Genomic DNA, 72,089 nt, shown 5'->3' with positions numbered 1-72,089 from the left:
GTTGCACATTCATCCATGAATGAAAAGATAATAGCCTATTAACAACATCTCTATCCACATTGCTAACACAGAAGTATCTAGAGAATGCATGCTTATTTTCCAATTTCCCTTCCTTGGCAACATCAAACATAAACAATTGTGATGATCATGGTTGGCACATTGGTTTATTTTGTTTATTTCTAGAGTAACCTCACCAGAGACTTAGCTTCTCCAGGATGTAGAAGTTTGCAGGGGAAATCCCACTGAGATCCCGTTGATGTGCTTTTTGAGATAGGCTCAAGATCCACAACGATGCCGATGAGGATAAATCGGTTAGTAAAATGAATAGAATAGCATTAGTATCTCAGTAACCACTTTCTTTCTCACTTATCCCATACAGGGTGCAGGAGACCTAGAGCCTCTCACAGGGGACTTGAGGGATGAGAAAGGGTACACCCTGTATGGGGTGCAATTCCATTGCAGGGAATGTGCACATCCAAAAGGGAATTTGGAAACACCAATCAGCCTACACTGCATGTCTTTGGGCTGTGGGATGAAACTTGAGTACCAAGAGGAAGCCCACCAAGGACAGGCTAAGTCCATGCACACAGACCAGAGGCAGGAATCAAACTCTTGACGCTGGAGGTGCAAGGCCACGGTGCTAACCACTACACCATCATGCCCAAACAAGACAGTTATATTGTCATATCATTACTTAAAAAGCCTTATTAATGTAATGCTCATTGACTTCAAAGGTTAATATCTGAGTTAATGTACCAAGTCACCTGCTTATCATTGTTCATGTTTAGATGAGTGGTAGCTCAGAGGGTTAATTTAATTCAATTTTACAGCGATTTAAAAAATGGTTATTGACACAAAGCAGCTTTATAAAATCAATAGAAAATGTGTAAATGTGTATAAAATATGTGAGAAAATATTCATGAATCAAAATGATCAATCGAGGCTTGTTCAGTTGTGGTTATTGGTGGCTTAGTGGTACGGTTCTCGCCTACCATCAGAAAAACCCGGGTTTGATTCTCAGACAGTGACCAAAACCCCAGCCACAGGATGCAGTGCTTGTCCCAAGCCTGGATAAAATCAGAGGGTTGCATCAGGAAGGGCATCCGGCATCAACCTGTGCCAAGTTGTTGTGTTGGTCCGTTGTTGTGACCCCTCAACGGGAGCAGCTGAAAGACTAACAACAATATCTGGGTGGTGCAGGGGATAGAACTCTTGCCCCGCTGTCACCAAAATTATTTATTGGAGGGGGGTCGACCCATCTTACAGCAGACGTACAGCAGTACATCTTCTGCTTGTGTCCATAAACATGCATGTAGGGTACTCTATGCATACTGGTCAGTCTGAATTAGCCCTAGGTCTGAATGAGTATGAAGTTATGTGTATTCGGAGTGTCTTTCTGCCTCGAGTCCAGTGGGATAAGTTTCGCTTCCACCGTCACCTGACCAAGATAAGTCAGTTAGATAAGACGAATGAATGAATGAATGAATGAATGAATGAAATAAGGACTACACATCATGCAGCGATTTAAGCGTTAAACACTGACAGGTCTGTGTCGCACCTTCTCCCAGCACCCCTCCCTTCTCGTCTCTATCCTCGTTTATGTCTCTGCCTCCCTACCGCACAAGACAAGACAAGTAGAGTGAGAGAGGAGCATCTCGGTACCCCCTCGGCTGTAGGTAAGTTAAAGCTGCACATAAGCTTCTTTCCTCCTCATTCAGAAAGTAGCGGGACGCGCGCGAGCTGCAACCTGGAGGAACTTTCTTTAACATTACGCACGCGGTTACGATTCCTACTTTGCCGTGAGAGCTTTTTTAGCTGATTCACGTAACATCGCGATCTGTGGGTGAAAGTCCCGCCTGCTGTAGCCTGTGTTACTGTAGTCACACGGGCATGAGCGGTTGTCGCACGCGCCAGCGTGTCTCATGTTTGTGTCGCTGAGATCAGCGCGTCAGTTGCTCCGGTTGTCTCGCGCTGTCGTCTGTCCCTGCTGTCCCTGTCTGCCCATACTAAACTGCACCTGGAGGTCTTACATACCAGAAGGTAAGGTTGATAACATAGGGAAAAAAAAGTGTATGTGAAGGTGGTGTAGTGGTTAGCGCTGTAGCATTGTACCTCAAGGGTGCAGGTTCGATTCCCATCTCTGTGTGCATGGAGTTTGCATGTTCTGAAATAAAATGGGAAATAAACATATGGCTTTAGAAATACAATAATAAAATCGACTTAATATTTGCCATGCTCACTGCTTCATGCAATCTTTTCCACGTGCATTGCATTTATGTATTTAAATCTAAAATAGATAATAAGGGTTTAAACAAACTTGCTGAGTCCAGGCCAACTCCATTGCACAGTGTCAATGGAGAAGTAGAAAAAAAGCCTAAGAAACTCATTCATGAACGTTCTTGTAAATAGCTCAAATATCCTACTTTTTACTTGTCAATAATATAATCCCTAGGTATATTGCTGAAGAGAGAGAGAGAGAGTCTGCCACAGGAAGGTAAAATTGTTAATTATAGAGATATTGTAGAGAATCATCTTATTTGTAGGTATGTGATGCAGTAAGTGATACAGTGTGTGGTATCTTTGATGGTCCAGTAATTACTTGCTTTTACAGTACTGTAGTAATAATTGCACCTTCCTTAATATAAAGAAAATATAGAGAAATTAAACTACTAATGCATATTCAACTGAAATAGCAGGTCAAATGTTCCCACTGAGTACATAGTTTAGCCCTCGGGTCATCTGTAGAAGGTCTTTAAAACTCATGTCTCCTTAAGAGGTCTTTAGGCTCTCTTCGAGACAAGGAAATTAGTCCTAAAGACGTCAGGGTGTTAACATTTTTAAGACTTTAATGGGCCCTAAATACATCCCTAATAATTTTCCAGTCCTGAAGATGTCCTCCAGTTCTACCTGTGCCTCTTACACTACATCTATATACAGTAGGTGTCATATTGTGAAGTGCCATGCTGTCTTTTTTCCCAAAGTTACAGTACGACTCTTCAAAATATGACACCACTATTAATGCAAATCTACTCACCAAGAGCCCAATATTGTTAAGCCCAAGGCTCTCAGTGAGTAGATTTGCCTTAATAGTGGTGCCTAATTGGATGTTCATGTTCGTCTTTGACGTTATACGTTGGACCTCTTGAACTGTGTGAGCTAATTCCTTAGGTTAAGTAATTCAAGAATCTTTACTCTGTTATATAAGAGAAAAGAGGCCAAGTCTTAAACACGGACCAAGCTTGCTGATTGACTAATCCTTTCTAGTGCTTTCAAGTGATTGATGGGATAACCAATTTCCTTCCCTGAATTTATTTTCCGTAGCTTTCACACTACCTTTTCCTTCATTTGTGCCAAGCTTAAAGAAATAGTTCTGCTAAATAAAATATCTCTGTAATAGTCCCTGTAATGTCCGCTCCATTCATGTGGCTGATTTAAACATTACTATTATGGTGTGTTTCATATAAAAAATTGATATATATAAGTAAAGTAGGACATAACATGCTTTTATGATATAATTTAGTAAACTCATAAATAAAACATTTTAAAAAGCTTTGCTCGGAACAATGCATGTTAGGTGTGAAACAAATACAGATTTATTTATAATTTATTATATGGGCTTAAATTTTCACATCTGCATTTCTGCTGAATCTGAAGTTTTGTAGATAACTGTAACCTGATGAGCATAAATAGTGCTTCAACGCTGATCCTTTTACTGTGGATTAGCCTAACTCCTGAATTAATGTACATTGAGAAATTCCAGTCACTCCACATAAACACTAAAAAAGTACTATTTATTTTTTTCTAAGATGTCTTATGGTTCCTGGAATAGCAAAAAAAAAAAAAAAACTTTTCACCAAACATATAATTTTGAGGCTCTTTATTTAGGTTTTTATTTGTGGCTTTTCTTCTCAGACTAAATCTTGGCCTTTAGAATAATGGGTTAGTATTGATCTCTGCGTCCTATTTCCTGTTTTCTAGAAATACCTGGAGACGCATACACCGAAATGGGACGCAAGGAGGCTGACTACGATTGGAAGAAAAGCACGGACAACATTCAAGATGTTTTTGACTTCATAGAGGTGCTTGGATCGTAAGTACAAATTATTTTTTTAAATATTATTACTAATTTAATTTAATATAATAATAATAATAATAATAATAATAATAATAATGCAGTTTGTTTACACTGTGTTAGAAAACAATATTAGTATGCATGACATCAGGGTACATCACTTCAAATGACATGACAATGGTAATAGTCTGTATATATTGTGTCTATAGAGTACATGAGCTTCACTGGTTGTAGTATACGACTTTGTACACCGTATAATGTATAATTTAAGATACTAATCTATACTGAAACATATACTGAATGTTCAAAGGGGGTAATATAAAAGTATTGTACTGTACTGTAACTGGTGGTTACATAGTATTGTCCTTAGGTTGTATACATCAGGGGTTCTCAAACTTTTGGCAGCTAAGGTCCTATTTAACTGTAAATGTATACCACAGAGCACCTTAGTAAATAAACATCATCCAAAATAAACATATTATGTGTTTCCTGTAAATATGTACAGCTGTAGTAAGACACTGACCATCTGGCTATGCTGCAGCGACATCTGGGTAGCCCTAGGCTCTATTAAAAACACTGACTTAGACACACAATTATGATATTACAGGACACTGCAGACCCGCAAACTTAATTAGATTCACATGAACACATCTATATAATGCAGTCATAATGAATTGTTATCTATCTAAATGACCATGAGTGGTTGCTAATAATTCCTTATAATTCTTTGTAAAAAGCTAAAGCTATCTCATCAGAATTAATAATTAATTAATAATTATACGTCATTACATTTGTCACAAAAACAAACAGCAGGTGTTTTTAACACCCTTCTGATTTCCCTGTATTCTCAGAGACAAGTTGTGAGATATGGAAGGCTGTGATAAGCTGTTCTTATTTAACACCCAGGCAGAAATCAGGATCACTTCCAAAACAGTTAACTGCCTAGAGAGGGTTTTGCAATCTGGCAGCGCGGTGGCTTAGAGCTTAGCACAGTCGCCTGGCACCTTCAGGGTCCGGATTCCATTACCGCCTTGGGGTGTGAATGCATGGAGTTTGCATGTTCTCCCTGTGCTTGGTGGGTTCTCTCCGTGCTCGGTGTTCAGTGGGGTAGTGGTAAGCCCTGTGGCCTTGCACCTGCAGGGTCAAGGGTTCAATTCCCGGCTCTGTGTGTTGCGTGGAGTTGCATGTGTGGCCTGCAAAGGATTGACACCCCATCCAGGCTGTACCCTGCCTCATGCCCCGATTCCCCTGGGATAGGAGCCAGGCTTCTCGTGACCCTGTATACCCTCTGTAAGTGGTATAGAGAATGAGTGAGAAAGTATAGATTCATGTTATTCATTCATGCAATGAGTTTACATATTCTCCCTGTGCTTGGTGGGTTTCCTCAGGGGTACTCCAGTTTCCTCCCACAGTCCAATATAGGCAATCTAATTGAGAGAGTGGGGGAATAAAATTTTACAAGGATATGTTGCAACTTGTAATACAGACCTCTTTAAAGTAAGAATGTTAATGGCCTTTAGATCAGCTTAGTAAATGATGTGAAATTCAGTGCATCATTTTCCATTTGCCGCTATTGCAACCATCCCTGGTGTCCTGACTGTGAGCTATAAAAATAAAGGCAATGGGACCTGTGAGGAAACTTTGCCTTGGAGAGTTGATCCACTAGCTTCCTGTGAGAAAAACAACCTGAACTAAATCCCCCAAAGCCCTTATCAGAACTTAGAAAATAGGGAATATGCCACGAACTTAGTGGCTAAAACTGCAACAAATTAATAGTTTTGATAAAAAACGACTGATGTCATACAGTAGACCAGTCTTATAAATCATATTTTTTCTTATTATATATTTATAGTCTTATAAATAGATCAGACCCTTATAAACCTGAGCCATGTGTATTCGTCTGTCATGAATGACATTATTTGCTGAAATATTTAACATATAGAGAGTTATTAAATCAATCAGATATAAGTCAAGAACACTTATAACTAAAGCATTGAAATTACTGATTAATCTCTTTCATAGCTTTTTATATTCAGAGAAAATGACAGTGGCAGAATTTCAGTAACACAGAATGTGCTGGCCTTAGAGGAGCTCGGAGGCGGCAATTAAAAGCAATTCTGTGATACTCTTTGTACTTTGTGAATATGTGTGTTTGTGGAGGTGGGTGAGTGTGAGACAGGGCATTGCAAGTGGGTGTCTTCCTACAAAGCTCTGAGTAAAATAGTTTAAAGCCTTGTGAAAGATTCTTATTTGATCAGTAGGTTAAATGAAAGTGAAGTGTAAGGATGCAGTTAAAGCAAGTGTATGTAGATTGTTGAATGAATTACTGAATCCAAATGAGTGAAATGAATTTGATCTGTTTGTATAAGTATAAAAAAACAGCAAATTCTTTATTTTTCCTTTGTAGTAGACTACCAAAAATATTTTAATACCAGATGTGGATTTCTGAAACAGGAAAAGAAGTAGAGTTTGCTCCTTTCATGGAGAGCTCAGTGACCTGTTAGAAGCGCCACACCTGGATACAGTACCTGAGCTGTTACTATTTCTGTTGTGTAGGGGATTTTGAGGCTTAATCCCCAGCCAGGACATGTATTCCAGGTTACAGCTTTAGACAGTGTGGAAGGCATTAAGTTGATAATTGCTATGGTCTCTTTTGCCATTAGAAATCGCAAAAAAAAAATTTTTTAAACGTAACCAAATAAGTTGTTATCTTTTGATTTCCTCCGAACATCAGAGTTCTGGTTTTGATTAATGGAGCACTGGTTCATTGTACCTGTCTCTGTCTCTTAGGGGAGCATTCTCTGAGGTGTTCATGGTGAAGGAGAGGAAAACAGGAAAGCTGTCTGCCATTAAGTGTGTGAAGAAAAAGAACAAAAGAGACATCCATTTGGAGAATGAGATTGCTGTGTTAAGGAGGTACAATAAAAATCTCTATCCATCCATTCATTCATCCATCCATCCATCCATCTATCCATCCATCCATCCATCCATCTATCCATCCATCCATCCATTATGGCTTTTTTTTCTGGTTGGGTAGCTTCAGTTTCTGAACACATTTTTTTATTTATTTGTTTTATTTATGCTTATGGTATTGATTGATTTATCAGTGGCGTAGTGGTTAGCTTTGTGGCTGCGCACCTGCAGGGTCAAGGGTTCAATTCCTGGCTCTGTGTGTTGCATGGAGTTGCATGTGTGCCCCTGCAAAGGGATTGACACCCCATCCAGGCTGTACCCTGCCTCATGCCCAGAGTCCCCTGGGATAGGAGCCAGGCTTCCCGTGACCCTCTATACCCTCTATAAGTGATATAGAAAATAAGTGAGAAAGTATCGATTCATGTTATTCATTACTGTTAGGGTTAAAAGATGTGTCCCAATTGTTAAGTTTTAAGATTAATTTAAAGAAGAAGAATTATTGCTTTTTGTGTTGAAGTTGAAAAATAGCAGCTGATGTAAGTGAACTAAATTCATAAATGCATTTAGTAGATTTTCGGAGAATGTTGAAACCAAGAAAAAAAAAGACGTTTTCACTCTTTCACTGTCATTGCACTCACTCCAGCATTTAGCAAACTGAGTTCTGCTAAAGGTCTGTGATATGTTCTGTGAAATACAGTAGAGTGTGCAATTTGGATATTATATAATTAACAAAGGTATGTGGGATATTGTAGTATTGAAGAAAACGTGAGAAACAGATATTTTCAAGAACTGTATATAAGTCGTACATACATACATACATACATACATACATACGTACGTATGTATGTATGTATGTATGTATGTACAGTATGTATGCTTGTATGCACAGTGTGTATGTATGTATGTATGTATGTATGTAATTCAGCAAATGACCTTTTTGCTTGACAATTTGTTTTAGGATCAAACATGACAATGTGGTGGGGTTGGAAGATCTCTACGAAAGCCGAACTCATTACTACCTTGTCATGCAGCTGTAAGTAGTATGTGTTCATAATAAAATTTATCCCCTACAAAATATTGCTGAAGAAAAATATATTATAATAAAATATAGTATTTTGAATTGACCTGAGATTAGTTCTGGCAGCTCACTTGAAAATGGTAATATTATCATTCCAGTGATAACTAGCTTACACTAATGCTAATAGGTACCCATCAGAAACCCCATTACCCTGCACTAAACCTACAGTACCTGTCCCAGACCATGCATTTTTATCTATTTGCCTTATACTCTCAGCAGTATTTATCTGAAGTTTTGTCCTCTTTTTTGGCAGCGTTTCAGGTGGTGAACTTTTTGATCGGATCCTTGACCGGGGAGTGTACTCAGAGAAGGATGCTAGCTTAGTGATAAGGCAGGTTCTCGATGGAGTTAACTACCTGCATAAGAATGGCATAGTTCATCGTGATCTCAAGGTATGTGTATAGACACAAACACACAATTTCACTGATAAATTCATTTAAGCTTTAAAGTATATCTGATACATTAGCTGCTGGAAAAGTTAAATATATATATTTTTTTCTTTAAAGCCTGAGAACTTGTTGTACTTCAGTCCAGACGAGAAGTCCAAAATAATGATCAGCGATTTTGGACTTTCGAAGGAGGAGGACAAGGGCATCATGTCCACAGCCTGTGGTACCCCAGGCTATGTGGGTAAGAAGGCCATACAAGGTTAAAATAAATGATAAAAATGAGAACACTGTAAAGATTGTGTTGAATACTAATGTTTTTTTTCTTGTCTAAAGCTCCAGAGGTGTTAGCGCAGAAGCCCTACAGTAAAGCTGTCGACTGCTGGTCCATTGGAGTTATTACCTATATACTGTAAGAGGTCCTATACCCCTACTATTATTGATACTGTTTTTACTGTTAAATCTACAGTTTAATCCACAATAGATTATATATCACACATGGGATTTGCTGATTAGAGTAGGCTACAGTACTGTTGGAATGGGCGATACAATGTCAGACGGGTATGAAGATCCCTGACAGAGTTTAGATGATCGAGACAGTTACACAGTGTGCAGTATAAAACAAGCTGGTAATTGCTCAGCTCTGCTCACCACTGCAGTGAGGTTGCTGTAAATGTAGATGTGAAAGAGCTCCCCCTAGTGGAGAAACTGTAGGCAGTTTAGTGCATAAAGTAATACAAAGACATACAATACAAATCTGCTGATTTATTACTGATGTTAATGAACATACAATAAATAATAACTAGTTCATAATCTTGTTTAACAATGTGTCTTTGCAGCCTCTGTGGATATCCTCCATTTTACGAGGAATCAGAGACTCGTCTTTTCTCGAAGATCATGAAAGCCCAGTACGAGTTTGACTCTCCCTTCTGGGACGACATCTCAGAATCTGGTGAATGTCTTTTTCTTTTAATATGTAGACTCAAAAAAACAGCATATTATATTATATTATGTTATATTATATTATATTATATTATATTATATTATATTATATTATATTATATTATATTATATTATATTATATTATATTATATGTAGTTAACATTATGTGTGTTTATTGTATTTTCAGCGAAAGACTTTATCCGAAACATGATGCAGAAGAATCCTAATTTGCGCTACACAACAGACCAAGCACTTAGACATCCCTGGTGAGATATGAGCGTTAATAGAAAATTATACAATGGTTCTTTCCAGTCCACTCATTTTTTTTCTTTTTGGAAAAGAGTGCTCATGTTTATTAGAAAAAAAAACCGGGCTGCAACTTTTACTGTTTTAATGTTTTGTATGACTTCTTTGGGATCTATTAACAATAATGAAGAAAAAAATATATATGACTTGAAATACCTGAGGTACTTGACCATATTGTGTCTCTTGAGTGCTTTGGCAATGTATTGTGGTGTGCTATTCTTACGTCAAGTAAAATTATTTAGATTTTTCTACCACCTCTGGCTTGATTACCACATTTTCTCCTAATATATTTTGATTCTATATGCATTAGATAAATTATCATTATAATCATACTATATATTTGCTATTTAAGGTATGCGATATATAAAAGGCATTGTTTAACATTGTGTTTACAGTAAATATTTTTTTTTTTAAATAATGAGATTTTCAAAGACATTTGTTTCTGTATTTGTCTTCAGGATCATTGGAAAGACCGCCCAAAGTCGTGATATCTACCAGTCCGTCAGTGTGCAAATCCAGAAGAACTTTGCCAAATCCAAGTGGAAGGTAAAGGCACCCTGTCTCCTAAAGCTCTGACTATTTAAAGTTTGCCTTATTTGCTCTTTTTTAACTGGGGTAATTCATTTGATCTCTGGCCTGCTTGCACAACACAGCTTTAGCAATCATTTCGTGTGCTTGCTCACTTACTGCATAGAAATGCCCTTTGCATGTTTTTTTTTACTTTAGCCTTTTTTTTCTTAGTTGTGGATGAGAAAGATTATGTGATAAGTTATTTATTTACTGCATGTATTTCAGCAAGCTTTCAATGCTACAGTGGCCATCAACCATATGAAGAAACTACAGCTTGCTCATGGTGAGGCGTCAGTCAAACGGATCCAGGCACAGATTCAACTGCCTGATATTAAAATCATTTCAACATCTAACCCCGAACAAACAGACAACGATCTGGTCCATGACAGTCTGGAACCCAATGGCAGTCTGCCTTACAGTCATATAACACTGCCACCCGTTTCCTTGGAAACAAAGGCTCAGTACCTACTGCCGAAGGTCAGCCATAGTGTTACGCTCACAGTCACGGAGAAGAGCAAGCATGTGTACCACTCCGAGCCAGGAAACCTGAACGGGTACTGATCTTTATCTTTAAGTTTAAGCTGATGACATAAAAATATACACAAAAATAACACAAAATAAGACAATAATCCTCACTGCTGTTTATACTATAATATGTAATGTTATTATGGTGAGAGCAGTGCTCCTGTATGTTATATTGATGGTCTGCTACATTTTCATGTGGATAGCTAAGTGCAATGAGTATTTCTTTTATATTCCGGCTAATTTAAGGAAACTTTTACTGTATAGTTTGATGTTAAAAATTAAGCATTGTCTCATAGCTGTTAAGTAGAAATGTGAACTGGTCAGTTTTCAAGAAGTCGTCTCCTCCTGTCTGTACAGGTATGAGAAGACAGATACCAGCAGCAATGGGGAGAAGCTTCAGACAGGTGTCTGTTGTGTCATGTAACTGGACATTTGCAGCATTATGAGTGGACGTTAACAGGTAATGCAGTTAGAATTAGGTGATTTTATATATATTTTTATTTTTTTTTTGTGGGGGGCTTTAATAACTTCTTGATAGAAACTTAAGTTTCTGCTCTAGTGATATCATGAGTGTAATTTCAGATTTTTTTTTTTCTAAGTAAGAATTGAGGTGCATATTAGTACATTACAATACGTCTTGGTAGTAAATTTCCCAGCCCGGACACTTTCCATGAAGTTTGTCATCACAGGGTCATCAGGACCAAATTCCACAATCCTTTTTCAATGCAAAAATGCATTCCAAAGTTCTGCTGAGACTCAGCTGAAGCTCCTGCACTAGTATAGCCACATAGTTAACCAAAACTAGCTGCATTGCTAATCAGAACCCTGGTTCATTCAAGACAGACTTGAGAAAAAAAATCCAGAGCTATTTAACTCCTAAGCTACAAAGCTGTGAGAAAAAAAAAATATTAAACTGTAAAATATATTTTTTTATTATATTACAAAATAAATTTGTGTGTGTGTGTGTGTGTGTGTGTGTGTTTTGCAGATGTGTGACCAGTCTCATGGCCACTGGCTGCTTGAAGTTGGCATGCTTGCTGCTTTGGGCTTTGGCTCTTTTGGGATTTGGAGTGATTACAAGACAGCTGACGTTTTGGTTGTCGACATCACAAATGTATTGGAGTTGAGAGGAGTGCCTCCGTGTCATTAATGCACATGCGTAGACATGACTATACATATGAAAATGTACATGGAAAAAGACATGTAGTACTCTCTGAAAGCAGAACACCATGCTTAAGCACCTGCTTGTATTATAACACAAAAAGCTGGTTCCTCAAGACTGATGTAACTTTAGCCCTGTGTATTATTTCCATAAAGGTCACTGATCACTACATTTAATCATCCAGAACGTTTGTGCTTCATATTACATTGAGAGTATTAGTGATGTGAATATTTTTTTATTATTTATTTCCCAATAGTTTCGCTCTGAACTGTTTAGGCCCACCCCTGGTTTATGTATAAGAGAAAATATTAAACTCATTCAAAGAGATTCAATTTCTAAACCAAGATGGGGAGACTGTAACTTTAAGCTATTCCTTTTTTCTATTTCATTTCAGTAATAGCTCTTTTTTTTCCCTTTCATAATCTACCTTACAGCACATTTATTTTTATATTAAAATATTTATATTATGTACAAGCAGAATTACATATTCTCATACATGTATTTTTAAAAATACAATAACCAATTATAGTTACTATTCCCAACACAATAAAAGAATGTCTATCTTTTTTAGATGTAATTACTTGCCAATGTACTTGACACTACACAAAAGTGTGCACTTTTTTTGTAAATATATTTGTTAATTATCATATGAGATATACTGTAAATAATTGATAAGTCTAGTAACATTTCAGGTTTCTCATGATGCATGTTGATTTCTCATGATGTTGTGCATTATTTAATCCAACCCTAACAAATAAAATTTATACTTAAGGTTTCTTAATTTTACATCATCATTATAATAACATATATATTTCACATATACATTTCACTATGTTGTAAATTATTTATATGTTGAGTAATTTTTTCTTTGGATGAACATCTGGGGTAATACTTAATGATTTTATGTAAAACTCTACGATTAAGTGATTTTAACTGCATAAAAAGCATAACCATTGTAGTGGAATATAAAAATAATAAGTGCCAGACAGTAGCACACAAATAAAAGCCCTCAACGTAGTATTCACTGGTCACTTACTGTAATTTCACTTTTTTATTTATATATATATGTTCAGATTTGGAACACCCATACTGGCATGAAAATCCTTTAATATTATTGTTGTATTTTTCTCTGCCATATTTGTTAAATTTAATGTGCAAAATCAATGCATGTAAGATATGTAATTATAGATGCTTGGGAAATACCTGTCTCCAATTTCACGTTAAATGTGCCTGTAACTAGAAGGTCTAAAGTAGCATGTGTTTTATTCTGCATAATGATATTATTGTAACATTTACAGTAGTTGGCTTCCCAACTTTCAGGAAGAGATCAACAAAAACTGAACTAGGCAAACAAAAACAGTTTATGAGCCATTTATCACTCTTAGCAAAGAGGTTCATGCAGTCCCTAAAAACTAAACAAGGCAAAGCCAGAAATGTATCTGCATCACTCCAGTAGTTACATATACCTTTATATGATTTTAATCAGAGCTGGCAACCTTTCAGGAAAACTTTGAGTGAGATTCCGAAAATAAGGGCATTGGTTTTATGCTTGACGCCCCCTTCTGCATGCCCAGTTATTTTGTCTAACACTAACCATATACCTAACCCTGCATGGCTCAGCTTCTGCATATTTTAGCATTGCAGTGTTAAAGTGAAATAAATAAAAAGTAGGGTCTACCTTACCCACCAGCCAAACTACCTAGATGTTCACCAGCAGCTCCATGTAGGGCAACAGAAACCTAGCACAGAACTCTGGGCTATACACAGGAACAGTCTCATTGTGCCCCTTCCTTCCTTATCCCATATAGTATCTCTCACATTTCCTTCCAGAATTACAAGGGCTCTCACAATCTTTTGGGTTGTCAGTCCCCAGTATGACTCTCTGAGGGCAGTAGAATTATTTACACAGGAAAGAAAAAATTACAATATTTGCATTGTTTAATCATACACAAAATAACGTATCACTCTTCATATTCAGGGAACACAGACATGATGGCTAAGGAAATCTATTCACAAAAAGGCTTGGCTAAATAAATAGGTTTTCAGCCTAGACCTAAGCACTGTCCATATTTTATAACTTTGGGGCTTTGTAAGAAAAAGCTTTGCCCCTGCTGTAGTTTTCATAACGCGTGGTACTGACAAGCAGCCTGCATCCTTTCACCGTGGCAGAGCAAAAATTAACAGTTTACTCAGACACTGCGGCACAAGACCATTTAATGCATCATATGCATGGTCAATTATTGTATTATTTTAAAATTAATGCAAAATTTCAGTGGAAGCCAATGCAGTGCGGATAGATAGGGGCGATGTGCTCATATCTTCTGGTTCTAGGGAGGACTCTCACTGCTGCATTCTGGACTAACTGGAGCTTTTTTATGCATCTAGTTGAACATTCGGACAGTAAGGAGTTCAACCTAGAGGTGATAAAAGCATGAACTTATTTTTCTGCATTATTAAGTGAGAAAATATTCCTGATCTTGGCAATATTTTTACTGGTAATATATGGTAATATTATCTACATGAGCTTCAAATGAAAGATCATTTACATCTACAGTATAATCACAACAAGGTATATTACTGTTGTACATGCATGTTGAAACAGAAAGGTCATTCAGAGTTACTGTGTGATCAGAAAGTTTACTTCTAGCTGCATGTGGTTCTAGTTCCAGTACTTCTGTCTTGTCAGGATTAAGCAGTAGGAAGTTAATTAACATCCTGTCTCTTATGTCTTTCACATATTGCTCAACTTTATTAAGCTGGCTTTTCTCATCTGGCTTTGCTGAAACATATAACAGTGTGTCATCAGCATAACAGTAGAAACTAATACCATGCTTATGAATTATGTCGCCCAGAGGAAGCCTGTTAAGAGAAAAATTGTAGTGGCCCTAAAACCGAACCCTGAGTGCCAATTCCCATTATCTCTTTTTGCTTACGTCTTCCCATGACAGTTGCTTTAAATATGAAGGTGTAAGAAATGAGGTACGAGGCGTGGCAAGATGCAAAAAAGGATTCTGAGAAGCCCACCTACTATAACCATAGCAATGATTTCATTGCTGTGAAAAATGTACCACAGGGACTACATGTGATTACAAGGTATTGTGCATTTAAATCTAATTCACAAGGGATTTTGCAGCATGGGTCAAATGTAACACTTCTCCAGGGGAATTATGTAAGCAAAAAAGCATAGACACATGAAAATCTCTGACCTCAATATTATTTTTCAAATTGCAAGTGTTAGTCTGGGCCATGAGTAAAATGGATCTCTTCAGGGCACATGGTTATATAGCAGATTGTTAGGACATAGTATCATCATCATCCTCATCATCCATATTGCTGACTTTGTGTACACAAAGTGTGACTGTGATCTGTTTACAATGTCAATGTTAGGTATTTATTAATACTCAAGTCAAAGGCTGATGCAATGCAAATAAATATAGATAAATTTAACAAACATGAACAAATGGGCTATTGAGAATAAAAATAGTTGGAACTAATTATTGTGGGATTGCAAATCTCCAATATATATTTATATATATATTTATATCTTTTTTTCATTTTTTTCTTTTTGCTGAAACTGCTCTTTTGTATTTTGTCACATGCAGCTTGTGATGCTGTGACCCTGCTTAGCTGGTTTCTCAACACTGTCTGTGTAACTAGGGGACAGGGCATGGCACAAATCAGAGCTGTGGGTCAGAAGTCTCTGCTGTTCATCTGTCCACGCAGCAGAAGCTCTGTCTAGAGTGAGTCAAGCCAATACCATTGCTCAAAATCCCACTTCTCTTTCACCTCACACACAACTGCTCACTCAGTCAACACATGAGTGTATTTTATTTTACCAAATGGTTGTGAAAGGTCGACAACTCAACATTTAGATTACATTAAAAAATGTAAAATATAAATAATTTTTTTTTAGATAAAATAACTTTTTTGGCAAATTATCTATGTGACAATGATTCACAACCAAAATTTCTGACATCTGCTTTACAGACTGGTAAAATAGTAGTTGTTGTCTAGTCTTTAAGAATTGCACTTTTGCACTACTTTCGAACTACACTAAACACAGAAATTGACACCAGATAAAAATAACAACCACAATGCAGCAAACAGTCCAATAATTATTAACTCAATATGATGCAATCTTATTGAGCATAAACTGTATCAGTTTACTGGTTTCTCATCTTAACAGCTTTGACCCTACAACAACTGGCAACAACTGGCAGCGGACCCAGTAGAGTAAAGTTGATTGTCATCGTGTCCAAAATTGGTTCGCTTTCTTTTACCTTTTACATACATTTACTTTACTACCTATGTACGTGAGATAGGACACATGAGACAAATCCTGACCCCAAACCTAACAAAGAATACTATAGCCTACTTATACTGTACTAGGATGTTTAATGGGGGTAAAGGCCATAAGCTAGTGCATAAGATGCTGCTTAAAAATTTTACAGATTAAGTAACTTAAGTTATTGTAAGTATAATATTTTGACTATTTGCAGTATTTGTGTTATGGTAATAATACAGTAAACAATTTTTTTATATTTACACCATATCTACCCTCTTATTAAAGGCTTTAACCTGTGTTTTAAATGATTTGACAGGAATTAGCTAAAAAACACTGAGACTTTTTTTTTTCTATTTTTCTATTTTTTTATATATAGACCTGTAGTCAGTCATGCTTTTCAGTAAGTAAATATATAGCTCATTATATATTCTTTAGATGACAAACTTTGCAATGATCCAGGCAGTTTAGTTAAATTTTCACAAAAATAACCAATTCTATTAGTGTCTTAGTGCTTCATTAACAAAAACACAACACAAATGACATGCACGTGATATAAATTTATAAGGCAAAACATTATGCCCAGTATTGTGTAGGTTCTCCTTGTGCTATTAAGTGGCTTTTGCCCCTCAGGGGCCACAAGACCTCAGGGGCCACAAGACCAGGATGTTAGCAGCAGACCCTTAGGACGCTGTGAGGTGCATAGTGGACACTGTGACTCAGACCTTTTTTTTGTCTGGTGCATACCATGGGTGCCTAATTGGATTGGGATCTGGGGAATTTGAAGGTGAGGTTGGCAGTCTTGAGCTCTTTGGGTGAACTTTAGGTTGATAACCAATGTTAATGTGTTAATGTTAGGTGGAGTTATAAAATCCATGTAATAAATGCATTACAAAGCTTCACATAGTTAGTCTCACAGAGGACCGCACAACTTGACACAGGTTTTACGCAGGATGGGGTGGGCTTTATATAAATTTACAATAAATTTTGCCGTGAATTAAAGACTGCAATTACTGTATCTTAAAGGTATCATGGATTTGACATAATTAGGTACTTACTGAATAAAAAGAACATCAGATGGACCCCATTACTCACGTGCAGTGCAGAACTGTTTTGCCACGTGATCAGCAGATGAACTTGTCTACACAGAGGTCACTTTAGCGACTAGACACGTACCCGCCAGCTCTGAAGCCCATTAAAGATTGCACAAGTATACTGGCAGTGCTTCATTTTCATTATGAATATTCATGTTTAGTGGGTGTGGCTACAGACAGCACCGATCTTAAATACAGAACAAGCCTGAGTCGCCTATTGATACTTGGACATAACTGAACAAAGGAATCATCTGAAGCTTTCACTTATAATCCACATGTAAGTCCTTTTGCACACTGATATTATTTGCAATTACTCCTCTGTTTCCTGATTAACATTCTGATTTTTATATACTGTACATACTAAATGCAGGAGCTGTTCTTTCATTAATGCTGATGTGAAGCTTTAGTGAAATGCTTAATAATTTCTTATCATATGTAGTGAATCCTGACGGTCTCTTTTCTTCCCTCACAGACACAACTTGTGACTGAGTTGTAACAAAATGGAGATGATGCAGGAGATTGTTCCATTTGCGAGGGAGATGCTAAGTGCTCGACCGTCAAAAGGCACCATGAAGGTATATCTGGTGGGAGGGACCTTTGCAGTCCTGGGCCTCTTGAGCGGCATGGTGGAGGCTGCCTGTTCACTTTTTCCTGAGCAGGAAGAAAGCACTCTAACTAAACTGATGGAGGACTGCTTAACAGTGACGGCTCAGAATCAGGAGCCACAGACGTTCATCCCAGAAGACGATGAACAGGACGCTGAGATGGAAGCCAAGGCTAAGGACCTGCCCATGTTCAGGCAGAGGCGTATGAGTTTCCGAGCTCATGCTTCTTAAAATACACACTCACTAACACACTGTGTGTGCTGCCGTTGCACTGAGGTTTGTGTATGTCTGACAGAGAGGAAATGCTAAGTGCCTGTTGGGACTGAACGCTGTTGAACAGCTAATGTTGGGAGTCTGTTCTCAAATGTTACTTGTAAGTTTGTTATGATGTAATGATTTTCTACTGGCTGAATATTATTTATAAAGGATGTAACAAGTCTTTAATGGATGAGCTTTCTTTGGTTGCAGTTAAATAAATTCTAGTTTGTGCAAAACCATTGTCTGTGTCTTCAATGTATATCCTCTTCAAGATATCCTGGGATGTGTTTAGACTTTTTAAGTCAAATAATAATGAAAACCAAACTGGAATAAAGTCAGGCACATGGAATCCTCACATAAAACAGGCCAGGCAGAGTTGGAGTAGATTACGTTCGTAATTATTATAGCCAACTGCCAGATTCATACAGCTGTCACAATAAATATTTGATGTAGGTCTTTTATTAATATCAAATTTAATTAATTTCTGCAAGGCTGAAAATTCTAACCTCCATATCCTTTTATAAATATTGATATGGGTGTGAAGGCCAGGTGTCTTTGTGTACTTTGTATCACAGGTGTCCATAAAGTCTTGTGTGACCCTAAATGGAATAAACTTTTTACTGGAGATAAGTACATTTATTCAATTGGGGCAAGTCTGATTCTCTGCGTAGAGCTATTCACTTTTTAAACTTAAAAATCACACAAACTTTAGTAATGTTTAAATCATTGTTTTTTTTTTTGTTTTTTTTAACAAACGGTTTCTTGGCTTTATATGAGTTGTTAATCTCATTAAGGGTCTACAGTGAAATTAATGGTTTTATTACATTTATTTTGGGCAGGGCTCTTATAAGTTCAACTATGCGTTGTCACTGTAGATGTATGCTTTGTGGTCTGATCCAGGGTTTCTTTAGCTAGGAGCTCGGCCTGACATACCTGTTTTGCTGCCTACTGTTACAGAAACGGAAATGATGAAGCCTACAAACACAGTCATGGCGGAACACCTGTGCCATGCCTGTGATGGAACTACCTGTGAAAACACCCAAACAAAAAAAATGAATTTCTGTTTTATATGTGTAGATGTATTATTTTATTTTTCACCAAAAGACCATGGTGATTTTCATGCCATTTTTGAAAGCCAAATGTGTACGACTTTGATTGTTTAATGTTTTCTCGCATGTTACTTAATGCAGAATTATAAATTCCAACCAGATTATACAGAGATTCTTTCTCTTTACTTGAAAAAAAAAACTGATGGAACGTTATTCTGATGTGCTCCTGTGGCACCTGACCACCACTCAAGTCTGTGGTTCAAGTGTTCATCTGGATCTGGATATTTGGATATTTAAAAATACATTTACAATGGCAAAATCTTTAGTGAGCTTGGTTAATTGTACACAGTAGGTAGAATATAGTATAGGGGCATTAGTAGTTTAGTGGTAGGTTTCTCGTCTGACATGTGGAAGGCCCACATTCAATTCCCACCCAGTGGCAAAGGATAAAATAGGAGCCAGGAAGGGTGTCTGACGTAAAACCTGTGCCAAGTTGTTGTGTAGATTGGATGGTCTGCTGTGGCTAAAACATGTAGCACAGGAAATACAGTCAGGAAATTGTGTATTTACAACCCACATATCCACAAAAGGTGTGTGTGTGTGTGTGTGTGTGTGTGTGTGTGTGTGTGTGTGTACCCACTTCATTAGATACTTGTTTAACTGCTTGTTAACATGTAGGGCATTGGTGAGTCAGTGGTAGGTTTCTCGTCTGCCAGGCGGAAGGCCCAGCCAATGCCAATGCCAAACCCTATAGGCCAGTGTGGCAACCTTCAGACGAGAACAGCCAAAAGACTAACAACAACTGCTTGTTAACACATATATCTAATCAATTAATCCCAGAGGTCAAAGGAGAATGGCCAGACTGGTTCGAGCTGCTACAATTGCAGTCTCAATACATCTGAAGAGCATCACTGAATGCACAACACATTGAACCATTAAACAGATGAGCTGCATCAGCAGAAGACCACACCGGATGCCACTCCCGTCAGCTAAGAGAAGGAAACTGAGGCTACGATGTGCAAAATTTGGGAAATAGAAGATTGGAAATTTTTTCCTGGTCTGATGAGTCTTTATTTCCTCTAGGTAGGGTTAGAAACACACACTTTGAGATACCAACACTTACACTAGCGTGTATTTAGTACACCTTATATTGTCTTGTTAACTTTAGCCATTAGTCAAGTCTGTATATCATAGTGTAATTTTAAAGTAACATAGTAGCTGTTGAAATTTGCATGCGCTAAACACCTATAATGGATTGCAGGTGTGCTCCAGGACCACACATGAGAAACACTGACCCAATAGCCAATAGCCAATCATGTTACTAGTGCTCCAAGTCTAAATGCTAAAGTCTTTAAACAAATGCAAAATACAGTAATTGTAAGATGATGCGAGAACCATTACACGTGTGTTTCAGATGTGTTTGCAGGCTGTTCACATGGGCGGTCCATGTAGTAAATCAATTGTGAAGCTTCATGTAGATTTACAATAAATTTTGCTCTGAATTAAAGATGTCATTACCGTTTAATAAAGTACAAAACAAAATATACAAAATTTTGTCACTATCCAGTTACCTAAAGACTGTCTTCCATGAATCCTATATTGCACTTAATGACTGTGTGTGTGTGTGTGTGTGTGTGTGTGTGTGTGTGTGTGTGTGTGTGTTTCCCACTGAGCAAATGCAATAAAATTATCTTAAGGTCATCATAGATTATGGGTATGACATAATCAAGAACTTATTGTATGAAGAGAGCATCAGATGAAGCACATTACTCACATACAACACAGAAGTGTTTTTTCACGTGATCAGCAGATGAACTTGTCTACACAGAGGTCAGTAGACACGTACCCGCCAGCTCTGAAGCACATTAAAACTTGCACAAGTATACTGGCAGTGCTTTATTTTCATTATGAATATTCATGTTTAGTGGGTGTGGCTACAGACAGCACCAACCTTAAATACAGAACAAGCCTGAGTCGCCTATTGATACTTGGACATAACTGAACAAAGGAATCATCTGAAGCTTTCACTTATAATCCACATGTAAGTCCTTTTGCACACTGATATTATTTGCAATTACTTCTCTGTTTCCTGATTAACATTCTGATTTTTATATACTTTATATACTAAATGCAGGAGCTGTTCTTTCATTAATGCTGATGTGAAGCTTTAGTGAAATGCTTAATAATTTCTTATCATATGCAGTGAATCCTGACGGTCTCTTTTCTTCCCTCACAGACACAACTTGTGACTGAGTTGTAACAAAATGGAGATGATGCAGGAGATTGTTCCATTTGCGAGGGAGATGCTAAGTGCTCGACCGTCAAAAGGCACCATGAAGGTATATCTGGTGGGAGGGACCTTTGCAGTCCTGGGCCTCTTGAGCGGCATGGTGGAGGCTGCCTGTTCACTTTTTCCTGAGCAGGAAGAAAGCACTCTAACTAAACTGATGGAGGACTGCTTAACAGTGACGGCTCAGAATCAGGAGCCACAGACGTTCATCCCAGAAGACGATGAACAGGACGCTGAGATGGAAGCCAAGGCTAAGGACCTGCCCATGTTCAGGCAGAGGCGTATGAGTTTCCGAGCTCATGCTTCTTAAAATACACACTCACTAACACACTGTGTGTGCTGCCGTTGCACTGAGGTTTGTGTATGTCTGACAGAGAGGAAATGCTAAGTGCCTGTTGGGACTGAATGCTGTTGAACAGCTAATGTTGGGAGTCTGTTCTCAAATGTTACTTGTAAGTTTGTTATAATGTAATGATTTTCTACTGGCTGAATATTATTTATAAAGGATGTAACAAGTCTTTAATGGATGAGCTTTCTTTGGTTGCAGTTAAATAAATTCTAGTTTGTGCAAAACCATTGTCTGTGTCTTCAATGTATATCCTCTCCAAGATATCCTGGGATGTGTTAAGACTTTATTATTTAGTCTCAGTAGATTACTTTTTTTATATATTATGCAGAATCGTACAGCTGTCACAATAAATAGTTGATGTATTTATTAATATTAAATACAATACATTACTGCAAGGTTGAAAATTTTAACAAACATGATTCACACACACACACACACACACACACACACATACATAATTGCAGCTGCAACATTTTGGCTCTTTTTTTGATTTTGTGATCTTTATTTGTGATCTGAAACCAGCTAACAGTCCTTGCAAACTCACATTTTTTCACTTATAAACCAAACCATGTCTTCACGCAGCCAGTTTGCGTACTGTGTTATTTTCACACCAAAACTATTAATGCTACAGTATATAAACACACTCTATATTATAGTTTGCTTTCAACTTTGTGGCAAAAGCTCAGGGGAAGATCCAGAGATGGGTGTGAAGGTCAGGTGTCTTTGTGTACTTTGTGTTCATAAAATCTTCTGTAACCCTGAATATAATTTAGCTGTTACTAAAAAAAATGAATCAAACCCACTTTCAAAACTTACAAATCACATACACAACCAATTTTAATTACTTAACATTTAAATAATAGTTTTAGATTTGGAAAAAAATATTTGAAAATACAAATGCTTTCTTGGTTTGTACAAGTTAAAACTTAATTCAGAATCTACTGTAAAACTAATTGGTTTTAAGAACTAATAGATTTATTCAATGTTTTTTTTATTTAATTAAACCCTTGACCCAGGAGGCGCAGGGCCACAGTGTTAACTGTGTTTATTTAATAAAAAAAAATTATTTAATTTTGTTATGTTTAATTTTGTTTAATTTCATTTTTTAATAAATTTATTGAATAACCCTTATAGCTGTGTTTACCCCTTATCTTGTGTACAAGGTCACGGGGGTCTGGAGCCTATCCCAAAAGACTTTGGACATGTGGCAAGGTATACCTTGGACAGGGTGCCAATCCATTGCAGGGCATGTACACACACACATACACTTACACACAATGGAAAATTTGGGAACGCCAATTAACCAAATCTGCATTTTTTTTTTTTTTTTTGGACTGTGGAAAGAAACAGGAGTACCCAGAAGAAACCCAGTAAGCATAGTGCAAACCACTAAGACACCACACCACATTCATTTAATTGAATTGGATTTTCTTCAATTTCTCTTAATTTAAATTTATTTCGTTTTTTAGTGACTTAATTATTTTTTTTAGTTAAACATAATTTTATTACATTTTCATGCAGTAATTTTAAAGCTCTATTTTGTGTTTCTGTCAATCGCCGGTCCACGCTCCAGGCCGGTAGGTGGCGGTAATGCACCTTTAACTTGATGTCCCTCGCCAAACAAAACAGAACCATAGAATCACAGCGCTACACTGGTGCAGACACCAAATGCTTTAGCTGTTTAATAAGATCATTAATTTGCTTTGTAAATTAAACGTCAAAAATAAGCAGCAACTCTGTATGATTTAATCAGTACAGAGTGAAGGATCGCAGAGATGGCGGATCCGGCTGTGGCGGGCGGCGGGTCTTTAAACATCGGAATGGTAACTTTAGCTTCCTAATGAGTTTGTAGCTGTCAGCTAGCTAAGCGGAGTATATAAACTGCAGACCGAGGTGCAGTGCTTGCGCACGAGCTGTTTAAGGCCTGTAGAGTTATGCGCTTCATTAACGAAGTGTTTTAAAATGCGTTCTCTCCGGCGAAGATGTGAGATTTTCTTTACGATTTAGCCGTCCTGCTGTATGCTAAATCAGCTAGCCAATTAGCTAGCTGTGGAGAGCTGGTTGCTAGCAACCTAAATACATCCAGTCTTTGTTAAGATAGTAAGGAATAGATAAACCTAGATAGATAATAGGTTAGGAGCTTTATTTTATCCCCATATAGATTTTTCCTCCCTTTGTTTATGTTTTAGCGGTCAAGCGGTAACAAGCCCACAACGAGTCCGGCGGAGAACTACCAGCTGGCCCGCCGGCGCACCCTGCAGGTGGTGGTCAGCTCCCTGCTCACCGAGTGCGGCTTCGACAGCGCAGAGAAAGCGGCCGTGGAGACTTTAACAGAAATGATGCAGAGCTGTAAGTTACACCAAGACAGGCATTAAACGTTCAACACAAACACAGGACTACAGGACTGAACTCAATTCAAGTCCTCTTTATTTATGAATGGGAACCATCAGTCATCTCCTGATAGAATATTAACACAATACCTCGGTGTCGATTCGATTAAAATGTCGATTTTAATACTATCACCATTTTACACAAATCGTTTGGATAATGCTTTTTCCCTAACTTGATTTAAAAAAAAAAGTTAAATAATTAATTAAAAGTAACCTGTTCCTTATAATATAAATTTTCTCACCTAAAAACAAAGAGCAGAATTGAAACAATACAAACTAACTTCACATACAAGAGTTTAACATTTAACTGAGCAGTACATCATTCCTACCACACAGGGTGAAACTACCTTTATTGAGAAATGGTGGCGTTTTACTGCTCCCAAAGTCTCAACTCAACTTGACGATGAGCGGGCATCGAGTCGTGACATTATAAATAAACTATTTACATACAATTTATGGCCAAAAGTATGTGGACATCTGACCCGAAGTTCTTTCTGTTTATATACTGGAGCGTGTATGTTTTAATAATGTGTGAATGCATCACAGTTATCACAGCACTGCTAAACACCTACACTGTTTTCCCCTAGTGGTAGTATTTTAGCTGTTCCTTCGATTAAAGAATGTTTCACTACTTCTTCATGTTAAAAACACTTTTACACACCTTTTTTTTGACATGACATACACTTTATTAATTGGATCTTCAAGCACTTTAAAAAATGTGTATCAATTTCAACCAGATTATGCAAATGTTTTTTTTCCTCCTAACTTTGAAATATATGTAGGCCTATATATAGTCTTTTATCACATCTAATATACAAGGAGGAGTCAAAAATGATCAGCACTCGGACTGTAGAATTTATTTAAATTGACTTTTGGAAAGGACAATATTTTTTTAACAGAATCTCCCTGCCTTTCAATACTCTGTCCATCTGTCAACAAGCTTTTGTATTCCTTCATTTAAAATTTTTTTGGTCTGAGCTACAGTATAAGCCATGAATGCACTGCTGTCTGCACTTCTTTATCCAAAGTGACTGACAAGTTGATTGTTCAACCTTTTCCTGATGATGCTCCAATAATGGCTCTTGAGAACTTCAGAAAACTGTAATACTTGTTTTGCTCTCAGGCTCATAGTGATGAATCCATGTCTCGCCATCAGTAATAATTTTCTATAAGAAACTTTCACCTTTCTCAAAGAATCTATCTAAGTTTTGTTTGTTGATATCCAATTTTCTGTATATGCTTTTTCGTGAGTTGTTTCACAAATTACTGCACAATGCTCTTCTTTTGCGGTCGTAGGTTAAACAGAGGACCATGAGAATTTGTGCTTTTTTGTTGTGTGCATCTGTGCATGAGAAGAAGGCATTTAAATCAAACAATTTCAGTTCTGTTATGATATGGTTTGCAGATATCACTGAGGTTGGACGTTGTGCAAAGGCAACTTGTGAGCATACAGCCAGAAGCAGTCCTACCCTCTCTGACGTGGTTATTACATTGGTGGAAATAGGTAAGCACCATAGGGTATAACAAATGCTGTGAACTACATGTAGTGGTAAAGCGAATTTATAAAGCATTAGGCAGAATGGGCAGGGAGTTCTGTAAGTAGGTGGGGTTGGGTGCTGGATTGTGTCAGAGTCTGGCTTAATGTCATATTGACGAGCACTTTTAACTAAAAATTACACTTCTTTGTTTTTAACATTTACAGGATTTAATGTAGACTCGCTGCCCTTGTACGCCAAAAGATCACAGAGGATGGTCATAACGGCACGTAAGTGTTACCAGTCAACATTCAGGATTCATCCTTTAGCATTTTCAGCTAGTTTTGCATGATGCTGTGACAGACACACAATTTTTTTCTGAGACTGATTTCTCGTCCTTCAATTCTTCTGACCAACGTACAGACAAAACCGTTCTTTTATTTATATAGATGTCCACTTTATTAGGACAGCTGCCCATTTATCTAATCAGCAAATCATGTGGCACCAACACAGTTCTGTGGCATGGTTGTTGTTACCACATGAGCTTTTTTTTTCATTTTGATCTTCGATGTGAATACTTACTAAAACTTTTGACATGTATCTGTATCTTTCGTGCATTGTGTTTTCTCCAGCACATTTTTTGTCTAATTAAGTACCTCCATACATGTACAGGAATTCCTTACAAATTGGACAGCGAGGGAAAGAAGTAAATGATGTGTGACTGGGATACTGAGTTAAGCTTTATTATAAGTACAGTTTAAGGCTCTTGGGGGCCACCCTTTATATAGTAAAATGAAACTAAACAAATAATACAAACTCAAAAAACCTGGCCGTTAATAATTACAGTTGCTGAAAATGTTTTGTTAGCTATTTATATATGTGTATATTTAAATGACACTACCCATGAAAATCATTGACATGACAATCACCCTAAATGTGACTGAACATGCATTTTAACGAGCATTTCTGAAACGGTCTGTCAACCATCCATTCGTACACTGTGACTAACCATACATTATAGCAACCCTACTTAACAATCCTTAATCTTTATAAACAAGGACCATAGTCATTAAATCTTATGTAGCTTGTATGCATCAGACATTAAGAATTGTTTATGCTCCATCATAAGTGAATCATTAATTAACATTAAGTTGTTGTATGCTTTAGGAGCTTTTGTCAACCCTATAATTAGGAACCTACTGTACATTAATTCCTATATCCTATAATTCTAGTGTAGCTCTTATGTTATGTTGTTTATTTTTTGTTCTGCTTTGCAACAGCACCAGTGACAAATTCTCCAGTGATTCCTAAGGCTCTTGTTGCTGGACAGAAGCGGACTCATCCTACTTACATCCCTAGCCATTTCCCAGAATTCCCAGACCCTCATACGTACATTAAGACCCCGGTAAGATAGCATGTTTTACTTATTTTAACCTGTTAAATGAAATGGCAAAAGTCTTTATGCACTTGCAGTTGCTTAAAGCTGGCATCGTTCAAGTGAAATTTATTTAATAGGCTTTTCTGTCAAAATTAAGTTAGTCTGTGACATTAACTGACGGAATGTCTTTTGTTTTTCTGGTATGTAGACATTTCGGGAGCCTGTATCAGACTACCAGGTGCTGAGGGAGAAGGCAGCCTCCCAGAGACGAGATGTCGAGAGGGCACTCACACGTTTCATGGCAAAGACTGGAGAGACACAAAGCCTCTTTAAAGATGACCTCACTGCTTTTCCATGTAAGAACCGTGTTCATAAGTAATGAATAAAAGATCTGCAAGCTGGGTGGCTTTGTGTCTGTCTGAAATGAATGTAATTTAAATCTTTAAAAGGTAAAAATTCTAATAACTTTTACATTGTAATCTAAACTAGGAAGTCAAAGATTGGAAAAACTTTAACTGGGCTGGTTATAATTCATGAGCATGGATTACATTGTATATATATATATATATATATATATATATATGTATATATTACATTGTATATATATTATAAAATCGAATGGTTATCAATTGTTTTATAATTGTTTCAGTTTTATTACATGTCTTTAGTATTATTTACTACTTATGAAGTTACTTTCATTCATTTTATGCAATTCATTTTTTGTCAGTGATTGCAGCAAAGCCCAGTTCTATCCCATACCTGAGTGCTCTACTGCCCTCTGAGCTGGAGCTGCAGTCCCTGGAGGAAACGGACTCATCTGAGCAGGACGACCAGACAGACAGCGAAAACAATGTCAATAACAACATTAGCGTAAGATACTTATGACATCTCTCTTTTCTATGCTGCCAAACTTCTGGTGCAAGTTTAAATGATGTACTTAACATCTGAATTAATGAGTCAGTGTGAGATCAGCAGTATGTGTTGTGTATAGTTTAGAGCTCAGTTACTGTACATAGGGGTTCTAGTGAAATTTCCTAAGGAAATGTACTCTTATGACTGTTTGCAATATGTCTTCTTTAATCCAGGAGGACACAGGAGCAGATAAGGAGAATGCTGTTCTGCCACCTGGTGGCGGTGTGCCTTCTGCGAAGAATAACGAGGAAAACATGATTGATAACCCCTACCTTCGACCAGTCAAGAAACCAAAAGTAAGGCGGAAAAAATGAACAACAAAAACATGGACCTTAGTGTATTTACAGAAAAACTTTTAGAATGCAGATCCTATTGTGCTCACGGTGTGCCTCTGAATAGAAGGAAATGCATCTATTATTGCAATTAGGAACAGTCAACAGATTTAATTGGCGAGATGGTGTTACAGAGGCTGATCAGCTCAACAGCAGTGTGTTGAGTGGGTGGTGTTTGTAGACTGTTTGACTGTTACATCTGTCAAATATATATCATTATAAGTTTGGATTCTGCTTGAATTTTTCAGTGTTTGTAAAAAAAAAAAAAGTGTATGATGTTTCCTATGTTTGAATGAATGATGAAATAAATATTTCAAACATTGATAAAGGATTAGAATGGTTAGCCTCCCTTTCTCGTATCATAATTAAAGATGCACTTGGTCATTTTATGAAATAAAACCCAGCCCATCAATGATCACATTTCCAGACAAAAATTGCAATTTAATGGTTGCTTGGAGAAGGAAAAGGAAAGGCTTGCCAGTATTTACACAGCAATTCACTTGTCTGGCAACAGAGGGCTGCTGTGTTAAATGAATCTCACAAAAGATGATTTATTTAACAGCTTTTTGACAGCACATAAAATGATGAATGTTATTTTTATGGAACTTTCTGGAAGCACTAAATACGATTCATGTTAAAAATTAATTTTTAAAGAAATTCTCATCAGATGATCTGTCCTGCTTTGTGCATTAAAAGGAATCCATGTAGCCATGTTTAGACAAAAACTCAGCATACAATGACCAGCTGTTTTCATTATTATTTAAAGATGTGATTAAATCCTAAATCAGAATTCCCGCAACCTCAAGAATAGTACAAGTGTAGATAGGCTACTCTGTTGCGATGGTTCTTGAAGTCCTTGTCACATGGAAGCTGTGTGTAATGAAACACAAACATACAATTTGTCAGAAATGTTTGGATGCTTTTGTAACCTAGGACTAAATAATCTATACCAGGGATATTCAAGTACAGTTCTAGAGCACACGTCTTCCCTACAGTTTGTATTTCATCAACAAACGAAACCTCTAAATCTGGAAATTAAGATTAAATGAGATAAAACTCAAGTTAAGTGAGTCGGTTGTGTTTGACACTGCCCCTCAGCGCTGGACTTGAACAGCCATGATCTATAGCTATAGTTGGAAATGTTTTTCTTTCTTTTTTCATTTTTACCTCTGTGCGAAGTGCCCTTCTATCCAGCATGGGAACTTGAGTCCAGTCTGGTGAGCCAAACTTCATCGGCCACGATACACGCCGATTACTTGGGCAATTGGGTGTGTATGCACCAGGTCTGTAATTGATCAATTGATTTATCATTATCAAACAGTAAAAGACAAATAATGCTTTTATTATCAGTATATAGACAAATCAGCCATGACATTAAAACTGTTTTAGATTTCCCTTATGCCACCAAAACTGACCCACATGACCTCTAAAGGAGTGCTGTGGTGTCTCGCACCAGGACATTCGCTATAGATCCTTTAAGTGCTCTAAGGTGCCAGGTGGGGCTCCATGTTTGTCTAGTTCATCCCATGGATGTTCAATTGTATTGAAATTTGGAGACATCAAGTCAACATCCTTGAGCTCTTTGCTAAGTCCCATACACAGCAAGCTGTGATACACTGAGAGTTCTGATACATTTCTATCATAGCCAGCATTAACCTTTTTTGTTTAGCAATTTGTATATTAGCTTTTCTGTAGAATTGGACTGGACAGACTAGTGATATTCTGTTTATGTACCACTTAAACAATGTGTATAAATGTTTAAAGAAACTCACCCAGGATTGGTGCTGACCGTGACAGGTTTGGTCACAAACCTCGGTTCGGTTGAGCTTAATGATGTTTTTCCAGGAGCACACATTGATGACACACTCCAGTCCTGCTGGTATTTCTGGGGTGATGGAGTGACTGTCTAACCGGAAAAAATGCTACCATTTAATTTTGAAGAAATTAGTTCAATAATTGAACAAACACTTATTTGATGACCAATAATTTGTCACCATATATTACATTTTGTCATTACTGCAGTCATTACTGGTGTCTTGAATGATTTTTACTTGCTTAGTGCATTACCCATGATTTAATCTCTCTTGGAAAGAAAAATGTTTGAAAAAGTAGCCTTCACAGTTCCAATCAAGTGGCTCTACTCAACCTACTTACTTGATCAACGTCCAGGACTGACATTGACCTTTACTCTCAAAATTGCAAATCCAATAATACCCTGACAAATTTGAATTCTACCACTGACTTTTCCATATTGCATGACATAACCATTAGGTCAAGATTCCTACTTAACGCTACTATATTCGAGATCCCCTTACACAGCCTTAAGTGTAAGCTGTTTTATAAATGATCTTCACCTTATCAGTTGGATATAGTGCACTGCCCTATTCCAAAGATTTTCAAATTTTCCAAATATTGCTATATGTGAGATCTCCATATACGTGGTATATGAGGTTTTTGGGTCAATGTTTTAGGAATCATTCATACCTGAAAAGAGGGCAGGAAGCGAGGAGAAGTGCGGGCTGCTAAAGCATAGCCTTTCTTACTCTCTGGTCTTCTTTTGAGGTTATAAACAATCGTACCCACCTGTTGGAGTTAATGTAGAATAATTAACACCCTTATTTATTATTGTAGAATTTTTTTTGTCAAGGCAGCCTTAATAGGCTGCTTTGATGTTTCAGGGATATTAATAAATGTTGAAACGAGCTGTAGGATTACACAATGCCTTAATATAAAATTTAGTTTGATTATGTGTTACATGACCCATTTCTTTCAGGAAGCTGTGCTAGTGTTTGCTCTCTCCTCTCTCATACTGTTCTTTCAGCTCTGACCCCCGCCCCCCACCCCCCACTCTGCACTTGCGTGCAAAACTGGTGTTTACTGGCTGTCCTGCCCTGATGTAATATGGTAGCGTAAACAGATACCATTGCGTTTAAAACTTAGTAATTCATCTTGGTGTATGCAGAGCCTCTGCCATTCTGAAAGACCCCTTGTATAAGTCTGTTTGTATAATCTCCTATCTGGTAGAAGGTTCCGTAGCTTTAGGACCCACACTTCAAGATTTTGCAAAGCTTTTTTTTCCCTAGGCCTGTCAGAGCCTTGTAGTTCAACAACATCCCAATAGGTGGTTGGTTGTCTGTAAAAGTAAAAAAAAAAAAAAAAAAGTATCTTTGTTCCAATATTTATGGACGTGGCTGTATATTAACGTTTGCAGATATATAAACTATATTTTTAAATCATTCAGCGGGCTAGCATTATTAAGCTAGATAATAGTACTAATCCACATTATATGGCCGAAAGTATGTGGACACCTGACCAATACAATATGTGCTTGTAAAACATCCCATTATAGATTGACTCATCTGCTGTTATAAATATCCTTCACTCTTCTGGGAAGCCTTTCTAATATATTTTAGAGTGTGGCTGTGGGGCCTTATGTTCATTGAGTCACAAGAGCATTAGTCAAGTCAGACACAAGAATGCTTTGTTGACATTCCAAGTCATTCTGAAGGTGTTCAGAAGGGTTGAGATCAGGGATCTGTGCAGGATTCTCAAGGTTTTCTACTCCAACCCTGAAAAAACGTGTCTTCGTTGTCCTTCCTGGAAACCAGTTCGGGCCTCTTAGTTCCAGTAATGAAGAATTCTTAATGCTATGCTGTAGAAAAAGCAACTCCAGCCACATGCTATATCTCAGATCTTATGCAAGGCACTGAAGGTCCAAAAGTTCCCTCGGATGTCTGTCTTGCAAGATTTTATATTGTAATCAGCTATTGTGAACACAGGGGCACTGAGGAACACCTGTAGTGTTATATATTTCTAAAAAAGATATAATCCTATATTTAGTCTCTTGGCCATCAACATGAAAATGAAGGGTCATTCAACGATAGCAAATAAACTTATTAAAATGTATCCTTTCTGTTCAAGGATATTTGTAAATAGACACTGAGTTGGGGACCCAGGCAAGGATGAGCATTTTATACATACCACATGGTTGTCATAGCAGCCAGGGCCAGGCGTGGGTGAACTGTGAAATGTGACCATCTCATTCCCCATGCGATTCGGTGCACTGTGAGTTGGAAAGATCTTCCGCTCCTGGGAGCTCCCAAAAGCCACCTTGGTAACTTTTGCTAATTATTTGAAAATATAAACATTAATTTAGCTTATTGCATTAAAGAATGGCTACATATTTCCATTAATTCCAAGAGGGAAAACAGCATGGTAAATTCTACACCCTGGTTATCAGTTCTAGTTTTTAAACTCATTTTTATCCATCTTTAATTAAAAAAAGGATTTACAATATATAAATGTCACATGTTCATTTATGCACTCACTTAGAGCTCCTTTAGCATAAATTACCACATCAATGCATGTTGGCGATCAGCCTGAGGCACTGCTTACATAGCAGCCTTCAGTTCATCTGTATTATAGGGTCAGGTATTTCTCATCTTCCTCTTGACAATATCCCATAGATTCTCTATAGGCTCCAGGTCAGGTAGTATGGCTATTCAGCCACAATAATATCATGACCAGCAAACCAGTTAGTCATAGTTGGCACTGTAAGCAGCTGCTTCTGTAAGTTCTGCAGGAAAAGAAAATCTTCATGAATCTTGTTACAAGACTGAAGTAAAATGAAAATCTCTTGGTAGATTGCTGTGTTGACTTTGGACCCCAAATCATCTCAGACTATAGAAACATCACACTGGCCTGCAAGCAACTTTGATTCTGTGCTTCTCCACTATTCTTTCACACTTGGGGACCTTAATTTCCAAATGAATTGCAATGGTCCAGTTCTTTTTTTCTCCTTAGCTCAGGGAGGACGCTGCTGACGTATTCTAGATGTATTACTCCTGGTTCAGAAGTGGTTTGATCCTAGGAATATAACAGTTGTAGCTCATGTCCTGAAGACACCTGTGTTTGTTGACTCCAGCTTCACTCCACTTCTTGTGAAGCTCTCTTCTGAAGTTCTTGAATTAGCTTTGATTTTAATCATCTGAAGGCTGTGGTCATCCTTATTGCTTATGCACCTTTACCTACCAAACTTTTCTCTTCCAGGCAACTTTCAAAGAACATGCTTTACTACAGCCCTTCGTGAGCAGCCAGCTGTTTCAATAGCTGTGGACTACACTCCTCGTGGAGGGTGTCGATGATTGTCTTCAGGACAACTGTCAAGTCAGCAGTCTTCCCCCATGATTGTGGTTGCATAGATTGAACTAGACCGAAAGATACATATATTCATAGTAATTTACCTAAATTCCTACAAAATGAAATATTCTAATATGTTGAGATACTGGACATAAAATTTTCATGAATAGTAAGCTATTTTCATTAAAATTTAAAGGCAAGGCTTAAAATATGTCTGCTTACATATAATATATATCTAGAATATAGGAGTTTAACTTTTTGAATTAAATTACCCCAAAAAATTACATGATATTCTAATTTATTAAGGTGCACGGTACATATTAAAAATTAAGTTAAATAGTAAGAAGATCATATAAATGATGTTAGCCACTGTACTCTAATTTACTTTACATTTACACGAATTGGATCTGTGAGGGTCCCTGCTATCTCTCCTTTCCCTTTTATGGAAACGTCTTTGTTTGGATTTGCAGTATATTGCTAAATGTATTGCAAAAATGTGTTTGGAGTAGGCTTTACTGCAAAAAGACCTGGATAGTTTTTACTGCACAAAGAGTAAAAAAATTTTTTCTTATTTTTTTTGTATTTTAGCAGGACACAGCACCGGCTCCCTGCTCACTCTCTTTGATGCTTCTGCCTCTCTGCCACTGTCCAAGCGCTGCCAGCTACTGTATTTAAAATCAAAAGTAGCTAAAGCTTGCTGGAAAAGTTGCTTGATGAAATAACGTCACATTCTAATTTGCATATTGATAACATCATCATTATCACAGTTTTTGCATAGCAAATACTAGCAGACAGAGAATGTGGTGTGCAGCCAGAGGCATTGCTTGTCAACAAGGAAGGCAGACAACTGCCTCAGGCTAGTATGGGGCCCAGAGGGCTGACAAACATTTATTTTCATAAGATAATGATGAATGCGGAAAATCTTTATCTAGGCTCGCAACAGTGCCCTTTGATGGATTGGCACAGGGTGTACCCCTCCTTTTGCCCCAGGGTGTACCCCTCCTTTTGCCCCTTTCGGTCCCACTTTTGCAGCTATAACAGCTTCCACTCTTCTTGGAAGGCTATCCACAAGATTTTAAAGTGTTTCTGTTGGAATCTATGCCCACATATTCCTTAGAGCATTTAAGATGTCAGTCACTGATGTTGAATGAGAAGACATGGCACCCAATCTCTGTTCTAGTTCTTCTTAAAGGTACTTAATAGGGTTGAGGTCAGGGGTCTGTTCGGGCCAGTCGTTCATTTAATTATTCATTCATTAAACTTTATTTGTATAGGGCTTTTAAAAATTCATTGTTGCAAAGCAGCTTTACACAATCAAAAGAAATTATGGAAATTTGTGTGAAATGTGAATGTGTGAGCAAGCCAAGGGCGACAGCAAGAGTGGCAAGGGAAAACTCCCTGAGATGGCAGTAGGAAAAACCTTCAGAGGAACCAGACTCAACAGGGAACCATCCTCATTTGTGTAATGGATAGCAGGGATCGATCTGCAGTCATACTGTGTATTAGGCGGCTGGAAGTTTAATCTCCCACACCAAACTCCTACAATTATGTCTTTATTGTCCTTGCTTTGTGCACTAGGGTACACTCATGTTGGAATAGAAAAAGGACTTCCCCAAACTGTTGACACGAAGTTGGAAGTATAACATTGCCCAAGACTTTGGTGTGCTGAAACATTAAGGTTGCCCTTCACTGGGGATAAGGGGCCTGACTGAAACACCTGAAATAAATTCCTAATTGGTTTGGCCAAATACATAACCATAACTGGTGCCAGAGAAACAATCCCCTCCTGAACGTCAGCAAGACAAAGAGCTGATAGTGGACTTCAGTACAAAGCAGGTGAGGAACTACCAGAACCACATCATCAACAGGAGCCCAGTGGAGAGAGTGGACAGCTTCAGATACCCCGGTATTCACATCACACTGGACCTGGCATGGTCCTGTCACATCAACACTGTGGTGAAAAAGGCCCGGCAGCGTCTGCACCACCTCAGACGCTTGAGAGACTTTAGACTGCCCTCCAAGGTGCTCAGGAATTTCTACTCCTGTACCATAGAGAGCATCTGCTTGCACGCTACAGTTAATATACATTCACATTATACATTGTGTGACTGTGACCATACCTAACTGCCATCTCTCCTCTTCTTCTCTTTCCCCCCCTCTTTCTTTTTCCTCTCTCCTCCTGTCCCCCCCTTTCACTCTTTCTCTCTCTCTCTGTCGAGCTACACATGTCGTTCCTGAGCTGCCAGTGATCCAGACTCCCTCTGCCCTCCGGACCTGTCTGACCCATCCTGGTGCCCCGCTTCTGGCTGAAGATCTCGTCACATGGATGCCCCGTGTGTCTCTCTGGGATGCGTCTGGTGTCTGGGAATGATTCTCTCTACCTAGAAAATGGTTCTGGCCTTGACTGGTGTTGGCAACTGTTTCTCTGGGGACTTGACAGTTCGATAGTTCATGACTGGAACTTCTTACAAGTCTACCTGGGTCTTCAATAACTACCTGGACTCCATATTAACATCAATTAACATCAGCTATTATAGCTGAACTGCCTCCCACCCTACACACTGTATATATGCAGATCATTTACTGCTTTTTGTTTCACCCAAATGAGGATGGGTTCCCTGTTGAGTCTGGTTCCTCTCAAGGTTTCTTCCTCTTACCATCTCAGGGAGTTTTTTCCTTGCCACTGTCGCCCTCGGCTTGCTCACCAGGGACAAACTGACCATTTTGATTCATACAAATTCACATTTCATACAAACCTAAATAATTCTTTTGACTATGTAAAGCTGCTTTGCGGCAATGAAAATTGCTAAAAGCGCTATACAAATAAAATTGAATTGAATTGAATTGAATCCTGACGGGAAACATCACGACCTGGTTCGGGAACAGCACCATGCAGGACAGACGAGCTCTACAGAGGGTGGTGCGATCAGCTGAGCGCATCATCCGCACCGAGCTTCCTGACCTGCACTCGATCTACACCAAGCAGTGCTGGACCAAGGCCAGGAAGGTCGTGAAGGACCTCAGCCTTCCCAACAATGGACTGTTTACTCTGTTGCGGTCTGGGAAGCAATTCCACTCCTTGAGGGCCAACACAGAGAGACTGAGGAGGAGCTTCTTTCCGCAGGCGATAAGGTCTATCAATCATCACACCACCACACAAGACTAATACCATCTCTTTGAAACTCCACGGCACAAATCACTTTAAATAATTCACAAATCACTTTAAATAATTCACAAATCACTTTAAATAATTTACAAATCATTTTAAATAATTCACAAATCACTTTAAATAAGACACTTTACAAAGTCACTTTTTATGCATACTTGCACACCACAGCCATTTAAATATTCTAAATCTGTTGACAAATTTCTATTTTCTTTCTATACTTTTATACTCGATATATTGATATTTTGCTTTTTTTTATAGATATCTTGTTCTTATTTGTAAAGTTTATTTTACTATTACTTTGTACAGTACATTTGCACTAGTTAATCTTATTTTCTAACGTACTTCTCTTATTACAGTATATTTTACTTTGTACAGCATATTTTACTAATTTTTTTTATTTTTGAAAGTATTTCTTTCATTCCTATTATTTCTTATGTATAAGCTTTTACTATTCTTTTCCTTTAAGGTCACTAGCAGTCGTATAAGCATTTCACTGCATATCGTACTGTGTATGACTGTGTATGTGACAAATAAATTATTGAATTTATAGTCTATAGTTACTTTCCCACTCGTCAGCATTTTTTTCCCGCATAATTTCGGCACCGCCGGACTGACCGCGGGTTTTCTCTTTCAATCCATGTTTCTGCAATGAAAGCTGAATACTGTATTTTCTGTTGGTGATGGCAACCTCTCTAACGGATTGCACCAGCCATGTCTCTGCACCGTGTGTACTGTGTACATAATGCCGGGGGGGACCGGACATCACGTGACCGCCCAACTGGGAACAATCCCGCAGTCCAGTGCGCGCGCCTGGTGTGCAGATGTTCCTATAATCCTAATAAACTGATCGGCGAGTGTATACACACACACACACACACACACACACACTGTAGACAGCGCGTACACGGCTTTGTATAGCGTAACGTTACGTTCAGGGCAATAAGATTTAAACAAAATAATGAACTCCTACATATACACTGGCTGTCCCTTAACTGATAACACTACACATGACTGAATTTATTGTTTTAAAATGTGACTAATCCGAGTTTTACCTTTGTTGCGTAGCGCCATTGGCTTCCTGTTTAGCAGTAACCATGGTAACCAGGTGACTGTGGGAACAGTGACTCGGAGGGTTGGATAATTAATGCATGTGGCAAAGAAAACGCTGTTTATTTAATCTATGTCACAAAGACTAACATGTTATCTTCTATTTAACAGTTGACATGGAACCTTAGTGGGACTGTCGCTTTGCTCCACCAGAATATGAGTTTGATTCCTACCCCATGTCTGTGTGCATGTAGTTTGCACATTCTGCCTGTGCTCGGTGGGTTTCTTCCCACAGTCCAAAGACATAAAGATTAGGTTAAGTGGCATTCCCAAATGGTCCAAAGTGTGTGTATGACAGTGTACAACAGGTAAATTGGCACCCTGTCCAGGGTGTACCCCACCTTGTGCCTGGGATAAGCACCAGGGCTCCTCTGATATGGAGGACTACACATGACATAATTATAAATAAATAAATGTGTGAATAAATAAGTAAATATAGAAATAAATAAATACATAAATACAGTAAGCCCTGGAAAATTGCTAAATATACTTTTGTTTATTAACATATTTCAAGATTTATTTATTTCTGCATTTCCACATTTCTACATATCTTTATTTCGGCATTTCCACATTTCTACATATCTTTATTTCTGCATTTCCACATTTCTTTGTCCCTGTATGCTGATAAGGTGGGCGGTCCCCAGCCTTAGTCGAAACCAGGATTGGGCCGCAGGGCACCTCGGACAGAAGCAATCGATCTAATCAGCGTGATGCATTTTAATTATCTGAAACTAACTATGCATATGGCTGCCAACGAGAGACCATTAGCAGACGTTCTGCGGAATCCTTATCCAAACTGTGTTTGACGGTCTTCAAGAACTTCATATTCTCACGAAGGAGGAAGGGAACGTTGGGCATCCATGGTGTGTTTTACCCAGAGGTAGATGAGCCTCTATTATATTGGGAGGTTAAATGCACCGTGGACGCCCAACGTTCCCTTCCTCTTTCTGTGAGAGGATATGAAGTTGGCGGACAACTTCTTGAAGACCGTCAAACACAGTTTGGTTAAGATCAACATCCATCTCAGCATCAACCATCTCAGATGAACCTAATCGTCCATTAATCTTTCAACTCGATATAAAACGTAGTCATTTGCTGCGAGGTTCTCAATTTCTCTGGCTAATGATTTTAACTGATTAGCGGCAGCTTATTAAAAAAACAAAACAAAAAAACACCATAGTTGCCAGACAGCAGTCATTACAAGCCAAGGCATTACTAGTTGAGTCAAAACAATCTCACTTCATTTAACCAATCACGGTTTCGACTAAGGCTGGGACCGCCTACCTTAGTAGCATACAGCGACAAAGAAATGTGGAAATGCAGAAATAAAGAAATGTAGAAATGTGGAAATGCAGAAATAAATAAATGAAAAAATATGAAAATTCAGAAATAAATAAATCTTGAAATATGTTAATAAACAAAAGTAGGAATATATTTAGCAATTTTCCAGGGCTTATTGTATTTATGTAGGCTATTTATTTATTTATATATTTACTTATTTATTCACACATTTATTTATTTATAATTATGTCATGTTTAGTCCTCCATAATCTGACCGTGTATACAGGATAAAATGCTAAAGACAATGTTTTTCACACGTGTGCGCAGAGACATCGCTAGGGATTTCTTTTTTTTTTCTAGTGTCTTACAATTGCTTCCAGTGAGGATGCCCCAAAATGTAGGATTTCCCAATAATGTGTTGGTCGCCACAGTTTAGTTCATTATTTTTTTTTTTAAACCACAACACTTCATAACACATGCATGGATACCTTACCCAGAATAAGTAAATGCACCAGTAAATTAAACATTTTACATGTAAAAAAAATATTTAACCCTGCACTAGGGCTTGCGCACAGGCACCGACTCATACACACACAGGTTTGTGCAGATTTCAGCCTCAGAATTAGAGACTTGTGCTGCCAGTGAGCAAAGCCAGGGAGCTTTTGTTTGTTTGGTTATTTTAAATTAGCATTAGTGATTTGTTAAGGTGAGTATAATTAAATCTTTTCGCCCGGAGCTGAGATTCGAACCCTTAACCCTGAAAATGTGAGGCAACAGCATGGTGCTGTAGCCTCACACTTCCAGGGATAGGGGTTTGAGTCTCACCTCCAGTTTATGTGTGAATTGTGTGAGCGTTGTGTATTGAGAATTGTGATAATCAAATGTCCCTGATCAAAAGTTTACATAGCTTGGCCTGAGAATAGGCAACATCATGACACATTGCATTCTGGGTAATGGTTACCATGTTTAAGGACACGCTCAGAAAACAAGTGAACATAAAAAAAACAGTGTGCCATGAAAAAATCTAATCCATTCATTACAGGGGAGAAAAGGAGCGGCATTAGCATAAAGTACACTAACAGGCTTGAGCTGTATGAATACAAAGAATAGTCTGAGACATTTTTTGTCTTTATATATTGTTTTATTTACTCTCAATTTTCAGTGTTGATGATTGAAAGAAGGTATAGAGGAGCACTATTTTTCTGTGGGGTAAAGGCTGGATGGATTAGGCAGAGATTGCAATCCCACAAATCCGGCTTTAGAGTCCTTTCAGTGAGGTCATTGGCATAACTGTGCAGTCAAAGTTAACACTAAGGCTTGCCTACAAGAGCATACTGCTCTCTGCTTCATGTCCAACAGATTTGCTCCACTCATTAAAGCATCCGCTGAAGAGTTCCTATAGGGGACTCTATGCTAAGGCACCGGAAATTAGCTAGGCCTGTTGGGGCACCTGCAGCACTTGTTAGGTGTATACCTATCACACAAAATCATGGACATAGTTTGAAGTTCTTTATGATAACATAGCATGCATACCCACAAAAACTAAATCTGCCCAGGCAATTCTCCTAATTATTATTTAAAAACTGGTCATTTCTTTACACAAAGCATTAATTGGTGGAGATTTTAATATTAATTTTAAACATCAGGAAGACCCTCTGTGAACAGTATTTATAGATGAGTGTAAACCATAAGAAAATGTAAAAATATGTATATCTACAGTATCACTGTATCTAATAAAATATTTAAAAAGAAAAATAAATGTTTAAAACTATGCTTTTTTTCTTACAATTTCTTAATTTTATTTATAACTTGACTAAAGGTTCTAACACATACCACTTTACATCTCTTGAAATAGGTGGTAGGCGGCATAAGGCTTCATGTATCACCTTTAAGTGTTAATTTTTCTCTTCACTGTAACAAAACTCATACCATCCAATACTGAATGTAAATATTAATCTATTAAATTACACATGATTTCATAGTTAAGCTACGTAGTGAAGATTTTCACAAACAGCAGAATGTTTCTCCTACCCCAAGAACACTGATTTCCAATGGTGCTAGATAATTTACAGAAACACTCCAAGCCACTATTCGAAATCAGCTTCCAAAAGTAGTCACTACTATCCATGTTCTTGTTATGTTCTTCTTTAGGTCACAGAAAACAAGCACAAAGCATCTGATCAAATATATACACAGTGCTTACAGGAGTGACAGCTTGCAGTTGCTTCTTTTTAAAGAAAAAAAAAAAGACAAAAAAAAATGAGACCATTATACAGTAAATAAAAAAAAAAAATTAAAGAACGTCTATATCCATATATTCTTCAGAAATACATTTTGGTTATAACTAGATCATAGCGGTGGTGGCACTCTGGCTTATTGGCTAGCACTGTTGCATTGCTCCTCCAGGGTCAAGGGTTCGATTCGCGCTCCAGGTCTGTGTGCATGTTCTCCTCGTGCCAGTCCAAAGACATGCAGATTAGGCTAATTGGTGTTCCCAAATTGCCCATAATTTGTGTCTGTGTTCCCCAAGTCTCCTAGCATAGGCTTCGTGACCCTGTACACAGGATAAAGCGGTATAGATGATGTGCGAGTATATCACAGTGACTTATTTTTTATGCTGTTTAAAGACTATGCAAAGACTTTTAAATTGTCTTTGCATAGTCTTTAAACAGCATAAAAAATTATATTATAAAGTTTATAGTAAAAGAAGCAGGACTTGAGCATTTTACCTACAGCCCGGAAATGTCTCCACTAAATGGCTAAAAAACATAGTAAAGTAATGGATCTGGTGACGGGCGCAGGCTTCAGTTCCAGGATCAATAATTTTAGCTGAGCCTTACCTGACATAAGGTTGCTCCCATGACTATTAAGAGTATTTTATTACTTTCTTTCCTTTGTCACTGGGTATGAGCAGCTGTCTCAGAAGAGGTAAATAATTTTCATCAGTGAATAGGCAGACAGCAGATGATCAGCGAAGTAGATACAATAGGCCTATTTAAAAGAAAATGGTTGTGAAAGAATGGATTAGCACCAAACTATACAAATCAGTTTATTGTAAATAATGGACTAATAAATGGACTAGATAACAAAGCTGTCTTCACACGAAGTGAGGGGCATTTGAAATAGAATAAACGGGAAGGAATGCTTTTCATTTGTGACACAAGAACACGGCAAAAAAGCAAAACCTCACTCCACTACTCTTATTTCACTTTAGCACTTCAATGAACAGCAATCAGCAGGGGATTTCTTTTAAAGAAATAACTGCTGGATGTGCGTCAGCAGTGATATTATCCACTATTAAAAGCAAGCCACACTGCTGCATTGCATTTCACTGTGTGATTCTGTTCATGTGAAATACAAAACACAATACACACACTTAGGCTTGCTTTTCATTGGTGACATACAGACACCTTCCACACTCAAAAGCAAGAGTTTTTCTATCTACCACTGCGATAATAAAAAAAAATATATATTTTTATTCTTTTGTAATAAATGAATAGAAATCCCAGTTTCATTACATTTCCCTTTGATCTCAGTTTTGCATTTGTTCAGTCATCACTGTTTGATCACAGGCTGTATTCAGGGCAGTTGGCATGAAGTGGACAAGAGCAGAGGACATGAACTGTTTATAGTCTCAATTTCTTCACTTTTACCTTTCTGAACTCAAATTACTACTAGAATATAATGTGGAAGTATTTAAAGTGCAAGTATCTCTTAAATGGCAGTACAATGGTGTAGTGTTTAGGACTGTTGCCTTGCACCTCCAGGATCAAGTATTCTGTTCCCACCTCAGGGTCTGTGTGCATGGAGTGTGTATGTTCTCCCCATGCTTTGTGGGTTCCACTGGGTACTCCGGTTTTCTCCCACAGCCCAAAGACATGCAGGTTATCTTAAATCGCATTATCATTGTGCGCGTGTCCTGCGATGGATTGGCATTCTGTCCACGGTGTACCCTGCCTTGTGCCCTTAGTTTACTGTGATAGGCTCCAGGCCCCCGACCCTGTACACAGGACAAAGTGGTATAGAAGATGAATGTTGTTGGTCTTTCGGCTGCTCCCGGCAAGGGGTCGCCACAGCGGAATACCCAGTCCGCACAACAACTTGGCACAGGTTTTACGCCGGATGCCCTCCCTGACGCAACCCTCCCATTGTACTTCCATTTCTTCTTTCAACAGCTCCAGTTGAGATCACCTAGCAAATCATTCAATCTGCATATTTGATTTGGCACAGGCTTTGGGCTGGATTCTCTTTCAGGCAAAGCCCTTCCTATTTTATTCAGGGTTGGGAGCTGCACTAAAATTACACTTGCCTTCTGCACCCCCATGTCTGTAGAATCAAACCCTTGTCTTCCCTGAGCATGGTGGAGATACTCCCACTGTATTAAGGAAGCAAATACCTTATTTTCAGTAATGTGTATTCTGATATCAAATGCAAGGATTGACGTATATTGGTTTATGTGCTTGGGCCACAACCTCTTATGTATAAACTGTTGTAGGTAACCCATGAAAGCATGCGTTTTTCTTGCATAGATGCATGGATGTACTGTATTGTTGTGGGGGTCAGCTCACTGGCTTTTTTTTTTAACTTGCTGTTGACACCTGGTGGTCAAAGGGACAAAGTGTTTTTATGTTCCTGTGTATAAAAACAAGTTTACATCATTTAAGATATGTTTTAATAGTAAAGTTTCCACATTTTATAGAAATATTTCTGTCCTTGGTTAATAGAGAAAATGAGATAATATTAAAAAAGTTTAGTACCATCCACACAATTGAAGTCAAACCCTTTAATTTTATTTTCAGATTAAATGGACATTAGATGATGGGTAAGTTTAATGTTTGATCAACATCCACTTGTAGGTGTGAAAGAGAGAAAGGATCTCTCCCTCACACGCACACAGACACACACAAAAATTCACTGGTTTCCAGTTCAGGAACAGGGAAAGAATGCAAACTAAATGTGTGTGCATGACTGATCATAGGAGTGAGTGCTGTATATGTATAACAGCATTTAGGAATACTAATATTTAATAGTTAAATATTAAACTTTTTTTTTAATTTCCCGTCAAATAACCCTGTCGTCTCCTCCCCCAACTTTTTGTTAAGTAATTTACTTTGATTTTTACATTGTTGGTGTCCAGTGACTATTTTACAATGGTCATATTTTATATTTTTTTCACATAAACCATCATAATAAATTGTCAATAAAATGTAATAAAGGTTGTGATAACATTTGTTTTTGTTTTTTTGTTTTGTGTGGAATAGTTTTGTTTGCTCATGTGGAGTTGTAGCAACTGTAGATTCTGTCCTGGTCAATCATAAACGCTAGCAACGATCTTGTTTTCGCTAGCAACAAGCAACTGTTTGCTTGTTAGCAACAAGCAAACAATTGTTAAACGCTAGCAACAATCTTGTTTTCACCAAGGTGCATCCTCTACTGTAGCTCTGAAAAATGGAGCCAATGCACAATTGAGAAAACAAGAAGTTCCTTGAATGTCCACCGGGGGCTGGCTCCAAAAGTGAGTCAATCCACATGTTAAGATAAGGAAATAAATACGTTTACAACATAAAACGAAGAACAGTTTGGTTTCCATAGCTAGATTTCCAATTCACGACAACTGTTATTGGTGTATTTTTATGTTACTAATCAGTTACAGTTACATCAAGCTATAAAGATGAATAATTAGGACTGCTAGCAATGTTCAATTAAATGCATCAGCATATGAATTAACGTGAGTCACTATTGGATTTTAACTGTTGAAGCTAAGCTTGCTAGCTTCTGGGTGGTAACTGAGTTAGATAGGTATGTTCCAAACAACAGCCAGTCTCTCTTTGTTCTGCTCATTTGCCCATTGATGGATTAACCAGAGGTTTAGGCGACGTCAGCTTCACAGAGGGTTAGTTTTATACAGTTTACAGTATGTTTTTCACACACTATTCCATTTGACCCCTCGGACCATTTTCTTGTGCCAAAGCCACAACTATTTCCTTCATAAGAAATGTTATTTCCCCATCCTTTCACATCAACACCGCTATCTTGCTCTTTGCAGATGTAATGGGGAAAATTTTGACATTCCAAGAGTGTCAGGCACCGATTACCTCTCTCTCTTGTTCTCTTCTAGTGAATTTATGATGAACTTCGCAAAGGTCACCACCATTCAGGCATTCATTAGTCATCAAGCCTGCGTGACAAGTCACTTACATTCTAGGCAATGAGACCCCACACAAAGGCAGAGAAATCTACCATCTCTGTTCTCAACCTTCTGGACCAGTAAATCACCAAATTCTAATCTCCACTCTTGCTGACTTGGACATCAGATTTGCTCTGACTTCGTCTTTGATAAATCTATAGGAGCTTTAGCCTTTTCAGATAGCATGCACAGGTCAGGTATCATTAGTTTAAAGCATTACTGTTGGATTTCCCCAGAAATTAGTTCTTGTTTCACTCTTGTTCTCTATCATATTTTTTTTTGTTTTCATCCTGGTTATGTTTACACTGGACCTGAACTCAAGACTACATTTCTAGTGTCATGTCTAGATCACTGGTTGGGACCCATATCACTGTTACACTGATAATGCTTTTCCTTCTTCCACTTCTTCAGTGTTTTAAAAGAAGCCTCTTTTTTTGAGAGATACATCATCTGAAATGTAATCTGTACACAACAGAACTCTTGGATACTGGATTAATGAATCACCAATGACACTGTTGAGAGCCGGTAACTACACATATGGCTAGAGATCCTGGTGTGATTTTGCAATAATTTCCACTGTTAATTCCAAGATGCGTATTTGCAGTAAGCTTATGTTGAAGACTCTTTCAGCGCAAAAAACAGTTTGGCTTTACTCTTCTACAACTGTGTTTAATGATCAAATATTTGTGGACAGCTGAATCTTTTCCTGAACGTCATAGACCAAAATCATGGGCATTAACATGGATTTGGTTCACTTGCTGCCGCTTTAACAGCCTTTAATCTTTTGGAAAAGCATTACTTTAGATTTATAATGTGGTTATTGGGGCTTGTGCCCATTCAGCCAAAATGGCCTCAGATGCTATTTGGGATGGCATGGCATGCAGTGGGCATTCCCCTTAATTCCATTCAGTTTGGTTGGCTCATGTTCTTGCACACCTAACTTTCTGGCAATTTCTTGTTTAAAGCATGATGCAAATAATATATATATTTTTTAAAAGAAATTGCAAAAAAAAATACACTGGCTTTTAAACTCTTAATTAAGAGTAGGCTAATACTACTAATGCTGCATTTACAAATTTCAAATGTATTATGCAATGCAGCATAACTATTACTTATATAGTAAGTGGGTTTATAATCATATAGTATAAACCCAGAATATGCGGTGTTTAAGTTATGAAAGAATATATTATTAATACAATCCTTCACAATAATTTCTGGTAGAACAAAAAGGTTTATCTGCAAATCAAAAGTACCAGTAGTTAAGTACTTGGAGAGTTAAAAGTCAAACCCAGACTTGAGATGGAATTTCCCATGAATGAAGATATAAGACGTAATGACAGAAGCATTATGTCCATGAATGACGATCCCAGCCGAGGTGGCTCTGAGCCTTTTGCAGTCGTTCCAGTAACCATGCAGTGAGTAGTTTTGGCTGATCCTTGAAGATTGTTGATAACTTGTCCCCAGCTTGAGGAAGTGAAGCATCTGTCTGTGGCAACTGTATAACTGTATAAACAATCATTCCCGAACACCACTTGCAAATTACAGAAACGTCTGGGGGTTATTGCCACATCCTCAGTACAGTCCTGAACGTGCTCCATTTCCACATGTTTGGGCTATTAAAGACTTCCTAGAAGGACAACATTTCATACATGAAGGAGGCAGTCTGATCATGGCTCTGAGCATACTGAGAAAACTCTCCCCACTGACTTCTTGTAGACATTCGGCATAGCAAAACATCTGTTTGTTTTTTTTATGTGGTTTTGCCAACTGTCAGAAATGTGTTCCATGTTTTCAAAAAAAAAAAAAAAGCCACGCAATCTCCATAGACAAGCACTGGGAGTAGAATAGGTAATATTGAAGAGGCTAACTTTAAATGTAGCCCCATCACAAGATGCCTGGTCTGTCCTGGTCAACTGTAAGTTAGTGGAATGGAAGCATCTAAGACAGCACCTCAGCTACGGAGCAATACATCACAAATGCAAAGTGGTGCTGGCAAATGTTCTGAAGCATGTAAGATATTAAAAGAAATCACTTATCCTTTATTAAATCACTGCAGAGTTCCAAACTGCCCCAGGAAGCAATATCAGCATAAGAACTATGCTTTGGAAGCTTCATGAAAAGGGTATCCATGGATTTCCTGTTCCAGCAAGACTGTGCCCTGACATAAAGACATGGTTTAATATCTCCAGTGTGGAGGAACTTAAGTGACCTGCACAGAGCCCTGACCTTAACCCAACTAAAAAAAAAAAAAACGTTAAAGGTGAGCTGAGCTTTCCAGACTTCCCAAGTATTATATGACATGAATGGACACATGAATCCCATTGACACTTTTCAAAATCTTGTAGAAAGCCTTCCCAGAAATGGCGCCAAGTGTTTCGACAGCAAATGAGGTCAAAATCCATTTAACCAAGCATGGGTGTAATGGTTAGGTGCCAATATCCATTTAACCATAGGATGTCGATACTTGTGTATAGTGTAATATGCATACTTAATTCCTGTGTGAAACCACCATTTGCAAACCCATCAAGCACCATGATTAAACTGGTGCTCATCAAGACCATTCCAGGAAAGCAAGACCAAAACTTGCAGTACCTCTGCTGCAGAAAAGAAGTTCACTTAGAGTTACCAACCTCAAAAATCCCCAGTTTTCGAAAGCATTATGAAAGCATTACAGAGCATAAGAAGCGGACACATCTCAATATCAACTGTTGAAAGGAGATTATTGCATATTTTAAATGCCTTCAGCATTGCTTTACAGTGTAGAAAGAAATAAAAATCTGGAAAGACAATGGAGTTAGAAGGAGTGTCCAAACTTTTGACTGGTAGTGAACAATATATCTGATTGCTACTCTTACAGTATTTTATGAATAAAAAAAATCGTCCAACCTATGGCATTTATTTATCTGTGTAATAGTTCTGCAACTTACCACTTTCCACAAACATCTCTTCAGTAATGTAGCAGGCAGCAGAAAATTATTCATTTCTTTTCTTTAAACGCCGGTTTCTGTCCTTCATTGTAACCGATTTCAAATGGTGCTAGAAACCCCAAAAGACTCTGAACACCAGAAGAAATCGGTCAGCCTTGGTGACAGGACATGATCTAGATGTTTAGTAAACTAAGTAAAACTGAATTTTCAAAATCATGTATCAATTTAGAGAAAAACACAGAAACCACAGGGTTTTTACAAACAGAAGGATGTTTCTCCCACCCCAAGAACACTGATTTCAAATGGTGCTAGATACTGACAGGAACACTCTAAGCCACCATCTGAAACCAGCTTCCAAGAGGAGTCACGTTTCTCCACTTTCCCGGGATCTCCTCCTGCTCATCGGTTTGCTGAAATTAACAGAAAACAGAAAAAAATTATTTAAGACACAAGTATTTACTTTCTATGCCATGTTACATTATAAAAAATATTGTGCATTAACCAGTGCATTAAATAGCAACTCACATGCATGATTACAGTTTTAACATCCCTATATTACATTTTTTATGAGGCAATCGATACTTGTTCCTTGTTGGCCCAGACCAACGTTCACTTTCTTGTTAAGATACATTGTCAGAAATAGTGAGAAAAGGATATAAATGCCAATCATCTGGGTTCAAGCACTTCTTGGCAAGTAGCAATGAATACTAGCTAGATGGTAGGTGCTATTCCACCAACACAAGCTCATAGACACCCAACATGGCCATGAGGCAAATGTCACTGTGATTCACAGAGTACATCATTGTTTCTTTCCTGAGAGTTCAGCCAATTTTGGGTGTTTGGATTCCCATCCACAGGTGGCTGTGTGGGGTTATTGGGATTCAAACTTGTGATCCTTTAAAACTATTATCATAACTTTTATCATAGAAGCATCATTTTAACTCAATAGGCAAATGCTATGGAAATTAATAAAATAAAAATACCTTTAAGCACTTTCTCAAAGTCTCATCAATGTGCTGTTAAAATAGATGTTTTAAAGCAGGTAAATTTAAATGTTTTAAAGCAAGTAAACTCATTTCCTGTGCTGATTATTACCACACTACAATCCTGTAATGGTTTATACAATGGAACCTTGGTTGCCAAACATATCGGAGTACGAACAAATTAATTTATGACCAAAACATTTGCCTAAAATTTGTCTCTGTTTGCGAACTCCTCCTTGGATCACGACCCAGAAACCCCCATCCCAAGCTGCTATCAGCTGAACAAAGGTACAAGTGTGTCACCCAGCATTAGTTTTGCTCAGTCTTTTTTCGTGGATCCGCGCACATACAGTAATAAAAGAATTTAGTGCAAAGTGGTGTGACGTCCAAGCTTTTGCCGAGATGTATCATCCTAACAAAACTAAATCTTATAAACGATAATGCAGAGTCTTTTTTGTTGCACAATTGAACAGCAGAAACAAATGTCTCTGGATAGATTTCTAGTGAAACCGGCTGCCATGTACAAACCAGCAGTCAAGGGGGAAAAAAAGAGAGAGAAAACCCCTGAAGGAGAATTACCCAGTGTTATTATGGAAGTGAACTCTCCTTCCAACCACCAACCGCTTTCTCACCCATCTTTCTCTCCTTCATTCCTTCACATCAGCGTGTCTCTCTAAGAAAGGTACATTCGGTCTATGACCAAATTGGGTTACGGCCAGAACTTGGAAACAAATTACGTTCATGAACTGAGCTTCCACTGTATTAACTATAATAATGTTTTTGAAAAACATGAGACTTTCATAAACTATCAAGGATTGCTTTAAAAAGGATTGAAGCAATGGTTATATGCAATACAAAGACCCTCTGTATGTACCATTCAAGTTAGGTATTATAAAATTGTTATTTGCTGCTTTTGGCATCTTATGTTTGTAATAAACACACATTAATGGACGTGTTTAGCTGTGTTAGTAAATGCCAAATAAGTTGTATATATAAAGCTGTATTTATAACACAGAAGTTACAAAGAAATTGACTAGCGTGAATATTACCTTTAAAAAAAAAAAAAGGTGAAGCAACTTAATTATATTCCCAATGTTTTAAAATTTAGGTTCAAAAAAGACATGAATCAGACATGAATTCCATTCTACACTGGATAAGTGGCAGTATACTGGATGTCTCCTTACTCACAAACCAAGCAACAGAGCCAAAGATATCAAAGAGGAAGCCTTTTCAACCTGCCAAACACTTCCAAAAAGGTCTGACTAATACTGCCCACTCCTACATGCTCTTGACCAAGTCTATCCACTATAGCGGAAAGTTTTACCGATTACACCAGTGATTATTATTATTTTTTATTTTAGTTGAACTTAATCCAATAAATAAAGAAATACCAATTTTAAAATCACAGACCCCTCAGAAATATCACATTATAACCTTTAAGCCACCTTGCATGCCTTTGCACTAGATATGTTATAAAACAGGAGAAAATAAATGTCAGATCAGTCACAATGGAGAAATGCGGTCAATCGGTATCCACAACCAACTAAAGGTATGCAACAATAAGCAAGCTGTAATACTAAAACATATTTATATATACTTACTCCCGCACTAAAGTACACGAAGTTCACGGTCATGTGAACAAGTTCCAGATGACTTTTGTGTTTTGTGACATGACACATTATCATGCCATTATACTGTGGGTAGATTGTGGTCATAAAGGGAGGTGCATGTGGTTAGCAAAATACCCAGAAAGATGGAAGTATTCAAACAATGTTTGATAGATATTAAACAGTTCAAGGTGTGAGACCTATCACTCACTAGCAGCTGCCTGAACTGTTAACACATGACCGATTGGGTTCCGTGGATTATTTGGTACATGCTGCTTATGCCAAAACTTTGCAGCCCATCTGCCCCAGGGTTTAATGTGTTGTTAATTCTGAGATGCTTTTCAACTTAACATGGTTGTACAGAGTAGTTATTTTGTGTACCCAAAGCCTTTATGTCAGCTCAAACCAGTCCTGGCATTCTCCTCAGACTTATTTCATCAGTATGATTCTGCCTGTAAAAATGTAGCATAAGCTTGTGACTTCATGTTTAACGTGACAATCGTTTCGTGCCCCTCGACTATTACCAATTGGCAATAACATTGTCTGTTTGCTTTAAGGGGGGCAAACATTTGCCTACATTACATGGTCAGAAACAGCTGCAAAACCAAAGTGGGGCTCTTTATAAAACAGAATCTCAGTTGCAATGCAAATTTCTGAGTAATCACCCCCTAATTTTTTTTTTCTCATACTGGAGTTAAATAAAAAAAAAAAAAAACTGGGTGTGCACGTGCTTTTATTGGAGCTTGCATTGCTTGCAACAGCAGGGGAAAAAAGCAATATCTAAAATACTCAAACTTGCTAGTCTGCTGCCAACAACCATGACCACCTTGTCACCAAGATCACATTTTTCCCATTCTGCTATTTGTAGTAAAACAATGACGGAAGCTCTAGACCTTTTATAGGCAGGATTTTATGCATTGCCTTACTACCACATCATTGGCTGAGTGGATACTGTAACTGCATGAATAAGCAGGTGTACAGATTTTCATGTTGTGAAGTGGAGGGTGAGTATACAGGCCAAATATTTAATGGCTTATTCCCTAAAAGCCAGATTTTAGGCACATGGACCAAAACTCCTTCCAAAAACAAATTCATCACGAGCTGAGCCAGGTCATTTTTCCAGAAATAATTTGTGCATCACATGATTTGCATAAAAATGGAATTCAAAAGGTTCCTGCACTCTCAATAATCAAAATGGACCAAACTTTGCTTTTTCTTGTTGCTGTGGTGGTACCATCGAGAGTGCCTGTTCTATAACTTGTGTAGAACAATTATATAGAACAATTAATTTGCCTCTTTGATGGTATCACCCCAGTGACAATGAAAAGTTAAATGGGTAGTACCATTATTTCCAAGTGCGTGTTAACATAAACACATTATATTCACCTAGCCTATTTACTAAAATGTGAGTGCAGCTGATTTCTCTGATTACATTTGCAAAACTGACTGTGCTGCAGATTGTGTGGGCCTGTTTACTGTTAGCTTAAGGGAATCAGTATCTGTCCTACAAATTATAATCTCCCTTATGGCAAGTATGTCACAGTACAAAGGCAACAGGAGACACCTGACCAGTCAGCCAGTTCATGGCAGGACTTATAAGAGGTAAAGCTAAATCTATCATCGTTTCCCTTTTTAAACCACATCCAAACTCAAAACACAACAGTTATAAGAATATTTCACTACTCTGCTCTTTATAGTCACTAATTATTTCTCATTAACTCTCACTCAAAACTCAGGAAAACACGCATGGTCTAAAATATTGCAAACCCATATACACACACAAGGTTTGATGCACTTGACTCCTTTCTATCATAGCGTTAACTTTTTCAGCCATGTGTGCTACCGTAGCTGACTGATAGCTCAGACCAGACGGGCTTCCTTCACTCCCCCTTGTGAATCAGTGAGCCTTGGGCACCCCCCTAAACCTCTCCAGGTATTCACTGATTGCCTCCATTGGGACAGATTTTCATAAGTTCTAATCACTGCATCCTAGGAACACCCCACAATACCTGCAGTTTTGGGAATCCCCTGACCTAGTCAACTAGCAATCATAATTCAATATCAATCAGAGCCTTACAAATCACCCACTTTTCCTGCTTTAAAAACATTCATTCTAAGAGTAAACTGTTCACATGTTCACTAATATTTCCCACTCATTGATAAGTGCAAAGAGATAGTCAATGTTATTCACTCTAAGTGGTATTATTGCTATGGTTGATTGCTGTATACTACTACATGAAGTAGACAACATAGTACGAGTAAAGTATTTATTGAGCTACTTTTGAATGACAGATAATGATATTAGTTGTTCAGTGTGTAGCCTGCACACTGAACACTGATATCCCTTAAAAATTTTCTATTCAGCCTCACTGATTCGTGGTTGTCTTAAGGCTAAACAGCTGTTTAGTCCGAATCCCTTGAGTTTTCTTTGCATTGTGAGTGTGGAAAATCTTTTATTTTCATTATTACACATAGCCATGAGTTCTACTACTGCATTTTTATTAACTTAAAGTTTAAGTGATCTCCCATCATGCTTATTCAGAATGTTTTTTTCAACCACATTTCTTCCTTAAAGATGATGGTTTACCACTATCCTTCCAGGTTTTTATTAATTACTAGTTTTAATAATTTTGGTAGTTTCATATCCCAAGATGTAATCTTTGCTTGTGTTAGACCAGTAATTTGACCTTTTTGAAACAGAGCAACATCTACAATAGGTGGCTCTTACCTATTTGTTTAGTTAAATCCTAATGATGACGTGTGTACTTACACAAACACACCCACTTATCAACACACCAACAACCCATTTTACAAAGAAACCCAACACTAGTTTCTATAAGGACTATTATGATTATCAGTCGAACAACTTTAGAGAATCTAGCAAAAGCAAAGGCAGGACCATTTAATCTTATTCATCACCCCTACCAGACATCGATAATGGCCTCCCACAAGAGCTGACAGGCAGGTTTAAAATGTTGATTGGATAAAAGGAAATACTTTAATGTGCCTTTAAGGAATGATTACTGTCTGTGATGGAGGATGTTGGACAAGTAAATATAAAACACTATACAATTAGTATCTGATTACACATTTCTGAGTAAAAGCCAGAGTGATAGAATTCAGGATATATTTAACCTAATTTGGTCACTTGCTAATACCCCACCTCTCCAATAGCTAGCTCCCCTACCACATAACAACTACCGGGCATATGCTCCCTTTGGGCAGCTCTGGCTGCACCACATACTCTGTGAGGGAAAACACTATCTATTTACCTTTTTTTTTTTACTTCCATGATACCCACAGATTGGCTACTGTCACTTTAATAACCTGGGTTGAAAGAGTGAGAGAGAGAGAAAGAATTCAAACTCACGCTCTCCTGATAATTCTCCTGATAAAAAGGCAAATACTTGCACCACATTGGAGCCCCAAAAAGTTTACTTTGTTTTACTCTTGAACTTTTTTTTCAGTCTAGACAAACATTAACCTAATTTTTATGAGTATTCAACAGCTTGAGCAAGGGCCTAGCTGTCCATGGGAATAATTTCCAGCAACGGCTGAAAGCAGGTCCTTTCACTAATGAGCTTTCAATGAATATGAAAATAGAACTGCAACAATCACGATGGAGGTAGTAACTTAATCTCACCATGGCTGTAATTAATAGATCAAAATTATGCAATCATCATCTTAAAAAAAAAAGTAATAAATTACAATACAATTCTCAAAGCCAGGTCTTAAAGTGTCATATCTTAAATCATTGTACTTCACAGCAACATTTGGTTCTTCAAAGTATTCACACACACTGCAGCATCAGTCGTGTTATAACCTAGATCAATAAGGAAGAAATGTGAGCCTCATAGCAAGGGCTGAAATGCAAGGCTGTCATATGGCAGCGCCTTTGGCAGCGAGTTGACAACCTGAAGGCAAGTGTGTCTCAGCATGCAACACAGAAAATGTCTTACATATCTGACTGTAAAAGAATTCTAATTCCAACAGGTGAAAAGATTAGTTCAGCTCACCTGAGGCAACATGCAATCAAACATGTTGTGAAGATTCTTTTGCACTTACTTCAATGTCCAACGTGTGGTTCTTAAAGGAGTGAACTAGTTAAATGAATTCTGGGAGAAGCCAGTGCACTGTAGAGGTGTGGTGACAAGCACTGCCTAGTGCACTGAAAGACAAAATAATTTACCTGAATGCTTTGGAATGTCAAATCTCACAATACCGCACATCCATAGCGCCAAACTTCCTGGCAGGTAAATGGACACTTGTCTTACCACACCCCAAGCCATGATTTCCTCCAAGCTTTTTTTTTTTTCTCTCCTCTCTCCTGCTTTATACTGCCTACCCTGTCTGATTAAAGGATCTTGTAGGAAGTGGTAAAAGTTCGCAAAAAAATTTCCCTCCCTTCTCTGATCTGTTCAAACACTACATGTATGCTTTTTGGCACTACAATAAGAGGAAGGACAGAAAGGCACACCAAAGGCTTTATCTGCTGGATGGAACAATGTTCAAGGGAGTTTCCCGTGCTCAGAGCATAGACAAGACTTGGTGACAGTTGCTGTTTGGAGGTATCTGGTTGCTTCTAGAGCTTATCCTCCCTCTTGCTTTCTTGCTACTGCGTTTGTTTGTCGTAGCCGGGCCCTCAGTGTGTTACGTAATGTTTAAAAAGGAATTAAAGGTACAGTGTGTGCGTTTTTTTTTCCTAGTGTGACCAGGATGCAGAAAATCTAACAGGGAATTAAGAAGCCAAAACATTAAGCTGGAAAGAACTTTATCTGTAATCTTAAACATTACAATGGAATTAAAAGAATAGTTAAATAAGAATAAAAACACTTATTTGCACCACGATGTGGAAAACATAACGCAAAACCTGTTGGAGCTGAAATAAAAACTTACATATATGCTATGATGTATCTAAACACACTCAGTAGTAAATAACCCCCTTACCTAAAAAATACCGTAAACAAATGGTTCTTACCAGGGACGGAAAAAAATGATAGTTTGGAATCTACCAAGCTCATTTATCAAATGCTTAATGCCATCCCTGATAAAGTTTATCCTCCTTATTTTACTAAGTTCCCATGTCATCTTTAATCTTCGAACAATCAAAGGGCAAACACAAAATCCCAACAAGAGCACGCAAGCACACACACGTCATGAGCATGATGAACAAACCAGGCACATTAACAAAAATTACCAGCTGTCATTCCTATGTACATCAGAGACCAAAGCTCTTAGCTTTGTGGCCCGCCTCATCCATAAAGCACCACACACCCCTGTTGCCCATGGTGCCACCACGTCCAACCAGGCTGTGGCAATGACTGCAACAACAGCTGCACTGCGGGCCACTAGCATTTATGCAAACCCATGTCCTACCTGCAGACAGAGCCGCACGAGGCACTACGGCTATCCGTAGTGCCTCGTGCTCATCTTCTTTGTTCTTCTACAATTTGTTCTTCTAGAACTTGTTTCTGTTATAATCCCAGAACGCACCACGGGTTAAAAGAAACCACAAACTGGTCGGGAGTCTAAAACGGCAAGGAAGCTTCTAGAAACTCCTAAGGAGGGAGGAGAGAATTTCTCTACTTTGCTTCAAAAAAAAATGTGGATGCCGTAGCGAGGCTCTAAAAGTCCGCGAAACAAACAGGTAAAGTGATAAAAAGACACCACTCGAAATCAAGGTGCAAGCATTCTGTCGCTCTAAACAGGAAACTCAGTGGTCAGCCAGCAGAGGAAGAGGGGAGCTGATAAACACCGGAGCAACAGGCACAGATCATCTGCGTCACATTCTCACTCTCTCTCTCTCTCTCACACAGCACTATGACTGGCAACACGAAAAAATAAAAAATAAAACACGTATGCTCTTATAAAATAAGATACATAAGATATTCACATAATCTCACTAACTATATCACTTATTAGATAAACCACATTACATAACTTCCCATCCCAAATTTAGTTATATTCTCCAAAAAAACTTGAAAAAAAAAAAATCATACACACAATATTTAATTCTCCATCTAACCATTAAACACACGACTGTAAATAATAACATTACCTTGTGGCCAATAAGTGGCCCTACTCCACCTGTTAGTTTGAGCTTGCCCAATGGAATTCCTTCTTCAAAAGTGCTTCGAAATTCTGATTGGACGAGAGAGCTGTCGCTTAGCTGCCTGACGTGACTGCTTTCAGAGGTCTAGTGCATGTGAACTGGCCAGCAGCCAGGGCACAGTCACCAAGAGAGCAAGGTAAACAATTTCTCTCTCGCTCTTTCTTTCCCTCTTCCTGATCTGCTTGGCGTGACATTTAGAGTCTTTTCAGCGCAGCCCCATTTTCTCAAGCCATCCTTGTTTTTCGGGGAGAGAGGAAGAGACAGAGACAGACAGTAAAGGAACTGAAAAAGGAAAATGTACATCATACACTGGTGTCTGAACGCAGCAGATATGGCTGAGTCACATGCGCTGCTTTCAGTGGCTATGCAGAAATGAGTGCAGTTGAGGGACATGCTAACAGGATGAGCCGCAGTCCAATTCAGATGAAACCGCCCCGATTAACCAGCACATTCTGACTGCCTGCGTGTGCCAGGAGATCACAAGCATAGTTCTTGTTAGCAATGCTCTCACATTTAACCCATTACAACATGCCCACAGAACATCATCGAGTCCTAAACGCCACAGCCTCAAATGTGTATGATTTGCAAGACAAGGCCAAATGCAGTATGAAGTGCCTCTTCCTCAACAGGCTGGGACCATCACTGGGATGAGAGCTGATACTAAGACTCGGAAGAGCCTACACACCTACAACAGACTTACAGACAGTGCTCAAGGTCTAAGCACTCATTTCCTCGTTGGTCCAAATACTGTTGAAAGACAGAGTATTGCCGTACTATTTTTAAACATTGTTATCTGTCTTTGTGAAGGATGTCCATCATCTTTCTCCTTGAATATAGGAACCTTCCAGAACCTTCCTGTCTTTAACCCTTCACCTGCCCACCTGCTTGCTAATACGCTTTCGACGCGATCACGTATATACACACACATTATATATATATATATATATATATATATATATATACAAATAAAAAGTATGTCAGCTTCCTCCGCATCGGTGTTGGAACCCAGAGCTGCGATTCCGTAGTGCGGACTCGGGCGTCAGATGCAGTGAGAGAAAAGGGTGGCTGAGAATGAGGATGGAGAGGAAAAAGAGTAGGATGAGAGGCGAACGAGTAGACAGAGGGCTGAGGCTCACTCACGGCCGCGCTTGGGCAGGAGAAAAGCATGCGACTCGGACTCCTGTCCTCCTAGCTGCTGCTTTCCTTTCGATGTGAAAAAGTGACGTAGCAACTAATCCAAAAATCTTGCCCTCCCTGTCTCCCTGTCTCTCTCTCTCTCCTGCTCTCTGTCACCCTCCCTTCTTTCACAATCACTCCTCCCTCTGCTGCTTACTCTATTTTCATTGGCTTTTAACAGCAGAATAACTTGTTTTTTTTTTTACTGATTCACATCCATACAAATAGATGTCAAAGACTTTGCGAGCAAACAATTGAATATCTGCTGCAAACGCTCATGCTCCCACAATGCCTTTCTTCCATGCTCTATGTCTCTTCCTCTCTCACTGTTTCTCTCTCTTGTGCACACAGTGTGACGCAGCATTTAATTCTCCAGCCTGTTCTCTCCTCTCTGTTATGGCTACACAAGCCATTCTTCACACGGGAAACTCAACCCAGCATCACAACGGCTCGCTGCTACAGTGTCGGAAATTAGAAAGTTGAAAAGAGAGAGAGAGAGCAATCGCTTGTTTACAATTAAACAGACACAGCCGTCTCTCTCTCTCGCTCTCTTTTCCTTCATGTCCTCCTCTTGCCTCTGCCCTCCTTTAATTGTGTCTCTGCCCATCTAGCTCCCTCTTTCTCTTCTTCCCTCTCTTCCTCCTGTACTCCAGTGTCTCATCTTGTTGTGTGATTACACACTCACGTCTCGGTGAACTGAGATGACTGCGCTTGCCCGATCACCTGACAACCCACAGCTTTTAAAGGCACATAGCTAAGCTGAGCAACCGTTACATAACAGCTAGGCTCTGTTTATGTTGTTCCGTCTCTTGGGTCACATCTTTGAAGGGCAGACACAATCTGCTAATATCAGAACTGCCATTTGTCATTTATAACTACGTACTGTGAAAGCAGACAGAGGAGGTGGAAATCCTAGCAATTAAAGCAGGAATAAAAGTCGACGACAAACACTCGCATTAGCAACCTTAATCAGAGGGAAATAAACCAGTGCAAAATGCAAACGTGTCGGAAACAAATCCTCTCTGTAGGGTAACAACAACAGTGAAACGCAATGTGACTCCAGTATTCAGGTATGCGCCCGAAAAACAGGAAATAGATGTGTATTAAACAAAAAGGGACATGGAAGGTATTGGCTTTTGAAATTCTGCCGCAGGCAGTAAATCAGAGGGCCACCGAGAGTCACCAGGGAGGCTCCACTACCATGGGACATCCTATGAACTTTTTATAGACTTCCTTCTCTCCTGAGGCTTAACTGTTGCATGGCAAGAAACTGCATAAGGATAGCAAATAAACCAAATATATATGTAACGGATTCATAGCAATGTTTTCCTGAGTTAATGATTGGATGACACAAACAATATGGTGTGATTATTCGCATGATTTACCAGTTATGGCATCATGGTGGCCTCGTGGTTAGCACTGTTGCCTCACATGTTTAGGGTTGGAGGATCAAGTCTCACCTCTGGGCTGTTTGCGTGGTTCTTGTTCAGATTATTTAGAGAAAACCTGTTTTCCTCACAGTCCAGGCAGTTTATAGGTTGACTACAGTTCAAAACTGCCCACATAGTATGACTGGGTGTTGTGAGTGTGAGTTACGGGTTATTGCAGCTAACCATCTCTTAGTGATGTCAACTTGAAAGGATAGATGAATAGGTTAATTCACAGTTTTGATAAGCCTTCTCATTTGTTAAAACAGACAAATACAATAAAACTTGCTTATACAATATAATATCATATAATGTAATATAAAACAAATATTGTGGTACAAATCAAAATAAAAACAAAACCCTCCCAACTCGGCAGCTGACACCGTTTGGCATGACTACATTTCCCAGCACGCTACTCTCTGTGACATTATGCTCACAGAGGAGGCACGGCTAGCAGGAGCAGGTGAGCAACTATGGCAAGCAGCAGGAAGATCACACACCAATAAGCCTCTTAGGGCTCAGTTGAAGATAGGCACTGCAAGCAGCACATCAATGGCTCATTAGCACAATGTCACATCAGTGAATTGAGAAATAACTTCTGCCAGTGTTGCAGGAAGCATTGCCAGAAGTGTGCTGTGTGCTGGAGCAGGAGCTAGGGCGCTGTATATCAGAGAACATTAAAACTCTGCCTCTGCTTCTAGTGTTGACCTTTGTTGTAATTTATTTATGTGATGCCTAAAAGAGACTGATTGAACAAAACTGTTTTAAAAAAATTATTTCTTCTTTATAAACCCAGCCTCATAAATGAGCTAAATACATAGTTTAAGGGTCAGAAGAAGCTTTTAGAGTTTGAGTTGAAACATACAGTATATGCAGATCAGGTATCATTATTACCACGGACATTGAAGTGATTAACACTGATTATCTCGTTACAAGGGGACCATGAAGTGGGTGGCATATACTGTATTAGGCAGCAAGTGATCATTTTGTCCTTTAAGCTAATGTGTTGGAAGCAGAAAAATGGGCAAGCATGAAGGAATTAAGCAACTCTGACAAGGTCCAAATTGGCTAGACTACTTGGTCAGAGAATCTCTGAAAAAAACTGCAGATCTTGTGAGATGTCCTTGGTCTGCAGTGGTCAAAACCTACCAAAACTGGTCCAAACAAGGATAAACAGTGAACCAGTGACAGGGTTACTGGGGTAGCTCGGTTCAGAAGATCCCAGGTTCAAACCCCACAACCACCAAGTTGCCACTGTTGGGCCCTTGAGCAAGGCCCTTAACCCTCAACTGCTCAGATGTGTAATGAGATAAAAATGTAAGTCGCTCTGGATAAGAGCGTCTGCCAAATGCCTAAATGTCTGCCAAATGCCTAAATGGTTATGGGCAGCTTAGGCTCATTGATGCGCATAGGAAGTAAATGCTGGCCCGTGTAGGTTGTGTAGGTCCAATAAGAGAGCTGCTGTAGCTCAAACTGATGAGAAAGTAAATTCTGGCTCTGATAGAAAGGTGGTCAGACGAATTAGGATAAATAGTCAAGCCAATGGAGGCTACATGATCCTCTAGGCACTGTTCTGCTGGGAAACCTCGAGTCCTTGGGTCCCATTTACCTGAATGTTACTCTGACGCACATCACTTACCTAAACATTGGCGCTGACCAATTCCTTGATGACAGTAATGACAGTGGGAGTCTCTTACAGCAGGACAATGTGCCCTGACTCACGGAAAAAAAAATGGTTTAAAAATGGTTTGAGGAACACAACAACGATTTTATAGGGTTCACTTAGCTAGCAAGTTCTTCACATTTCAATTTAATCGAGCAAAAATGTCTGATTCACGGAGGCCCCACTTTGCAACTTTCATAACTTTTGGTATCTGGCTCCAAAACATTGGCAACAGATCCTTTATCACATCTTCAGAGGTCTAGTGGAGTCCGTGCCTCAATGGATCAGGGCTGTTTTGGTGGCAAAAGGGGGGTTTATACACTATTATGCATGTGGTCATACTTTTATGGCTTATTAAATTATATGTTTAATTAAACTAGTTATTATTAGAACAGCAAAAAGTAGGAGGATTTCCACCATCACCTTTATTACAGTTGACAATGAAAAGGATGATATCGTAGATGACTAGAGGGAGTAGTTTTTGAAATTATGGCGCACATGTTCATCTGATGTCAACCATCAACAGCACTGATTGTGATCACAGGATCATCCCCATAAGCATTTTAATGTTAGGCTTTTACTCTCACTGATTCTCTATTGTATTAATTTTTAACAGGGTCGCATAACGTCTGAAGCCTTTCAAAGGGGCTCAGGTCACTGGGTTGGGTACACCATGGATGGTGTCAAAAGCAAACAGTCATACACTGTGAAAACACCAATAGGGAGGAAAACGGAGTACACTGAGGAAACCCACCATGCATAAGGCAGAAACTGAACCCTCGACGCCAAAGGTGCTGCCTTGCTAATCTTTTAACTCATTTAAATATTGTTACTTCAAAAATTAGGAATATAATAAAACTGATTGAGATGAACTGACACAATTCTGTTTTCAATCAGTCTGACGGAGCAATACAGTGGCAGTCAACAGTACCAAAACACTCTTTCTGAAAAGTGGCTGTCATAACCCCCCTAATTCATCTTAAATAATTTACTCTGCAGGGGTTGGGTAACACCAAGCCAGCAGAAAAACACACAAATAAACCAAAGCTCAAAAGGCTTTAAATTTGTACTAGGTTTCGTGCGCATACTGTACATGCAAGTGTGTATGAGCTATGCAGCAAAATCTCGTGTGAGACTCACAGACATCCTAAAGGCAGCACATTTCAACCAGCCTGGTTGCCAATATTAACTGCAAGCAACGATGAGCGGGCCCAAGCACCCTGCGCCATTGCCACGTGGACACACTAGAAAGACAGTGCATGTGCTTTCTGGGCACAGTGGGCACATGCATTTAAAGAACACCAGACACTAAGGCAGCCTGAGGGCAGCAGATTCCAACAAGTCCGCCAATTTTCATGAGTTTTTGAGCATGGTAAGACCCTCAAAAATCTCCAAATCTTGAAGAAAAAAAAATCCTTAGGATGACAATAGGGCCCTTCACACATTATGACAACACAGGGTTGATGCCATAGTGCTTGGGCCCTAATAACAATCCTTAGGAAAACAATATGGCCATTCACACACTATGACAACATAGGCCGATGTCATAGTGCTTGGGCCCTAATATAAAAGTGTAAAATTTGTTACTGTGTGGCATGGTTATTGGTGGCAGATGAGCAGGTTTGAGTATTTCAAAGAATGCTGATCTCCATAAGTGTCTCTGAATTTCACAGAATGATGAGGAAAATCTAGCAGGCTGAAACACCTTATTGTAGAGGAAGATAAGTGAAGAATAACCAGACTGGTTTGCGCTGACAGCCAAGAACAGGAATCTGCAGCAATCATGAGCACAGACTCACAGAAATGTTAGATGTTTTCTGTTTTCTGCAATACTTTTATCCTCACCATGGTTGTAAAGAGTGATTAAGTTACTACGTCCTGCTGTTCCCACCCACAGAACTGGTACTCACGCAAAAAAAATTTTTCCCCATGCCAGGTGGTATAAACTTTAGCGACTGTATAAACTTTTGTCCTGTGGGACAATCAGAAATTGTTCTTGGTTTTTCAGCTGCTCCCATTGAGGGTTTGCCACAGCAGACCGTCTGATCTGCACAACAACTTGGCACAGGTTTTACGCCGGATGCCCTTTCTGGTTCAACCCTCCCATTTTATTTGGGCTTGGGACCAGCACTGCATCCAGCGGCTGGGAGTTTGGGCATTGGGTGGGAATCAAACCTGGGACTTCCCTTCCGCATGGCAGTCGAGAAAACTACCACTGAGCAACCAATGCCCGTCGTGTCAATCAGATATGAAATCTCAAAAGGCAAATAATATCACACAAATTTGAACATAGCTGAAATAAGCACAATGTATGATTAATTGCCTTACTTTTGACAAATGCTGGTGAAAAGCAGTGCAACTACAGATAAGCAGAATAAAGGCTGGACCTAAGTGAGGTGTTGACATAGGTTTAGTTGATAAAAAACTGTGTAATGGTGTAATTCGTTTTCTGCACTTAAGGGAGCAGTGATATCAAAGATATCCAAATGAAGAGCCAAGCCCATCATGTGGTTCCATCACAGCCCATAGAGAAAAGAAACTGTTTATTTGAAACAATAGATGCTTCCTTCAAGAAGGTTTAATCCAACAATCCTATTCAAAACAGGAATATTGTTGTCTATCTGAAATAACAATCATCTATAATAATGAGGTCACACATGGACCAATTATTTTCTTTATGAAGTGCCTTGTAAAAAAGCCTCATTACACGCATGTTATTTCCCCTTTTCCAGTGGGTCATTTCCCACTCTGTGTTGTTTTTTTGTGCATGACATGGTACTATAGCTAATGAGGCATGTTAACCCTGGTCCTTCCTTTCTGCTATTTCTATACTCGGTCATTCAGCAGGAGGTGACAGGCCCAGTTAATTTTAGCTGCGTCATCTCTCTTGTGAGTTCCACTTCCTGCAGCTCAATTCGTCAGCAGTAAAGGAGCCTCGGGGCCTGGTGAAAAAAAAAGGTAGTTCTTTGCTGCCTCACTAGAAGCCCAGGCCCCTATGACGCACATGAACTGCCTCTGCCATTCACAAAAGCCACGGAAAATTATAGTTTTAATCAATGCTTAAAATAAAAAAAAATGGAACACTTGCAAATTGTGAGGATTCAGCTCATTCCTCTTAAAAATGCTAAAATGATTCAGCTGAAGACAAAAAAAAGGCAGAGTCAACAAGTTCATACTGCAAAGCTTAATTGCTCTGCACTTCAGCATGATAAAATAGCTATAACTGCAGCTATTAAATCTTAGTTCTTATCAAATCAAAGTTATCTACATTCTGAAACGACTTCAGATTTCCATTTTAATTTCATCACTGGCATATTTCAAAATCATTTTATCCCAGAAATGCTAAAACAAATAATAATAATAATAATAATAATAATAATAAGACATATGGATTAGGGTAAGATTGGTGAAATTGAATATATGACTGCTATAGACACTACATTGTGTTACGTTTATAAGCAACACACACACACACACACACACACACACACAGCTTGTTTGTGTAGAGAAAGTGCCCATGCTTTGTCATAATCCATAATAACTTTCAAGTCACAGATTAATTAAAATATTTAAATTACACATTATAGTGCCTATAAAGAAAAAAAATGGGTTACAGAATGAAAAATCTCACCACAAACTTTCTCTGAAAGATGCAAAAGAAATTTCTTACTGTGTCTCATTTAGTTAGTGCCTCTCTTCTATCATTCATCTCCTTGCTTAAGTGTCAGCTCTTTTTGTAACAGTAATTAATGTCTGTGCATTCCGCTATAAATATCAATTGCAGACAGATCCTATGAAAAGAAACTTTGCAGGAAAAACTTACTGACAATTAAAGAGGTATTGCAATTAACCTGCTTGATTAATTCAAGGAATCATTTTGGCCATAAATTGTGCATGATAAGAGCACACTTACCCTGTGTGCCTGGGAGCATGCTCCACTCTTCGTTAACTGTAAAACATGAAATGCATTAAAGAACAGAGGAACTAACAACCTTTCATATGACATGACTGAACTCTGGTCATTTATAGGTTGCAAATTTCTGCCATTTTTTCTTACTGATAGTTGAATATATATAATATAATACATATATTAATATTTAGAGTAACAAGATGCACCTTTTGCCTCCCTTTAAGTTGTACTGTTAAACAGTTCTAAAAGCACAATTCAAACAAATTAGTTATGTACAATATACAATAAAGGCTGTTAAATTCTGCTCTTGCTTCCCTGTCTTCAATAAACAAGGCTGCTAAAAAACACAGCATCCAAGATTGTGCAGCATTTAAACTGCACATTGCCTACAAAAATATATCAGCTACGGAGAAACATCATGCAAAATAAGTATTTACAATCAACAAAATTCCTTAAGGAATTTTGAATATTGAATAATGATGAATAATTAACATCCAGGTTTTGGCCTTATGTTAATTTCTAATGTTATTTATTGAAATTTCAAAATTTTTGTATTATCACCGATTTTTAATAGAATTTGCATTTACATTTAATTTCTCTGCTCTAGCCCTTTCCCCAAAGTGTAATGTACTGACATCACTGAGGGCAACAATGTTTAATTATTACTATTACTTACCGAAAAAAAAAAGGCTTTCCAAAATATAGAAAAATTAAACTTTATGTTTAAGGAATGATTCTAATTGGTTGATCTGGTTAAATTAGTATTCATGTCCTTTTTGGACATCCACATCTGTCTTTCAACAATAGCACAGAAAATAAAAATGGACAGACCTGGAAAAATGACTGATGAGTACAACTGTTCCAACAGCCCTGAAAAAAGGAAAAAAGCATTTAGATACGTAATGCATACCAACATTTTTGGCTTATATAGTTTTAAACATTTTCTCTCAGATCGGGATATGCATTAAATCGTGATACTTACAGAATTGCAATATGAATCGAATCAGCACCTAGGTATCGTGATATCATATCAGGTGGTCCCTTGTGATTCTCATCCCTATTGCCAGGGGTCACAAATGACCTTCCATTTCAGTTTGAAGACAGAGACGGGTATTTTTTCCTTTCCTTTAATTCACTGAACCCTTATTTTTTTAAACCTGATATTGTCCTGACATTGTGAATGGTCTTGTTGCAGGTTTGGTAGACAATAGAGAATTCATTAACGTTCATAAAACTACAAGGACAAACTATTTCAGTCTCAGCTTACACCCAACATAAAATCTTTTAAGAATGAATTCTCTCATGGGAAATAACTTGTTTGTTTAACCAATTATTGCCCAACTAGCGCAAGTACCTGTCGTGATGGGTAAAGAGTTTGTAGAAAAGGTTAAAAGGTAAAAAAAAAAATAATAAAGTGATCAGCTTTAATGTAATCAGTGATTTTATTTCATGTTGAAGCCCACATGCATGTCTGCCTGTCTTTCTGTACAGCAGATCTCTCTGCCTAACTCACTGATGTAAAGAAATAAAAATTTCTATGGTATCTTAAGCCTTGTTGTACTTCTTTCATTGTTAGTCAAAAACACTCCCTGTTCGGTAATCAACGAATGAATCAAAGATAAGAAAACAACAAGTTTTGTCTTACAACAACTTCAGCTCTGTTATTTCAGCAGTGAAAATATTAATTAAGCCCAGTAAAAATATTCAGTTTAGATTTCCTAATTAATACAATACATATTGGTGTAGGTGTTTGTTTACATTGAGCAAGTAGCTTATTAGTAGCTTGGTTTAAAATAGATTATTAAATCCGGCAACACAACTGTTCATAACATTGCTTAAACTTAGCATTTAGATTTTACTTATGGTGCAGGTTAAACCAAGTACTGCAAACGTTTCATTAAATTTTGTCAAGCCAGTTTTGCATGATGCTGTGACATAATCTGGCTGGACGGACAGACAGACAGAATTTTTTCTGAGACTGGTTTTGTGTTCTCCAATGTATGAAATGTAAAGATATTCATTAAAAGAGCAAGTTCTGACCAATGTACAGAAAAAAAACTTTTATTTACATAGATAACTTTAACAATTGTCATTGTCGCAAAGCAGCTTTACACAATCAAAAGAATTATTTAAGTTCAAATGAAATGTGAATGTGTGTGAATCAAAAGGGTCAAACAGTCCCTGATGAGCAAGCCAAAGGCGACAGTGGCAAGGAAAAACTCCCTGAGACGGTAATAGGAAGAAACCTTTAGAGAAACCAGACCCAACACAGAACCCATCCTCATTTGGGTAAAACAGAGAGCAGAAATTGATCTGCATTCATACTGTGTGTTAGGTGGCAGGCAGTTTAGCAAAACAGTTGAGGTTAATTGATGTTAATTGATGTTAATTGATGTTAATTGATGTTAATATGGAGTCCAGGTAGTTATTGAAAACTCAGATAGACTTGTATGAATTTCCAGTCCTGAACTATCGAGCAACTGCAGCCAAGTCAAGTCCTCAGAGAAACAGCTGTCAACATCAGTCGAGGACAGAACCGTCTTCATGGTAGAGTGAAATTGTCCCTACACACCGGACACATCCCAAAGAGACACATGGGGCATCCATGTGACGAGATCTCCAACCAGAAGTGGGGCACCAGCATGAGTCAGACAGGTCCAGGGGGTAGAGGGAGTCTGGATAACTGGCAGCTCAGGAACAACATGTTCCTTTGACTTGCTTGAACCCAGTATGCTTCTGTTAAAGTATATAGGTCTGGGTTGAATTTCCTCAGGGAATCCGTGTTGTCCCTCATCCCTGCTGTCTTTTCGGTGTTTACCGGCGGGTTGGCATCACCTTTTTTCATGCTCTTGATTTTTTTTTAATCACATGAAAGATGACGTAACAGAATGTGTGTCAGAGGTTACGCACAACAGCGACACCTAGCGACGAGTCGCCCTTAACTCCAGCTTTGTTTACATCGGAAATACTGTACAAGGTGCGCACTTGGCTAACAATTTGGCCTGGACTGAGCATTTAACAAACTCGGGGTGTATCGCCATGCAATCTCTGCGGGATTAAATAAACATCATACGATGAAAATAAATCAGTAAATACAAAAATATAATGAAAAAAAAAAAGTCCAGACATATACGTTACATAAACCGAATATAGTCTATATATGTAAGGAATAAGACATCTTTATTACTGAGGATTCACCCGGGTTTTCTTTATTTGATAAATAGACAATGGGAGGATTTGAGAGAAATGTGTGTTAAATGGTCCAGTGAGGAGAGGAGAAGGAGAAATAGGAACTGCGTAACACGCCATCAGAGGCGCGACAACCCGACACACACACACATCTATGTCGCAGCGGCAAACCCGGCTTGTTTTTCCCCCAAACCTGAAAAAAATAATAAGGGAAAGGAAAAAACTTACCCATTCTAGAACCTCCCCCTCAGTAACACCCGTATAGCGCGTGCACTGCGCTGCATCAGGATTTCTGCGCTGACTCTGATGCGGCAGCTGGCTGTAGACTGTACACAGGACAAACTATTGAACACTAAACACACCATAACTTACATTAAACGTTTTGCTTCTTTTAAATCCACTCATAATAACATTCAGGTTACTGCGCGGGCAAACTTCATTCACATGTGACACTACAGCGCACCGTCTCCAGAAACAGGGATAAATAACACAGTGTGTTCTCGCGCACAGACGCGCTGCACTCACCTGATGACCCGGATGATTTGTGTTTTACAAGTTCCCGTCACGCCGCCGGCTCGCTGTCCGTCCAGCGTTTCCGAGATGACCGAGACACCTTGTGCGAGCGCGTCAGAATTTCCACAGCGCCACATTTGAACCCCGCCCCGGTTTCACACACCCCCAGCTTCCCATTCGTCGCCGCCTTTTCTCGTCATCGCAATCACATGCTTTGGACGCGTGTTTACAAACAGTCGATTGGATCACGTGTCGCGGAGCCATTTTGACATGTTTGTGAGTCCAACGAGACGCATATGACACAGCTGTGGTTTCCGCACTACGCGAAAGTTCATGCTAATACACTAAATGACGTTACATTCATTGTTTTAATATTTCTGTACGGCCAAAACATGGTATTGGTGCTAAAAAGTGAATTTTTAGATAGGATCATGTAACAGCATTTTATATACTTATTGCTTCTTATCTCTTGATCCATTCTTTGTTTTTGTTTTTTGTAAATATGCACATTAATATTTTTTCCTCAGATAAAAATAAACACATCATCTAAACACAATTTTATGCAGTTTTATGTAGTGTCCATAACATTTACATTTAGGCATTTGGCAGGTAACTTTTTATTTATTTAAATCTTTCAATGATCTTAATTGTCACTCAGATAAAACATGGCCAATTTAGATTTAACATAAAAAAAGACAATCTAAAAAAAGGGTATTATTCTAAGAAGCTAAATTGTTAAGATATTGCAACATGAATTTGACATGGTTATGGACACTACAGATTTTTTGCTTTTTTTAATCAAAAATCTATTTAAGCAACAATTTTTACAGTTCATCTTCTAGAAGCTTCCAAGTGCAATATCAATACTCGTAAAGAAATATAAATAATTTGCATTTTACATTATTATTGTTATTGTTATTACTAGCGAGAGAAACCAGCAAATCCACTTGTAGCTCTGTAAACCGTAGATGGAAGCAAACTGGCATCATAATTATTTAAATTATATCAGAAAAAAATACTTGATTTCAATATAAATTTAATTGAATATTCTCAAAGTAATACAGAAAAGTTTCATGAAGCTCAATTCAGATTCAGAAATTGAACTCAATTCTGCATGTGATTTTTCTATCTTAATTTGATAATATTAAATTAAATGTATATTGAAGTCAAGACTTTGAAATTTTACAGCTTAAAATGGACTACTAAAATTTTCATGTAAAATTCAGTGCACATTAATCCAAAGATATTGCTATTTAAAGTTAAATATGTCAGTTTAATAAATTCAGTAGTCTTTACATTTCAAAACTAACAATCTAGCCGTGATTACGTGTTAAAGGGCTATTATAGTTCAAATAATTATGATGCCAGTTTGCTTCCATGCAATTATCTTTTTGTGTTACTACACAATTTTTTTAAAGTCTTTATTTCCTTTTGGATCCAGCTCACTGATAATTAAATAAAACTATATAAACAAAAGTGGGCAGCACAGTGGCTCAGTTGTTAGCACTGTTGCCTTGCAACTCCAGGTTCCAGGTTCGATTCCCTTCACGGGTCGGTGTGGATGAAGTTTGCATGTTGTCCGGTTTCTCCAACAGTTCAAAGACGTAGAGATTAGGCTAACTCGCATTTACAAATTGCCTGTGAGTGAATGAATGTGTGTGCCTTGTGATGGATGGGTACCTTATCCAGAGTGTACCCAGCCTCATGCCCTATCATCCTACCATGTATATAGGACAAAGTGGTATAGACCAGCCACCCTGTATAGACTGTGAGCAAACAAAAGTATGTGTATTTGAGCTTGTTGGATGTGCCTTTCCAAAACCATGGGCATTGCGATAGAGTTGAACCCGACCTCTGAAAAGGCTTTCTAAAAAAAATTTTCCGACATTATTGTTTATTGGAACTAAGTGGTGTATAATGATTCATCACTCCAGAGGAGATGTTATATCTCCAGAGTACAGTGGTAGAAAGCTTTACACCATTCCAGCTTTCTGCATGGTGATTGGCAGCTTGTGTGCAGCTGCTTGACCACAGAAACCTATGTTTTTATGTTGCTTCCAGAAGCCTCCTGGAACACTAGCAAGTGAGTGATGCAACAGAGAGTAGCCGATTTTAACACACTATACACTTTAGCACTTAGTGACTCCACTGAGTAAAGATTAGCAGTTCTCTTGTTTAAAACATCTGAAAAATGGATTTAGGCCTAGGTTGGATTCCCAATGACTGCCCAAAACCCACCACTGGATGGTATCCTTACTGCTGGTTTTAAGCTTAAACAGAATTGGAGGTATGCATCAGAAAGTGCATCTGGCATAAATACCTAGTTGTATGTGTGGATCGAGTGATCCACTGTGGTGACCACTTAATGGCAGCAGTCAAAAATGCAACTTTAGTGTTTGTTCACAAATTGTGCTTAACCATGTGTGCAGAATTTTTTTTTTAATATCCTGATGTTTCAGTCCAGCTTAAAAGTAAAATTTGGTAAGTATATTCATTTTAGTGTATGACACTGCTGAGTGCATGAGACAACAATCTAATGCATGGAAGGAATAAAGCAAGACTGTCAGGGGAAACCAAAATTCTTAAAGGGAAACACAATTTTGTGAGGTAACTACGTCACCTAACCTATTTAACTAACTCAAAATTATTGCAAAAGGATGCAACAAAAATATATATTTTTAAAGGATAGCAAAACTATTGTCATAGAACTTATAACTGTTAGAAGGGAATACAAAATTATTGTGAATTAATGCGAAAGTATTAAAAACAGAAATCTCATTGTGATGCTTTGGGGCTTCAGTAAGATCTCTGTTAAGCAATCCAGAGAGAAAAAAACTCAATGTTTCCATGAGACATTTAAGGAAGAAATCTAACCAAAAACAGAACCCTTCCCTAGGAGGAAACTGGAAAGAAAATCTTCATTTGTAAAAAAAAAAAAGAAGAAAAAAAAGAAAAGAGAAGAAAATGCATCACACCAGGTTGCCTCGTGTTGCCTCCTCACAACTTCTGGGTCCCTGCTATGGATTCTGTGTGATTTCTGTGTGGGTGGCTTCCAGTCAATGACAATCCACGACTGATCCACCTTGACCAGGATAAAGTGGTAAATGGGGATGAATGTAAATAAATGAAAGTGAATAAACACCTATAACAACATAAGGCCACATAATTCTATGTACAGGGGGTGGACAATGAAACTGAAACACTGGGCAATTTAGTGTTGGACGTTTCATGGCTACTGTAAGTTTGACCAGCCTGGTGGGCAATCTTCATTGATTGCACATTCCACCAGTAAGACCAGAGTGTGAAGATTCAATTAGCAGAGTAATAGTAC

General features: G+C 38.3%; 5 protein-coding genes and 1 long non-coding RNA gene across 8 annotated transcripts; 4 read left to right on the top strand and 2 right to left on the bottom strand.

Moving 5' to 3' along the window:
• The first annotated feature begins 1,649 nt into the window (after positions 1–1,649).
• On the top strand, positions 1,650–12,694 carry camk1gb (calcium/calmodulin-dependent protein kinase IGb). Of its 2 annotated transcripts, none has more exons than XM_053482721.1 (13): positions 1,650–1,676; positions 3,979–4,090; positions 6,863–6,988; positions 7,944–8,018; positions 8,317–8,455; positions 8,570–8,693; positions 8,786–8,861; positions 9,289–9,401; positions 9,579–9,657; positions 10,156–10,243; positions 10,493–10,821; positions 11,150–11,252; positions 11,781–12,694. In XM_053482721.1, exons 2-12 carry the CDS (start codon positions 4,005–4,007, stop codon positions 11,214–11,216), a joined length of 1,302 nt encoding a protein of 433 aa, XP_053338696.1. In that variant the 5' UTR covers positions 1,650–1,676; positions 3,979–4,004; the 3' UTR covers positions 11,217–11,252; positions 11,781–12,694. The 2 variants fall into 2 exon arrangements, with proteins under 2 accessions (XP_053338696.1, XP_053338694.1); XM_053482719.1 differs by lacking the exon at positions 1,650–1,676 and adding an exon at positions 1,926–2,040.
• A 4,861-nt stretch (positions 12,695–17,555) lies between these two features.
• LOC128510725 (G0/G1 switch protein 2-like) lies at positions 17,556–18,429 on the top strand. The gene is made up of 2 exons (XM_053483199.1): positions 17,556–17,607; positions 17,803–18,429. The coding sequence occupies exon 2, from the start codon at positions 17,831–17,833 to the stop codon at positions 18,164–18,166; it is 336 nt and encodes a 111-aa protein (XP_053339174.1). The 5' UTR covers positions 17,556–17,607; positions 17,803–17,830; the 3' UTR covers positions 18,167–18,429.
• Positions 18,430–21,231: 2,802 nt separating this feature from the next.
• LOC128510709 (G0/G1 switch protein 2-like) lies at positions 21,232–22,020 on the top strand. Its single transcript, XM_053483174.1, has 2 exons — positions 21,232–21,283; positions 21,479–22,020. The coding sequence occupies exon 2, from the start codon at positions 21,507–21,509 to the stop codon at positions 21,840–21,842; it is 336 nt and encodes a 111-aa protein (XP_053339149.1). The 5' UTR covers positions 21,232–21,283; positions 21,479–21,506; the 3' UTR covers positions 21,843–22,020.
• Positions 22,021–23,512: 1,492 nt separating this feature from the next.
• On the top strand, positions 23,513–28,610 carry LOC128510365 (transcription initiation factor TFIID subunit 8). The gene is made up of 8 exons (XM_053482594.1): positions 23,513–23,704; positions 24,071–24,230; positions 25,677–25,775; positions 25,974–26,036; positions 27,027–27,151; positions 27,333–27,480; positions 27,852–27,994; positions 28,210–28,610. Exons 1-8 carry the CDS (start codon positions 23,657–23,659, stop codon positions 28,348–28,350), a joined length of 927 nt encoding a protein of 308 aa, XP_053338569.1. The 5' UTR covers positions 23,513–23,656; the 3' UTR covers positions 28,351–28,610.
• A 187-nt stretch (positions 28,611–28,797) lies between these two features.
• On the bottom strand, positions 28,798–37,747 carry LOC128510354 (protein pitchfork-like). The gene is made up of 6 exons (XM_053482577.1): positions 37,729–37,747; positions 32,350–32,492; positions 30,853–30,951; positions 30,141–30,274; positions 29,536–29,653; positions 28,798–29,238 (listed from the first exon to the last, which is right to left on the bottom strand). Exons 1-6 carry the CDS (start codon positions 37,745–37,747, stop codon positions 29,170–29,172), a joined length of 582 nt encoding a protein of 193 aa, XP_053338552.1. The 3' UTR covers positions 28,798–29,169.
• Positions 37,748–43,832: 6,085 nt separating this feature from the next.
• On the bottom strand, positions 43,833–68,883 carry LOC128510366 (uncharacterized). Of its 2 annotated transcripts, none has more exons than XR_008356109.1 (5): positions 68,771–68,883; positions 68,474–68,571; positions 65,888–65,926; positions 65,060–65,095; positions 43,833–48,588 (listed from the first exon to the last, which is right to left on the bottom strand). It is a non-coding gene; the product is annotated as an uncharacterized LOC128510366 (long non-coding RNA). The 2 variants fall into 2 exon arrangements; XR_008356108.1 differs by having other exon boundaries at positions 68,474–68,597; positions 68,771–68,872.
• Positions 68,884–72,089: the final 3,206 nt, after the last annotated feature.

The sequence above is a fragment of the Clarias gariepinus genome, chromosome 22, assembly GCF_024256425.1.
Source record: "Clarias gariepinus isolate MV-2021 ecotype Netherlands chromosome 22, CGAR_prim_01v2, whole genome shotgun sequence".
In the NCBI taxonomy this organism is placed as follows: Eukaryota; Metazoa; Chordata; class Actinopteri; order Siluriformes; family Clariidae; genus Clarias; species Clarias gariepinus.
The sequence above is the reverse complement of the archived record's forward strand: the minus strand, read 5'-3'. Positions and strand labels throughout refer to the sequence as shown.

Coding starts and splice junctions, on each gene's coding strand:
- camk1gb (XM_053482721.1), top strand. CDS start 4,005: ATGGGACGCAAGGAGGCTGACTACGATTGGAAGAAAAGCACGGACAAC. Junction 6,989..7,943: donor GAGATTGCTGTGTTAAGGAG/GTACAATAAAAA, acceptor AATTTGTTTTAG/GATCAAACATGACAATGTGG. Junction 8,456..8,569: donor TAGTTCATCGTGATCTCAAG/GTATGTGTATAG, acceptor TTTTCTTTAAAG/CCTGAGAACTTGTTGTACTT.
- LOC128510709 (XM_053483174.1), top strand. CDS start 21,507: ATGGAGATGATGCAGGAGATTGTTCCATTTGCGAGGGAGATGCTAAGT.
- LOC128510365 (XM_053482594.1), top strand. CDS start 23,657: ATGGCGGATCCGGCTGTGGCGGGCGGCGGGTCTTTAAACATCGGAATG. Junction 26,037..27,026: donor GAGGATGGTCATAACGGCAC/GTAAGTGTTACC, acceptor GCTTTGCAACAG/CACCAGTGACAAATTCTCCA. Junction 27,481..27,851: donor TGACCTCACTGCTTTTCCAT/GTAAGAACCGTG, acceptor ATTTTTTGTCAG/TGATTGCAGCAAAGCCCAGT.
- LOC128510725 (XM_053483199.1), top strand. CDS start 17,831: ATGGAGATGATGCAGGAGATTGTTCCATTTGCGAGGGAGATGCTAAGT.
- LOC128510354 (XM_053482577.1), bottom strand. Junction 29,654..30,140: donor ACGGTCAGCACCAATCCTGG/GTGAGTTTCTTT, acceptor GATCAATTACAG/ACCTGGTGCATACACACCCA. Junction 29,239..29,535: donor GAAGGGCACTTCGCACAGAG/GTAAAAATGAAA, acceptor CATTACACACAG/CTTCCATGTGACAAGGACTT.